The 59,205-nt window shown below is 60.7% G+C and overlaps 5 protein-coding genes and 2 long non-coding RNA genes across 11 annotated transcripts; 4 read left to right on the top strand and 3 right to left on the bottom strand.

Annotated features, from left to right (window-relative positions):
* Positions 1-15,836: 15,836 nt before the first annotated feature.
* On the top strand, positions 15,837-18,751 carry ARHGDIA (Rho GDP dissociation inhibitor alpha). Its single transcript, XM_042916579.1, has 6 exons — positions 15,837-15,922; positions 17,365-17,584; positions 17,700-17,783; positions 18,081-18,157; positions 18,246-18,309; positions 18,477-18,751. The coding sequence occupies exons 2-6, from the start codon at positions 17,395-17,397 to the stop codon at positions 18,674-18,676; spliced, it is 615 nt and encodes a 204-aa protein (XP_042772513.1). The 5' UTR covers positions 15,837-15,922; positions 17,365-17,394; the 3' UTR covers positions 18,677-18,751.
* A 3,715-nt stretch (positions 18,752-22,466) lies between these two features.
* LOC122206310 lies at positions 22,467-23,898 on the bottom strand. Its single transcript, XR_006196408.1, has 2 exons — positions 23,176-23,898; positions 22,467-22,653 (listed from the first exon to the last, which is right to left on the bottom strand). It is a non-coding gene; the product is annotated as an uncharacterized LOC122206310 (long non-coding RNA).
* Positions 23,899-24,525: 627 nt separating this feature from the next.
* Positions 24,526-34,091, top strand: P4HB (prolyl 4-hydroxylase subunit beta). The gene is made up of 11 exons (XM_042915370.1): positions 24,526-24,743; positions 25,665-25,871; positions 27,293-27,426; positions 27,563-27,700; positions 30,834-30,938; positions 31,124-31,249; positions 31,431-31,631; positions 31,959-32,079; positions 32,192-32,373; positions 32,473-32,559; positions 33,199-34,091. The coding sequence occupies exons 1-11, from the start codon at positions 24,593-24,595 to the stop codon at positions 33,277-33,279; spliced, it is 1,533 nt and encodes a 510-aa protein (XP_042771304.1). The 5' UTR covers positions 24,526-24,592; the 3' UTR covers positions 33,280-34,091.
* Positions 34,092-34,885: 794 nt separating this feature from the next.
* LOC122206309 lies at positions 34,886-39,384 on the bottom strand. Its single transcript, XR_006196407.1, has 5 exons — positions 39,366-39,384; positions 36,211-36,319; positions 36,004-36,075; positions 35,626-35,795; positions 34,886-35,478 (listed from the first exon to the last, which is right to left on the bottom strand). It is a non-coding gene; the product is annotated as an uncharacterized LOC122206309 (long non-coding RNA).
* On the top strand, positions 37,983-39,109 carry PPP1R27 (protein phosphatase 1 regulatory subunit 27). The gene is made up of 3 exons (XM_042915371.1): positions 37,983-38,172; positions 38,259-38,409; positions 38,731-39,109. Exons 1-3 carry the CDS (start codon positions 37,983-37,985, stop codon positions 38,852-38,854), a joined length of 465 nt encoding a protein of 154 aa, XP_042771305.1. The 3' UTR covers positions 38,855-39,109.
* Positions 39,385-39,451: 67 nt separating the features above from the next.
* Positions 39,452-46,138, top strand: MCRIP1 (MAPK regulated corepressor interacting protein 1). 3 transcript variants are annotated; one of them, XM_042915706.1, is made up of 5 exons: positions 39,452-39,527; positions 44,145-44,200; positions 44,295-44,413; positions 44,910-45,011; positions 45,221-46,138. In XM_042915706.1, the coding sequence occupies exons 2-5, from the start codon at positions 44,193-44,195 to the stop codon at positions 45,283-45,285; spliced, it is 294 nt and encodes a 97-aa protein (XP_042771640.1). In that variant the 5' UTR covers positions 39,452-39,527; positions 44,145-44,192; the 3' UTR covers positions 45,286-46,138. The 3 variants fall into 3 exon arrangements, with proteins under 3 accessions (XP_042771640.1, XP_042771641.1, XP_042771642.1); XM_042915707.1 differs by lacking the exon at positions 39,452-39,527 and adding an exon at positions 40,876-40,984; XM_042915708.1 differs by lacking the exon at positions 39,452-39,527 and adding an exon at positions 42,112-42,731.
* Positions 46,139-51,016: 4,878 nt separating this feature from the next.
* On the bottom strand, positions 51,017-58,763 carry GCGR (glucagon receptor). Of its 3 annotated transcripts, XM_042915704.1 has the most exons (14): positions 58,653-58,763; positions 54,784-54,955; positions 54,573-54,675; positions 53,802-53,909; positions 53,600-53,721; positions 53,398-53,504; positions 53,154-53,310; positions 52,898-53,057; positions 52,758-52,818; positions 52,476-52,545; positions 52,161-52,249; positions 51,901-52,039; positions 51,784-51,825; positions 51,017-51,419 (listed from the first exon to the last, which is right to left on the bottom strand). In XM_042915704.1, exons 2-14 carry the CDS (start codon positions 54,844-54,846, stop codon positions 51,189-51,191), a joined length of 1,452 nt encoding a protein of 483 aa, XP_042771638.1. In that variant the 5' UTR covers positions 54,847-54,955; positions 58,653-58,763; the 3' UTR covers positions 51,017-51,188. The 3 variants fall into 3 exon arrangements, with proteins under 3 accessions (XP_042771638.1, XP_042771637.1, XP_042771639.1); XM_042915703.1 differs by having other exon boundaries at positions 51,784-52,039; XM_042915705.1 differs by having other exon boundaries at positions 51,784-51,910.
* Between the last annotated feature and the right edge of the window lie 442 nt (positions 58,764-59,205).

Below are 59,205 nucleotides of genomic sequence, written 5' to 3'. Positions count from 1 at the left end.
CAGCCCTGGGGGAGCCCAGCGTAGCAGGGGAGAGGACCGGCCCGCGCCCGGCCCCGGTGGCGTGTCTGGGAGGCCTGGGCGTGATGGAGGTCGGAGCGTCCAGGTGCAGCGGGACAGTGTCCCTGGGAGGTGGTGCCAGGCTAAGGTGGTGGGCCACCTGAAGAGAACACCTGGTGGAGGTGGAGGGAGGCCCAGGCCAGAGGCCACAAGTATGGAACTGACGGCCACTGGGATGGGGAGGGCAGGGCATCCCCTGCTCAGAGGCATCAGAGCAGTGGCCGGGGGTGCCGTGGTGCAGAGAAAGGCCCGGGAGAAAAGCAGGGGAAGGGTCCGCTCCGTGTTGGATCCGGGAGGGGAGCAGAGACCCCGGACACAGTCGGGCCTGGAGCCGGGACCCCATGGGTGCCTGGAGTTGGACGTCGTCAATTTGGCAAGCTGTTGACACATGGACACTAGCAAGGCCGCGGCCGGTGGCGTGGCCCAGGAAGGGCTGGAGGTGACAGGAGATGCAAGAGGGGGTGACGTGACGGGCTGGGGAGGCCACTGAGGGGGAGGAGGACTAAATAAGGAGACCCGAGACGTTGCAGGTGAGTCCGGTGGGGGGGCTGCTGGCCAGAGTCCTGAGCCGGAAGAAGCCTCCGACGCTTTCCCTGGGGACATTTCATTTCAAGGGCTGGGGGACCCTGTCACTGTGTCTGTCGGGAAGCTCTTGAGAGGAAAATCGGGGGGCGGGGGGCTGTTGTGTTTGCAGGACAGCATCCGTGATCCGAGGCAAACCAGGCATCTGGCCACCTAAGGGACAGTGCCAGGCGTCCCTACGCTGGCCAGCACCTTCATCCCCCAAAGTACCAATCGAATGAGAGAAAGCCAAAGTGACACTTAGCGGTCTTACATGTCCCTCCTGCACTGCGCCCAGACGCCGAACTGCGATTGGCCAGCGCCTGTCAACAGCCGACCAGATGGATCAGGCCACCCCCTCGGCCCAGACCCGACGCCGGGTAGCCCTCTTCCTGGCCCTCGGTCTGCACGGAAGCTCAGTGGTGCGTCCAGAAGCGCGTAGGTGATTCGCTTGGCCGGAAGCCGGCACCAGGGAGGAGAGGCAGCGAGCCCGCACGGATTGCAGGCCCTGGGCCTGGGGCCTGACCCTTGCCCTGTGGCTCGTGTGGGGAAGAGGCAGTCGACCCGTATGCTTGGCTTTCGGGCGGTTGAGCAAAGATCCCTGTGGTTCCTGAGGAATCTGGAATAAGAAGCAGCAACCTGTCCCTGCGGACTGTAGGAAACCCCGCAGAGGCCGGGGCGGCGGACTCCTTGAGCGAGCGTCGCGCTTCGCACACCCCTGTGGCACCCTGGGACCCGCTGTGTGTCTGTGCTCCTCAGGAAGAGGACAGGTTTGTTCTTGCCTTCGGGGAGCTGACGGTCCGATGCAGGAAACCGACCCGGGAGACTGGAATGCGGCCCGATAACCGCCATAGGAGCTAGTGCGCGAGCGAGGCCCCGTGTGGGCCGCTGGCTGCGGAATGCGTACCACGCGTCTGTTGAGGGCCCGTGACCCACACGTTACTGGGCGTCCCCTGCGCATGTCACCCATCGTCCCAAGAACCCAGTGGAGTGATCGCTTTATTTCAGAGTTTAAAGAAAACACGGCACACTCACTCCTCCAACAAGTACGTGGGTCCCTGCCGCACACCGGCCACCATTCACGTGCGAGGGGTAACGGGGAGCAAAACACAGAAATCCCTGCCCTCAAACTGGCCCCTCCGATGAGGGAGAGATGGGGGAAGGTGAAATACAGGGTGTCAGGGGCGCCTGGGTGGCTCAGTCCGTTAAGCGTCCGACTCTTGTTTTCGGCTCAGGTCGCAATCGTGAAGTTCGTGAGATCGATCCCCACACGGAGCTCCGTGCTGACGGCACACAGCCCGCTTGGGAGTCTCTCTCTGCCCCACCCCTCTCCCTGCCCCTCCCCGCTCACACACGTGTGCAGCGCTCACACACTCTCAAAATAAGTATCTTTTAAAAAGTTAAAGGGCGGCAGATGGTGGTAAGGCTGCGTGAGGAGTAGGGAAAGGCCTTGCTGAGGAGGCAGGGGGTGCAGGTGTGAGGCATGTGGGTATTTAGGGCAAAGTTTTGCCGGCAGAGAGGACAGCAAGGGCAAAGGCCCCGAGGTGAGAACACGGGAAAGCTCGGGGACCCCAGGGTGGCCAGGGTGGAGGGGGCAGGTGCCGCGAGGCCTCACTACTTGGCCTCTTTGCTGGGGTGAAGGAAGGAGCCCTGGGGGGACATCAGCCAGAGATGCACCCTGAGCGAAAGGCAGCATGTGGGGAAAGGCTGCCTGGGCCCAGAATTCGGGGACTCAGCGTGGATGAAGGGCAGAGACCGTGGAGTGGGTTTTCGTAGTCTTATCTTAACGGTGAATGGAACGTGAGGTGCTCTTTTTTTTTTTTTTTAATTTCATTTTTAAAAATTTACCTCCAAATTAGCATATGGTGCAAAAATGTTTTCAGGAGTAGATCCTTTAATGCCACTTCCCCATTTTGCCCCTCCCCCCTCCCACACCCCCTCCAGCAACCCTCAGTTTGTTCTCCATATTTATGAGTCTCTTCTGGTTTGTCCCCCTCCCTGTTTTTGTATTCTTTTTGTTTCCCTTCCCTTATGTTCAGCTGTTTTGTCTCTTAAAGTCCTCATATGAGTGAAGTCATAGGATTTTTGTCTTTCTCTGACTGACTATGAGGTGCTCTTTTCAACGTTTTTTTTTTTTTTTTTTTTTTTTTTTTTTTTTTTTTATTTTTGGGACAGAGAGAGACAGAGCATGAACGGGGGAGGGGCAGAGAGAGAGGGAGACACAGAATCGGAAACAGGCTCCAGGCTCCGAGCCATCAGCCCAGAGCCTGACGCGGGGCTCGAACTCACGGACCGCGAGATCGTGACCTGGCTGAAGTCGGACGCTTAACCGACTGCGCCACCCAGGCGCCCCTATGAGGTGCTCTTTTAAGACAACTTGTTTTTTGGGACACCTGAGTGGCTCAGTTGGTTAAATGTATGGCTTTGTCTCAGGTCATGATCTCACAGTTCATGAGGTCGAGCCCCGCGTCGGGCTCTGTGGTGACAGCTCAGAGCCCGGAGCCCGCTTCGGATTCTGTGTCTTCCTCTCTCACTCTGCCTCTCTCCCACTTGCGCTCGCTCTCTCACTCTCTCTCTCTCTCTCTCTCTCAAAAATAAACAAAAAAAAAAAAACGTGTTTGTTTTTTTTTTTAATTGAAAAAATAACACATTTGGGGCTCCTGGATGGCTCCATGGATGGAGAGTGGGACTCTTGATCTCAGGGTTGTGAGTTCGAGCCCCATGTTGGGTGTAGAGCTTACTTTAAAAATAGATTAAAAATAATAATACATTCAGTCAGCACAGAAGTGTGATGGCATAAACAGAACTGCCTTCCCACATTCTCCAGACAAAACCCTGGTACCGCAGTGGGTTTATTTATTTTACTTTTTTTTTTTTTTAAGATTTTATTTTTAAAGGGTTCCTGGGCGGCTCAGTTGGTTAAGCATCCAGCTCTTGGTTTGGGCTCGGGTCATGATCTCATGGTTTGTGAGTTCGAGCCCCATGTTGGGCTCTTTGGTGAAAGCAAGGAGCCTGCTTGGGATTCTCTCTCTCTGCCTCCCTCATTCAATCTCTCAAAATAAGTAAGCTCAGGGCGCCTGAGGGGCTCAATCAGTTAAGTGTCCCACTTCGGCTCCGGTCACGATCTCGCGGTTCGTGGGTCCAAGCCCCACATCGGAGCTGGAGCCTGCTTCTGTAAGTAATTTTTTAAATCTTTATTTTTGAAAGAGAGAGAGAGAGAGTGAGCAGGGGAGAGGCAGAGAGACAGGGAGACACAGAATCTGAAGCAGGCTCCAGGTTCCTAGCTGTCAGCACAGAGCCCGACGCGGGGCTCGAACTCACAAACCACGAGATCCTGACCTGAGCCGAAGTCGGACGCTCAACCGACTGAGCCACCCAGGCGCCCCAATCCTCATCATTTCTCTTAATGTCAGCCTATTTCTCTATTTCGTTGTGAATGTCCTTGGGTGTTATTTTGTAATTTTGATATTCAGATTGATAGGAAAGGAGTGAGAACAGGACAGAGAGTTCCTTCGTGTTCCTCACCCAGATGCTGGCATTCCACCTGTCCGTGTTATTCTGAACTGATCGCGAGTGAGTGCGGCACGATGCATCTTTACCCCTGAATCTTTCTCTGCGTATTTCTCTAAAACAAGGATATTCACACAAGCCCCCCAAATAGGTGAGTCCCGCTTCTCTCTCTCTCTCTCTCTCTCTCCCTCTGCCCCTCCTGGGATTCTCTCTCTCTCTCTCTCTCTCTCTGCCCCTAGCTCACTTGTGCACTCTCTCTCTCTCTCTCTCTCAAAAATCAATCAATAAATAATAAAAACAAGATTATTCTCTTACATAGTCAGACACTAACATTGACCCAGTGCCATGATCTGAACTACAGACCTGATTCGATGTAGCCAATTGTCCTAACAGTCCGTGTTGTAGATGCTTCTTTCTTTGATGCCTGGTCCACTGACCTCGAGATGCCTCTACTTGTCTTCACTTGCTACTGCTTTCCTTATCTTTCCTGACCTCGACACTTTTGAAGGTCGGTCCCATCGGGGATGGTCTCACTTCTTTATGATTAGACCAGGGTTATGTATCCTTGGTAAGATACACAGATGGACTGTTCCATTTCAGTGCTCCCTGTGGGGTGCATGATGGCAGTCTGTCTGTCTTATCGTGGGTGAGGCGGCCTTAGTTCAGATGGGAGCTGCCTGCCTCTCTACTGTAGAGTTACTGTTCATTTTGTAACCCACAACTATCTTGAGGGAGACATTTAAAAAATTTTTTGTTTAAGTTTATTTATTTTAAGACCCAGGGAGAGTGGAAGAGGGGCAGAGAGAATCCCAGGCAGGTTCTGTGCTGTCAGTGCGGAGCCCGATGCGGGGCTCAAACTCATGAACTGTGAGATCGTGACCTGAGCAGAAACCAAGAGTCAGATCCCTAACCAACTGAGCCACCCAGGCACCCCGCTGAGGGAGACATTTGGGGATTAAGTGAATACCCGTTTCTCAAAGTTCTGCCCAATTGTGCCCAGTTGTGCAAACATGATCACTGTGCTGGTTTTTTTTTTTTTTAATTTTTTTTTTAACGTTTATTTATTTTTGAGACAGAGAGAGACAGAGCATGAATGGGGGAGGGGCAGAGAGAGGAGGAGACACAGAATCGGAAGCAGGCTCCAGGCTCTGAGCCATCAGCCCAGAGCCCGATGCGGGGCTTGAACCCACGGACCGTGAGATCGTGACCTGAGCTGAAGTCGGACGCCTAACCGACTGAGCCACCCAGGCGCCCCAGATCACTGTGCTGTTTGACGGTGAGTTTTTATATTCTCCTCATTCCTTCAACAACAATTGGGATCCTTTTCTAAGAAAGACAAGTCCCTTTCCACCCATTTATTCAGCTATTTATATCAGGATGGACTCGTGGATATTTATTTGATTCTATGAGTCATAAACCGGTAGCTGCTATTTTGTTGCTCGGACTGTTTTCGCTTCAGCCCTCGGGAGCCTATCACGGTCCCTCCTGTGCCCTCTGACATCCCCTGTCATCGCCTCAGCTTTTTCTGACTTTCTGACACCAGGAGGGGCTCCAGGCTCAGCTTGACCGGCAACTTTCACGGAGACGGGTATTTAGCAACCAAGATCTGGGTGCTGGGTGTGCTCATTGCCTCCGGGCTCTTGGTGCTCCTCGGCCTTCTCAGCACGGGGCTAGGAGATGTACATAGGAGTTCGTGCACACACACCTACCATCTTCTCCCTATCTAGCTAACTGTGTAAACACGTGGTAGAAAACCGTGAGTTTTACCGATGCCTCTGATTCCAACCCAGCACCAACAGCCCTGCCTCCCCTTTCCTTCCTGTAACTTCTTTCTGTGATGAGGGGGAACCTGCTCATTGTTTGCTTATACGATGCCAGTCCTTTACCTTAGTTTCAGAACTGCCGCTCCATACCCCACCCCCACGAGACACATGTACTAACTAGGGTACGGTATTGAGTTCTGTTATTTCCGTGTTGAGCCATAGAGTATCCAGTGATACTCTATGAGTGAGTCCTTTTCTTCTCTGCCCCTTTGGTGTAATTTGTACTATAGTTAGGTTCATGTGTTACCGTTGGTGTCCCACTGTGGCTACCCCACGTATCCTGGTTGACTTTTTTTTTTTGGCATTTTACATATATTAGTTGTTATGGAATTATACACATTTGTGTAATGTTCATAACTGTTTATCTGACTTACAGTAATTCACTGTTATTGATGACTCACTCTGAGATCAACTGAGCATTGGGGGAAAATAGCAATAAGTTATAGGCCATTAAAGATTTTAATGCAGAAATAAAACCTTCAGAGTACCAAGAAATAAACTCATTAATTAATTAATTAATTAATTATTATTTCATCTTTCTTAAGTAGGCTACACAGCATGGAGCCCAACATGGGACTTGATCTCACAACCCTGAGCTCAAGACCTGAGCTGAGATCAAGAGTCAACACTCAGCTGACTGAGCCACCCAGGCACCCCTCAACTCATTAATTTAAAACATATCAATTTAGGGGCGCCTGGGTGGCTCAGTCGGTTGAGCGTCCGACTTCGGCTCAGGTCATGATCTCACGGTCTGTGAGTTCCAGCCCCGCGTCGGGCTCTGGGCTGATGGCTCAGAGCCTGGAGCCTGTTTCGGATTCTGTGTCTCCCTCTCTCTCTGCCCCTCCCCCGTTCATGCTCTGTCTCTCTCTGTCTCAAAAATAAATAAACATTAAAAAAAAATTTTTTTTAAAACATATCAATTTGTGGGGCGCCTGTGTGATTCAGTCAGTCGAGCATCCAACTTCGGCTCAGGTCATGATCTCCCAGTTCGTGGGTTCAAGCCCCACATCGGGCTCTGTGCTGACAGCTCGGAGCCTGGAGCCTGCTTCGGATCCTGTGTCTCCCTCGCTCTCTCTGCCCCTCCCCCACTCAAGCTCTTTTTCCATCTCGCTCTCAAAAAACGATTAAACAATAAAAAAAATGTTTAAACACACCAACTTGTGTGTGATCATTTAGCCTACGCTAGGCAGGGTCGATCTTCCTGTAACCTACGCAAGTTGTGAAAAGAAACTAGAAAATGTTTAGCATGTTAACGTGAGCACACCAGGTTTTTCGAGGCACATATCCATCATTAACAAGCCATTCAAAGTACCATTAATGATTTCATAAACTTAACATTTCTTTTTGATGTTGTTGTTCTTGTCAAATATATAAACATCCAAGTGTTCATACTTAAGAAAAAAACATCTACCCAAATGTCCATCGACTAATGAATGGATAAAGTGTGAGATATATATATATATATATATATATATATATATATATATACACACACACCATGGAATATTACTCGACGATCACAAAGAATGAAATCTTGTCATTTGCAACAAAACGATGGAACTAGAGTGTATTGTGGTAAGCGAAATAAGTCAGAGAAAGATAAATATATGATTTCATTCATGTGGAATTTAAGACACAAAACAGATGAACATAAGGGAAGGGAAGGAAAAATCCGATTAAAACAGAGAGGGAGGCAAACCATAAGCGACTCTTAAATGTGGAGAACAAACTGAGGGTTGCTGGAGGGATGTTGGGTGGAGGGAGGAGCTAAATGGGGGATGGGCATTAAGGAGGGCACTGTTGGGATGAGCACTGGGTGTCGTATGTAACTGACAAATCTCTAAATTCTACTCCTGAAGTCACTATTACACTATATGTTAACTAACTTGGATTTAAATAAAATTTAGAAGTTATTTTATTTATTTTTAATATATTTTTTAACATTTATTCACTTTTTGAGAGACGGAGTGTGAGCAGGGCACAGGCAGAGAGAGAGGGAGACACAGAATCCGAAGCAGGTGCCAGGCTCCGAGCTGTCAGCACAGAGCCCGATGTGGGGCTCGAATTCACGAACCGTGCAATCATGACTTGAGCTGAAGTCAGACACTTAACCGACTGAGCCACCCAGGGTGCCCCTAAAAGTTATTTTAAAAAAACATTTAATGCCCATCTTTGGAGGTTACTTGGGCTCTAATATTTTCTAAGAATGTACAAAATGAAAGGAGAAAATCAAAATTTAATCTTTTTTTTTCTATACAAATTATAGTTTGAAGGGGTTAAAGAGCTGATGACTCGAGGTTTCTTTTGAAGAATCCCAGCTAAGGGGCACCTGGATGGCTCAGTCGGTTGAGCATCCAACTTCGGCTCAGGCCATGATCTCACGGTTCATGAGTTCGAGCCCCGCGCTGGGCTCTGTGCTGACAGCTCGGAGCCCGGAGCCTGCTTCCGATTCTGTGTCTCGCTCTCTCTCTGACCCGTGCCCTGCTCACACTCTGTCTCTCAAAAATGAATAAAGATTTAAAAAAAATTGTTTTAAGAATTCTAGCTAAGAAATGCAGAAGTATTAGAAAGTCACCATTTTATGATGCCTAACAATACACGCCAAAAATAATCCTCAGAGGCTGCTGAGGCCCTTGGATGAAAGGTTGATGTGGCGACTGATGAGGGGCGGGCCAGCCTGACGCCAGGAGCCTACTGGACAGTCACTACAGGTGGGACAAACAGACGGTCCCCCGAGGGGAAGCGGTGGGAAGCCCACAGCCCTCTGAAGATCAGCTGGGGCTCGCAGGACCAGCCCTGGAGGGTTCAGTCTGCCAAATCCAGCCAGAAGTGGCCATGGGAAATTCTCAACCACGAGCGTGCTGGTTTCCTCCGCACCTAAGCGCCACAAGCACAGAAAAGGAGACGAAAGTGACTTGACTGAGGTATAGTAAATACATTTGGTCTTTGTCCCCGGTTCCTGACACAGAGCTCCCAAATCCCCTGGAGTTTCCTCAATGATTGGAGCGGTTTTTGTAACAAGCCCCTTTCCACCGTTCCAGAGTCGACGTCGACGGGATGACTCTCAGGGGCCTCCGGATGGCTCCGGGGTGGAGGGTAAGGTGGGGGGCTGGTCACCAGAAAGTCCGAGCCGTGATCAGGGGACTGGGACTTTCGGCCCCACCCCACCCCAACCTCTGGGGAGGGGGGGGAAGTCTGGAGATCGAGTTAATCATCAATGGCTAACGATTTAATCCATCCTGTCCTTTAATGAAACCTCTATAAAAAGCCCCAAGTGACGGGGTTCAGCTTCTGGTTGGTGGGCACTGGGCGGAGCTGGGAGGGCACCGCACCCACAGGGGGCACGGACGCCCCCGCCCCCACCCCCAGCGAGTCCTCTACATCTCTTGCATTCGGCTGTTCCCGAGTCACAGCCTTTATAAATATTTTTTTTTAAACGTTTATTTATTTTTGAGACAGAGAGAGGCAGAGCATGAACAGGGGAGGGTCAGAGAGAGAGGGAGACACAGAATCGGAAGCAGGCTCCAGGCTCTGGGCCATCATCAGCCCAGAGCCCAACGCGGGGCTCGAACTCACAGACCGTGAGATTGTGACCTGAGCCGAAGTCGGACGCTCAACCGACTGAGCCACCCAGGCGCCCCTCACAGCCTTTATAATAAACCGGTAACTGCAAATAAGGTGTTTTCCTGAGTCCTGCGAGTTGTTTTAGCAAGTAGTCAAACCTGAGGGGGGGTCATGGGGACCCATGTATTTGCAGTCTGCTGGCAAGAGCGTGGGCAGCCTGGGCACCCCTCCTGTGGCGTCCGGACTACGGGCCCTCTTGTGGCACTGAGCCTGCAGGGTCTGGGCTGACTCCAGAGAGCAGCAGAATTTACTTGAACCGTGGGATACCCGGGTGGTTTCGGACGGTCGGTGTAAGAAAACATCTCAGCAGCACGCTGTCCAAGTGCATGGTGTTGATTCCATCTGGACCCTGATGTACATAGACCAGCCTGAACAGGGGTTTTGAGACCGGGAAAAGGTGAACATTCAGTATCTGATAATACTAAGAAGCACTGTTAATTTCGGTAGGTGTGTTACTGGTGGCGTCGTGTTGAAAATGAGTCCTTATCTTCGCAGGTGAAATGGAGAAGGCAGAGGCCCCCCAAAAATTAAAATGAAAAGTTAAAAAATAAAAATAAAAAAAAATAAACGTTAAGGGTGGGGAGGGCTTTTAAAAACTTATATAAATAAAAAAAATACCTAAGAAAACTAAACATTGGGAAATGCACAGGGACGTGAACAGGCAGTTCACAAAAGAAATAGGAGAATGTGCCCTTTTAGGGGCACTCGGTGGGTGAAGCGTGCAACTCTGTATCTCGGGCTATGAGTTGGAGCCCCACATTGGGTACAGAGATTATTTAAAAATAAAATCTTAGGGGCGCCCGGGTGGCTCAGTTGGTTAAGCGGCCGACTTCGGCTCAGGTCACGATCTCGCGGTCCGTGAGTTCGAGCCCCGCGTCGGGCTCTGTGCTCACAGCTCAGAGCCTGGAGCCTGTTTCGGATTCTGTGTCTCCCTCTCTCTGACCCTCCTCCGTTCATGCTCTGTCTCTCTCTGTCTCAAAAATAAATAAACGTTAAAAAATTTTTTTTTTTTAAATAAAAAAATAAAAAATAAAATAAAATCTTAAAGGGGCGCCTCGGTGGCTTGGTGAAGTGTCTGACTCCAGCTCAGGTCGTGATCTCACGGTTCGTGGGTTCGAGCCCCGCATCAGGCTCTGTGGTGACCGCTCGGAGCCTGGAGCCCGCTTTGGATTCTGTGTCTTCCTCTCTCTCTGCCCCTAACCCACTCACATTCTGTCTCTGTCTCTCTCAAGAATAAACATTTAAAAAAAATGTTTTTTAAAAACAGAAAAAAAAAGAACAGAGACTACATGCTACACGTAACAACACGGTTGATCTCACGGTCGTGAGAGTGAGCCCCACGTCAGACTCTATGCTGAATGTGGGGCCTGCTTGGGATTCTCTCTCTCTCTCTCTCTCTCTCTCTCTCTCTCCCTCTGCCCCTCTCCCCAACACATGCTCTTGCTCTCTCTCTAAAATAAAATTTAAAAAACGTTTTTGCACACAAATGTTCACAGCAGCATTTTCCGTAATAGCCAAAATGTGACAAACCCAAATGTCCATCAATTGATGAATGTGGTGTATCCACAATGGAATATTATTCATCCATAAAAAAAGAACAAAGATGGGGCACCTGGGGGGCTCAGTCGGTTGAGCGTCCGACTTCAGCTCAGGTCATGATCTCGCGGCTCGTGAGTTCCAGCCCCGCGTCGGGCTCTGTGCTGACAGCTCGGAGCCTGGAGCTGCTTCGGATTCTGCGTCTCTCTCTCTTTCTGCCGCTCCCCTGCTCGTGCTGTCTCAAAAATAAAATAAAGCATTGAAAAAAATTAAAAAAGAAAAGAAAATGAAAGTCACGCCACGGACAATATTTCCAAGTCATCCGTGAGAAAAGACTCCTATCCAGAATGTGTAAGGACTATGACAACTGAATACCAGAGTGCAATTTAAAGATGGACAAAAGGCTTGAGTAGATGTTTTACCAAGAAGCCCCTTCATCAGGGGCTGCAAAGCAGACCCCCAAGGAGACATCACGTCACACCCAGCTTTAATCAAAAAGACAGACAATGCCACGAATTGTCAAGGGTGTGCCTGAGTGGAACCTTCTCGTATTGCTGGCAGGATTGTGAAATGGTACATCCACCTTGGAAATCAGGGGGGATTCCGCTCTCGGGAATCTAGCCGAGAGAAATGAACATATGTTCCCACAAAGATAAATGCAAATGTTCATAACAGACAAACGGAAGTGAAAAGTCCATCAATTACCAAGGAATGCAGGCAAATGTGGGTGGTGTACTTGCACAATAAACGGGACAGCATGCACATCCTGTGCCTTCGATGGAATGTACAAACATCGCTCTAGGCGGGATCACGAAGCACCGTAGGACCACGCGTTGTATAATGCCACTGACACGAAATGTTCAGGAAAGGCAAATATATAGGTACAGGAAGCAGCACACAGGTGCCAGGGTCTGGGAGTGATGGTGGGGGCACGCATCAGTGACAAAGAGCTCAAGGTAAAGTCTGTAATGATGTTTATTCAACCCGACAAATTTACCAAAAAATAATTGAATGATAAACTGTCCATGAGCGGATTTGGTCAATCATACCTCGATAAAGTTGTAAACAAGGCACCTGGGTGGTTCGGCGCGTTAGGCAACCAGCTCTTGGTTTCGGCTCAGGTCATGGTCTCACGGTTCGGGAGTTCGAGCCCCCGAGTTGGGTCTGCAATGTCCGCTAAGCCTGCTTGGAATTCGCTCTCTCCCTCTCTCTCTGTCCCTCTCCTGCTCTCTCTCTCTCTCTCAAAATAAATAAATAAACATTTGGAACAAAAAAGCTGTAGGGGCACCTGGGTGGCTCAGTCGGTTGAGTGACCAACTCTTGGTTTCAGCTCAGGTCATGATCTCACGGTTCGTGAGTTCCAGCCCCATATCGGGCTCTGCGCTGACAGCGTGGAACCTGCTTGGGATTCTCTCTCTCCCTCTTTCTCTGCCCCTCCCCTGCTCGTGCTCGAATGAACGCACGCTCTCTCTCAAAATAAATAAGTAAACTTTAAGATTACAAAAAATGTTGTTTGCTGAGCCAAACCACCTGAAGGTTACGCTAAGGTGTAAGGTTTATTTTCACAGCAGGCTCCCAGCCCCACCAGCCACCCCCGGGTCAGGTATGGCCAGGCTGTTATACCGGGTGTTCACATCCCTTAGGTTCTTTGCTAATTTGTCTTTTTTTTTTTTTTTTAATGTTCATTTATTTTGAGAGAGCGTGCGAGAGCGAGCTTGAGGGAGGTGGGGAGAGAGACAGAAAGAGAGAGAGAGAGAGAGAGAGAGAGAGAGAGAATCCCAAGGATGCTCCACGCTGTCAGCAAAAGCCCAATGCAGGGCTGGATGAGATCATGACCGGAGCCAAGTCAAGAGTCGGACACTCGACCGACTGAGCCACTCGGGCGCCTCTCTTTGCTAACTTGATAAAAGGTTCAAAATAGTGTCACTGCTCCCTCGTGACGGTGCGAAGTATGCGCCACATCACATTTGAAGGGGTCTGGTTCCCACAGGTTCGAACTGCACCCCACAGGAAGGACGGAGGACGGGGACTGGTCAGGGCGGTGGTGTGGGGCCACCAGCCGGGTCTCAGCCACGGGAGACTGTACGGGACCCCGGGATCCTTCAACACGACACCACACGGAGCAGAGAGAGGATGATTCTATCGACTGAGACATTAACGTATCGCTAACTGCAATGCACGTAACTTTGGTTCAGGTTCAAATAAAACGTGAAAGAACTCACGATGCAATCAAGGAGAATACCGTTTGGATCTTTAATTCTGTTTAGGACCGTCGTTACTTTTCCTGGTTGGTATTCCAGGTGCCAACTGCTCTGTGAGAGATTACCGAGAACTTAGCGTAAAGCAAACACCATTTTATCTCACGCTCGCGGACTGTGAAGGTCAGGGCGAGATGGGTGGTTCGTGGGGCGCGGTGGGGCAGGTCTTCCGGGTCTCGAGCCCCAGGTTTCAGATGAAGAGAAACCACACCTGTGCCCTCTCACCTCTGCCCTGAGCTGAAGCCAGAGTAGGAGGAGACTTTTGGGGGTGCTGGGAGGCAGTGTCTTAGCAGAGGGGGATGGGGGTCACTGTGGCTGGATCAGAGGCCACGCGTGCTTTGCTTTTCTTCCCATTGAGAGAGATGGAGTCTAACGTCCTGCCCTTGAACCTAGGCTGGCTCAAGTCTCGGGCTTGACCGGCGGAAGGGCGCAGAAGTTTGGTTCTGGCACTTCCCGGTGGGTTCACACGAAGACTCGTGGGCGGGCCTTTCAGAACATTGGTTCTTGGGGTCCGGCTGCCCAAATCCCACAGGAGTCGCGTGGCGCGGCCTCGGCCGGCAGCCTTGGCGGGGCACTACACGGTGGCTCTGTCTTAGGCGGCCCAGCCTTGTTTGGCCCCAGCTTGGACCTGACCCGGCTGCCGCTGCAGCCGAGCTCCCGCTGAGCTCACCCAGCCCACCGAACCCAGAGAACTGTAAACCGCTGCTCCAAAGCGCTCCGCTTTGGAGTGGTTCCGTCCACAGCAGCAGAGACGTGGGACAGGTGAAACAGTGGCACCACGGCTACTGTTTGCCCCCAAGGATCTTTTTCCTTCGAAGTAAATACGTGCTGAAATAGGGCGCCGGGCTCAAGGCGGTTAAGCATCCACCTTTGGTTGGGGTCACGGTCTCACAGTTTGTGCGTTCAAGGCCCCCATCGGGTGAGCACAAGCCCTGCTTCGGGATTCTCTCTCTCCCTCTCTCTCTGCCCCTCGCTCACGCTCTCTCTCAAAACAAAACAAGAAGTGCTGACATATTTATGGTGGAAATAACCTCTGAGGTTCGCTTCAAATTGGTTGCATGTGAGGGGAGGAGGGGAGGGCACGGGCGAAACGGGAGAGGCCATCGGCTGAAAATGATTGAAGCCAGGCAGCGGGCCCACTGGGTTCACAACCCCATTCCTTCCACTTCGGTGCATGGGGTGGTCCGCTCCCACACTGCACTAGGGCAGGCCCGTGTGACCAGAATAGGGCAGAAGTGATCCTGCTTCTAAGAGACGCCGCGGCTGCGTCTGGAGTGCTTGCCGGCTCCCTTGCGCTTGCTCGCTGTCCATCTGTCTGTCTCCGAGGCCTCACCCGGGAGCAGCCCTGTGCACAGCCGGGAGCTGCGGGTGACCGGGCACTAACTCCCCAAGCCACGAGGAACCGGGCCTCCCGATCGCAGCACGCGCTGGACTGCAGCCTCCTGAGAGGCCGGGGCCAGAGCACCTGCTCAGCCGCGCCCTGATCCTCGGAAACCCTAGAATAAGCGTGTGCGGCTGCTACATTCCAGGGCACGTTCTCACACGGATTGCTAACAAGATGTGTGTTTGGAATTTTCCACAATAGGGTTTTCTGCTTTTGTTTTCAAGCACTTGGGTGACCTGAGGGCAGCGCTCTCCTCACCCAGCCACCCAGCAGCGCGGGACGGTGGCCTGTGGTACCCTGGGTCTCCAATAACAGGGAGCCGCAGAAGGCTGTGCTTCGGGGCAGCTCAACTCTGCACAAGGAGCCGCCAGCGCGACTCTTAAGTTACACAAAATTCGCAAATGTTCCTCAAATATGAGAGAATCTCCAAAAGACAACGAAGGTTAGGGTTTTGCATTAAGTTCGCGGCCGAAACCGCGCCCCCCCCCCCCCCGCGCGTGGGTTCCCCGCCTGGCCTCGCGGGTCGGGAGGGGGCGACGGCGGGGGGCGCGCCCCCGATGGGGGGGGGGGGGTCCTTCAGGGACTCGGGCCCCGCGAGAAGGCCTCGCGCTTCACGAGGTCCCTCCCGCTGCTACGAACTGTCCCTCGACCCGGCCCGCTTCCGTCCGGGGCGGCGGACAGCGCACGCCGGGAGCCTCCGAATCGAACCCCCTCCCGCGGCGCCGGCCGTGCGGCGCGGGGGCTCGGGGCGCGCGTCCACGGCCGGGGGTGGGGCGACAGCGCCGGCTCGCCCCCGCGCGGCACCTCTAGGACATGTCACGACGGACGGGGGCCGGGGGAAGGCGCACGGGAGGCTGCGACACTGTCCCGTGCCCACGGAGAGCGGCCGAGCCCCGAGGACCGCCCCGGGCCGGAAAACAGCGGCAGCGAAGGGCGCGAAGCCCCCAGGCGGCCCCGCCCTCGCGGGACGCGCCCACGAAGCCGGCTCCACAAGATGGTGGCGGCGCGCTCCCGGCAGCCCGCGCCCGCGCATGCGCCCTCCGCCGCCGCCCGGCGCGAGCGGAAGTCGCGTGACCCCGGAAGTGGCGGGCCGGGCGCGCGCGGGCGGGGCGGCGACGTTCGTCATTCCGTGCGGGAGGGAGCGTGAGAGCGGCGCGGTCGAGCCTCCGGTGAGCGGCGGCGGCGGCGGGCGGGGCGGGGCGGGGCGGGGCTGGGGAGGGGGCGCCGCGGGGGCCGGGGGCGCGGCGCCTTTGTTCGCGCCGCCCGCCGGGGGCGGGCGCGGGCCGGTGCGGGCCTCCTTTGGGGCCGCCGCCCGAGTCCCGCGGCGCCCCCTCCCCGCCGATGCGCGCCGGCTGGACCCGGGCCCGGCGCCCCCTCCCCGGGGGTGGTGGGCCCGGCACCCGGCCAGGGAAGCGTGGGCACCGCGCCCCTGCCCGGTTCCCGAGCACCCCACCCTGCGCGGCGCGCCTGCCCGCCCAGATTGCGGGGCCCCGCGGAAGGAAGTGTGGGCCGCGGCCATCGCACTCGGAGGAGCCTGTCGCCCGCGGCCGCACTTGGGTGGCGTTAGGGCGTGAGCATTTTAGAGGAATTTAAGAGGAAGCGGCCGTGAGGCCTGGGAAAGCGGGCGGGCCCCACCCCACCAGTGGCCGGCCGGCCGGCTCGGGGTTCCCAGCGGCCCTTTGTGAGGTCTGCTGCTCGGGCAGCTCCGGGCTGCTAGGCTGGTCCGTGGGGAGAGGCGTTGATCATTCTGGGGCAACCTGAGGTCTAGTGCTGACCGGGCTGTGGCCCACTTCCCTTACCGCCCAGAAGGACTTGAGTGGTTTCCGCTACTTCTCAGATTCTAGCGGGGTGCGATGGGGATTCCTAGTTGAAGCCAGCCTCATGCACTGCTCCTTGTTCCCACAGCGCTGTCCCAAGCTCTTCTGGGCCAGGATCCAGAACGAGGGTCCTGAAAGCATAGGCAGGTCACAAACCCTCACAGTTGGAAAGAACATTAGCGCATGGTTAGGGTTCCTCATGACTTTTGGGACCCACCTGTGGGACTCAGGCCGGCCAGGTCGTCTGAGCTTCAGGAGAGCCCTGCGTTTGCAGGGTGAGGCCTTGCTTCACTGTTAGAACAAGGCCCAAGGAGTGTGCTTGGTCAGGGAGACCCAGGAGGAGGTGTCCCTTGGGGAGAGGGTCTAGGCAGCTCCAAAAGAACAGCAGGACTTTAGAAGTGACCCCGTAGGGGCCCTGTCAATTGGGCCTGGTGGTCTGTCTCTTCCCCCAGGGTGGGAGAGGTATGCCAGGTCTCCCTGAGGAGCGGGCTCCAGGCCCCACTTAGTTCTGGATGCTCTGTCCAGACCGTCCCAGCAGGTCCCCGAGGTGGGCAGGGCAAGGAGTGTGGTTCCCTCTGGGCCTTAGGAGTCTGTGTCTGGGCCTTTTGCAAAGCTCTGCTCGGAGCTGCTTTCTTCCAGAAGGCAACTATCCCTTGGGGTCCAAATATAGAGCCTGGTTACCTGCAGAGGTTTTTCAACAGCGAACTTGTGCTGGCTGTGGGGCTTGCTGAGGGACAGAAGAGGTAGACACTGTGGGTCCCTTCCGGCTGCCACAGCCCTGTCCCTGCCCACAGGTGTGCCAGACCCAGTTAGAGTAAGTGAGCATGGCCGAGCAGGAGCCCACAGCTGAGCAGCTAGCACAGATTGCAGCCGAGAATGAGGAGGACGAGCACTCGGTCAACTATAAGCCCCCCGCCCAGAAGAGTATCCAGGAGATCCAGGAGCTGGACAAGGACGATGAGAGTCTGCGCAAGTACAAGGAGGCCCTGTTGGGCCGTGTAGCTGTGTCTGCTGGTAAGTGGGCTGAGGCAATGCTGAGAGGGACACCTGTCACTTTGGGGTTTCTGCTGCCTCCCCCATCCTGCAAGTCACTAGTGGGGTAGAGCTTTAACCTGCTCTCACTCCGCAGACCCCAACGTCCCCAATGTTGTTGTGACCCGCCTGACCCTGGTGTGTAGCACAGCCCCCGGCCCCCTGGAGCTGGACCTGACAGGTGAGTGGCATCCGGGGGTCCTCTGCGGCCCAGGCCGCCCAGCACCTTGCGGGCTCTGCCGAAAATAGTCTTTTGGAATGCTGGTGCCCTCTTGTGGGGGGCCGGAGAAGTGCAGCCAGGAAGTGTTTGTGGACTCTGACTTTGGAGAGGCCTGGGTCCTGGGTGGGGCTACCTGGGGCCGCCTGGGTCAGGGTGGGAGCGGAAGGGGTGCCCTGCAGCTGCAGACGGGGGACATGCTGAGGTCAGAGCAGCTTCCTGTAGCCGAGCCTTTCAGTACAAGCTTCTTCCTCGGCACAGGTGATCTGGAGAGCTTCAAGAAGCAGTCCTTTGTGCTGAAGGAGGGCGTGGAGTACCGGATAAAAATTTCTTTCCGAGTAAGGCAGACGCTGGGGGGCGGGGGGTGCTGGGAGGAGTCGGGCCTGGAGAGCCCCACCGAGCCGTGTTTGGGTTGTGTCCCTGCAGGTGAACCGGGAGATCGTGTCCGGCATGAAGTACATCCAGCACACGTACAGGAAAGGCGTCAAGAGTGAGTGAGGCGAGCGCCACCTGGCTGGCCCGTGGGAAGGGGCAGGTGGAGGTGGCCGCCCGGGGCGCGGGGATCAGCAGGGAGAGGAAGGAAGCGGTGTGCGGCCCCGGCCCCGGCCTCAGGTGGAGGCGGGCGGCACTGGTGACCTGTGCGTTTCCTACGCGCAGTTGACAAGACCGACTACATGGTGGGGAGCTACGGGCCCCGGGCAGAGGAGTACGAGTTTCTGACGCCCATGGAGGAGGCGCCCAAGGGCATGCTGGCCCGAGGCAGCTACAACATCAAGTCCCGCTTCACAGACGACGACAAGACCGACCACCTGTCGTGGGAGTGGAGCCTCACCATCAAGAAGGACTGGAAGGACTGAGCCCCGGGGGGCGGGCCTTCGGACAGACGGACGGACGGACCTGTCTGACGCGCCCCACCCCCACCGCCCCCACCCCCTCCCAGCCCCCTACCAAAGTGCTGACAGGCCTGCCCCCCCTCCCCCCACCCGCCCGCGGGCCCCCGGCCTCCTCCTCCTCGGCGGCCTTGCCTTGCTGCTTCTGCCTGCGCTGGGGGGGTAGAGAGGGGAGGGAGCCTGCACCTCAGGCCTCCACCTCCCTTTCCGTACCCCTTCAGGTTCCCTCCCACCCGTCCTAACCCGACTTGAGGCCCCGGCTTTTCCAAGGGAACCTCGTGGCCTTGGCAGTTGCCCTGAATCCTGTTCTTCGGGGGTGGGGTGGGGTGGGGTGGGGTGCATGATTGGAGGCCTCTTGGGGGCCGGCCACCCTCCTGCTTTCACCTGTCCCCGGTCAGTTCATCCATCGCTGTCAGTAACCGTCTAACCATGATGCCTTAACATGTGGAACGTGTGCTGTGGGGGCCGTCACTAACCTCTAACCACCACCACCACCCCCCCCCCCCCCCCCCCCCGTGTCTGCATGAGCATGTGGTCTCCCCGGTCCCCGCCCCATCTGCGATCCCCGTGGCCCCGGGAAGTGTGTGGGATGTGCTGCTGCTCCCCTGCCCGCCAGGGCCTCGCCGGCCCCCTCCCCCGGCCAGGGCTGTGGGGACGGCTCCAGGGGCTCTGGGAAAGCCAAATTGCCAAAACTGAAGTTGCCTCCGTTCCCATCCGGGAGGCCGGGTGTCCTCACGCCTCTGCCTTCTTTGTCCCGGTGGGCGGCGCTGGAGCCCACAGCCCCAGCAGACGGCCCTCGCCGGACAGAGCCAGCGGCCGAGCCTTATGTGTCCCACCCGGGCCCGCCGGCCCGGGGTCGCGTGCCTGGCCCGTCAGTATTTATTGCCTCCATATGTGCCGTCCTCTGGGCCCCCTGGCCTGCCACCTCTGCCCCCAGGCTCGGTGCCACCGTCCCCGGCAGGCCCTCCCCACACCCAGCCAGGACAACCGTGGGACCAAGCGCGCACAGTCGGAGCCCTCCCCTGTGCCTCCCCTCCCCGACCTTCCCCGTGCCCCCCTCTCCCCTGTCAGGACGGGGCCTAGAACGCCCAGGAGCCTGAACCTGCTTCTCCTTTTCTGACCGGGAAATAAACTCCCCCAAAGGAGCCAGGGTGTTTGCTGCTTGTCTCCTGGCGGGCGGGGGCAGGAAGGCAGCAGGAATGCTTTTTCCCTGGGTGGCAGCCGCTGCTTCTGTGACCACTTTCATACTAATGTCAAGTGGCCAGGGTTCACTGTGGGTGAGGAACCGGAGTCCCCAAAGTGCCCAAGTTCCCCCGGATTCGGGGCAGTGGGAGGGGGCGCGGTAGGCCCGTCTTGGGGTCTAGAGCACCGGCTCCTCAGGAAATGCCCCAACCCTGAAGAAGGGGAGCCTCGCTGGAGGTTTGAGGCCTGTGCGGCAGGCAAGACATGCAGGTAGGGGATGGGAGGGGCCCTGCTGCCCTCTGGTAGTGCTGGCGGGGGGGGGGGGGGGGCAGTCGGTGCTGTGGGCTGCAGGAACAGGCAGGATCAGCCATCCAAGGGTGGAAAGGGTGAAGCGGGGGTAGACTGGAGGAGACTAGAGGGCCCTCGCTGCCTAAGGTGCAAAAGTGCCAGGAGAGCCCTGAGTAACAGCCAATCCCGTGGACCAGGGAGGCCTCTGCCGGGGCCTGGGGTGGTGGGGAGTGGAGAGGAGGATGGTCCTGCCTCCTCTCCAAGCACCACCCCCAGGGCACTCAGTAACCTTGACGCCCCTCCCCAACCCCAGGATGAGGAAAGGGCAGGTGGGCAACCTAAGCTCCAGACACCCTCTTACCTGGCCCACGTGGGTTACAAAAGCGGTCGGGTGCCACACAGTGGGGACGCGGGACTGCTCCCCTGGAGCCTCTACTGGCCACACCTAAGGCGGCCTGCCCCTCTTTCCATTGCTTCCAGCACAGTGTGCTCAGCTGGCAGCTTATCGCCAGCTGGGCTGGGCCACATGCCCGTGCCAGGACAGCTCCTACAAGGCTGGTCACTGCCTCAACCCTCCTTATGGGGGCCCCGTGCTCGATGGCATGAGGAAATGGCACTTCCTGCCCAGACACAGACCCAAGAGCCCAGGCAGGAAGCAGCCTGGGCCCCAGTTCTTGATTCCACAGGGTCAAAGACCCTAACCCACCTCTCCCAGAGCCAGAGCCGTGCAGCCCCAAGACAGGCCTGGTGGGACAGGCTCGGGCAGAGGGAGCCGCCGTGAGACCAGTTCCGGGCTCTGAGGCCTTTCTCATGGAACCGGACGCGGCTGCCTCTGGCGCTCATCCCCACCCCCAGAGGCAGAAAGCCCCATCTCAGTCAGCCCATAGCGCTGGGGCCACCACCTCCCTTCTCCCGGTACACTTCCTGAAAGGTCCAGTGCAAACCTCTAAACCCAGGGAAATCCTGTGCCGTCAGCAGCGCCTTGGGCCAGGGTCTTCTGAGGCTGTCAGGCCAGAAGGCCTACTACTTTTGCTCTCGGATTTCCCCAGCTTTACTAGACATGTGAACTCAGGACCCAGAGTGCCCAGTTGTACAGGCACACTGCCAATCCCCAGGACTTTGTCCCCTGCCCCCGCTGAGGGGCAACACAGGGTGGTGCCTGCAGGACGTGGCTCTTGGGTCCCAAGTCTAATCTGACCCTCCTGGTTCCACCCTGAACCTGCCTACAGTCTGGGAGCCGGTGTCTGTGGCCCTCTTCCCTTCCGTCCTCTTCCACGTCCCCCAGAAACCCCCAAGCTGCCACCTCCTCATCCACTCCAAGATGGGCCCTCCCTTCCACTGAGGAGGGTGCCGTGGTCACCAGGTCAGGACCCCTGATGTGACTGATCACCAAATACTGTGGTTTAGGACAATCTTCATGCCCCCGTGCAGTCCCGCTCCATGATCAGGACGCCTGCAGCCCCCACCCCGGGGGCATGCTCACCACCTCGCCCCCAGCATGCACAGGAAGAGGACCGCGGGATAGTGCCTGATCAGGAACCTAGTCAGATTTCAGTGGCCCAGCGAGCACTTCTGGGGTGTCCGTGAACCTGCCATGACTCCCTCGACACACCCTATCCGACCTTATCCCTCCTTCCAACCCTATCACGCATTGGAAGGCAGTTTTATTCTGAGAACTCTACTTTTGAGAATGGTATTTATCAAAACATCTGCTATTTAATGGGCAACTTCTCCGGGAATGCCACGCCTGGAGGATGCCCTGTGGTTGTGTGGGTCCCCCAAGACACAGCCACAGGGGCAGGTGGGGCACCAACCTCCCAGGGCACATTCCGGCCCAGGGCCTGGGGCACAAGGTGAACACACCCCACTGCCTCTCTCTGGAGCCGATTTTGGAAGGTATGTGAGTGGGTCTTAGGAAGAATGAGACCGAGCCGGCCCTCCCCTCAAAGCTGAGGCCTGCAGAGGCGTTCAGTCAACCAGCCTGTGTTCCGGGACCAACCCCACAGAAACAGGGGGTCTCAGGCCTCCCCCAAACCAGGCCTCCTTCCAGCTGAACCCCCGCTTTGCTGCTCCTGCACGGGTTGGTACGTGAGGCCAATTCAAGATGAGCAAAGGCATCCTGAGGAGAAGGCACATTGGTGCGGCTGAGGTATCGGAATACCGTGCCTGGGTCAGGCCAGAGGCCAGTGGCCCGCATCAAGGTGTGTTTCGGCCGCCCTCAGCGGCAGCCATGGAGGCAGACTCGGCCACAGTGAGGCTCATTCGCGGCCGTTGCACCCTTGTCTGCTTTATTCTCCCCTTGATCCCGACGTTCTCATCTTTGTCGGGACTGTATGCTCTGGGGCGAAGCTGCCTCCGTGCTGGCACAAACTCATCGTCGTGGTGTGTATCATCTCTTCACTGTCCCCAGCGGAAGAAACTCAAACCCCACTCTTGAGGCACCTAAACCCTGGTCTCACGAGCGCTTCCGAAATCTAGACAGGATACAAATAACCCTTATATCAGGCCCCGCGGTCTGTAAAATAAGGGTTGTGGCAATCATAAAAACGTTAGGAGATAGTGCAGCAATGAGGCAATCCCCACCCATACGCAGAGAGCAGAGGGGGAGGACTCCGCTCGCAATTGTTAGGAAGAGCTGTCTTTCATCTGTTGAAGCCCCAGGCCAGGGCTTCCCCCACCCCATGCCCCCCTAGCTGGGGCGCAGGCCGGCACCTGCCAGGCACACGTTCACCGCCTTTCTATGCCCAAAGTCCCAGCTCCTGTCAAGTCGTCCCTGTGAAGACACGGATGCCAGCAGGTACAAGCACCTCGGTGAACCTTGCTCCCCTGGCACTGGGGGAAGAGCAGAGAACATGGCCTTGACCTTCAGGAGTGCATACACCAGTTGAGGCAGCCCCACACAGGAGAGACAGGAACACATGCCCTCCCCTCCAAAAGCAACCACTCGACAAATGTGAACTCTCCAAAGCACGAATGCATGTTTTTTTCTGTCTTACCATTTCTGAAATGAGGAGATTATTACAGCCAACGTGTACATTTAACGTGGGCGTTTCTCTTCTTCCTGCCATGTTATTAAATTGATGAGAAGTCTCAAAGCTACTGGTGGTGGCGTTTCGCAACAGAGGAAGCGAATACAAATGAAGAGGAAGGTTTCCTGGAGACAAACGGTCTGTTCCAGGGGTAGGGGTGGGGGTGGGGCGGGCTGCCAGGGAAAGGCAGACGTGGTGGCAGAGGCTTTGAGCAGTGACGGAAAGGGACGGCGGATCAGTCTAGAGCAGCGCCGTCCAACAAAAATAGGGTGGGAGCCACAACCAATATTTTAAAATTTCTAGAAGCTAGTCAAACGTTTTAATTTAGCCCAACGTATACAAAGTACCAAGGCAACATCTGAATATAAAAAAGTTACGGGAGTTCCCGTCGCCTCGGTGGCAGGTGGTCACCGCCGCGGAGGGCAGCGCCCGGGGGCCCGGGATGGCTCGCAGACAGCCAGCAGGAATCGGCAGCCGGCGGGGAGGCAGGTGCGCGGCCCCCCGAGTCGGCCTCCCCCGAGACCCCGAGTCCCCCGCTTTTGGACCCTCAGCTGCAGCGGCCCAACCTCCCTCTTCCTGCGCCCGTTCTGGTGGGCCTCCTCGCCGGCCTTCCGGCCGTATCACGTTCGGCCTCGGCGTCCCCCGCGCCACCTGCGCGCCGCCTCCGCGCCCCGACCCGCCGCCGGCACCGCCCGGGACGGCCGAGCCCCGCCGGCCCCGTCGGCCCCGTCGGCCCCGCCAGCCCCGCGGTGCTGGGCTCGCGGCACGCATCGCCCGACCCTCACGCGCACCGGAAGTTGCGTAGGCTCGCCTTCCGACTCGCAGAGCTGGGGGGGCGGTGTCAGTTAAGGACAGGCCGTCCAATCAGAATGCAACACGAAGGGTTTCAGAGGCGCAGACGCAGCTCCGCCCTTCACTCGGGAGCTCCGCCCCACTGCCACGTTTGACGACGGATCGCGCGGGCGTGCGCGTATCTCTTGGCCAATCAGGAGCCGCAGATCCTGGCCTCCAAAGGTAGCAGCCATTCCAGACCCGCGGAAGGTGTAGGAGAAAGCCACCAGTCACAAGTCGAGGGAGAGAAAGTTCTCCATGGGGAGCCAATGAAAAAACCGGGTAGAGTGCGAGCGCGAGCTCCTCGGCCAATCTCGGGCGAGGGCGAGGGAAGCCCCCATGGCGATTTCGAATCCGGGGTCGGGGGCCAGAACGGACAGCCAATGCGAACGCTTTGGAGGTGGGCCCCGGAGCCCGCCAGCCAATCGAGAGTGGGCGCAGGCGGGCGCGCGCGCGGCGGCGGCCGGGCTTATAGGGGCGGGGCGGCCGGCGCGCGCTCTCGTGGCCTCGCTGTCCCGGCGGCGCCAACCGAAGCGCCGCGCCCGCTGCCGACATGCTGCGCCGCGTTCTGCTCTGCCTGGCCCTGGCCGTGCTGACGCGCGCGGGCGCCGCCGCTCCGGAGGAGGAGGACCACGTCCTGGTGCTGCACAAGGGCAACTTCGAGGAGGCGCTGGCGGCCCACAAGTACCTGCTGGTGGAGTTCTGTGAGTGCCGCCGGCCTGGCCGGGCCTCGCCGTGGCGGGGCGGGGACGCGGGGGGGCCGGCGGGACGGGCGGGGGTCTCCGGGGCTGTCAGCATCCAGCCCCCCCTCCGGAGGCGCAGTCCCGGGCTGGTGCGGCGCGCAGAGCTGCTGTCGGCGTCCCCGCGCTGCCCACGTCCTGGGGGCATCCCTCCTGCTTGAGCCGGGTCCCAAGGCTGGCCGCAGGCCGACAGCCAGGACATGCTTTATGCCTTACGTCCACATGGCAGGGGCCCTCCTTTAGCCTGGTGTCAGCTGCCACCAATACAGAGGAGCACGCCAGGGTCCAGCTCCCTGACCGCCCCCCAGGACTGATCCCAGAGCGCCCCACCTTCAACCCCATACAGCTCGCTTTAGCAGTGCTGTCACCCAGACTCCAGCACCGCCCGTCTGTGTTTATAAGTGTGTAAGCACTACCTGGGGTGGAAAGCTCCAGCCCGCCAGAGCTGCTAACCTGAGCTGGCAGAGAGTTGTGTTCCCACAGTGCATAGAGTCACTTTTAAGTGGGAGTCTTGGGGCAGGCGTGCACAGGTGTGTGTTGCACATTCACGACTAGGTCTTGCTGAGCGTACAGGTGCCGAGGCGCTGGCTTCTTGACTTTTGTGGGAGATCCCAGGGACATGACCGCCCTCACTGCTTGCAGATGATGGGAAGTCACCCGTCGTTTGTCCCGTGCCAAGCAGCTTGGGGTCTGGTGTCAGTTTGTCGTTCGTGGCCTCTGTACCAATATTGCCCAAGAGCGTCAAGCTATCAGCTCAGCCCTGTGGGTTCAGGGGGGTTATCTTGGTGAGTAGATAAGATTTTTATGGAAGGAAGTGCCAGGAGAAGGTGGGGGAAGCGGTGGAACTTGGTCGACGCTGCTTTCCAGCATCCGTTTCTTTTCCAGATGCGCCATGGTGTGGCCACTGCAAGGCTCTGGCCCCCGAGTATGCCAAAGCAGCTGGCAGGCTGAAGGCGGAAGGCTCGGAGATCAGACTGGCAAAGGTAGATGCCACCGAGGAGTCCGATCTGGCTCAGCAGTATGGTGTGCGTGGCTACCCTACAATCAAGTTCTTCAAGAACGGAGACACCGCTGCCCCCAGAGAGTACACAGGTGTGATTGCTGCACCGCCCTTCTCTTCCCTGCAGACGGGGGTGTGCCTGCAGCCTTTGGGAGAGACCTGAGAGGTGGGGAGGCCCGCTTTCAGAGGCAAGGCGGGGAACCTGGTCTCAGACTGGATTCTCAGTCGAGGTCAGCCTCTGACGCTCTCGTGAGGAAAGTGCTCCCATCCCCGAAGAGTGCGTCAGGTAGAGAGGGACATCCTTCCGGGGCGGGTGGCAAGCTGCGGCTTGTCCTAAGGTTGACCAGTGAGAGGAGGAAGGCTGGGGCCCTCGGGCCCGCTTGGAGCAACAGGTGTAGCGATTTGGGACTGTCCGGTGTGCCAAGCCAAGTGCCCGGGGCCTTCCCCAGGGCAGGGGCTGAGGCTGAGAGCCACTGGGTGACAGGCTGGCGTCACTCACCTGTCCTGGCAGAGCTCAAATGCAAGGCCCGGCCCCTCAGGCTGCCTCCTGGGGCCTGGGCCCCTTTGTAGCCTGGTAGGTACCGGGACAAGAGGAGAGACTTTTGTCCATAGAACCGGTTCTGTGGCTCTTCTGTCAGAATGCTCTCGAGCAGCCTCGTTGATTCTGACGTCTGCGCCTCTGGTGTTCTTACCAGGCTGCTGTTTTGTTGTTCACACGTTCGCCTGGGTTCGCTCTCAGGACAGGAAGTGCAGAGTTCCCACGGTCCCATCGCTCGCGCTTAGGTTTGGTGAATGAGACAGCGGCTCCTAACTCCACCTGTAACTGATGAGTCAGCATCTCGTTGCCACTTAGGAGAATCCTAAGCGTGAGCCTCGCACCCTCCTTGTGCCGGGCCAGGTGGCCAGATGCTTTGAGGGGAGGAAGGGTTTGCCCTTAGTCCCAGGAGGAGCAGGCTTCTACCTTTTCGGTTTGTCAGCTCTGGGTGGCGTGCGGGAGCCTGATCGCTCTCATTTTGCTGGTCTGGGAGGCATGTGGGAGGGCCAGGCCGAGGACAGGGACCCCTGAGCGGTCCTTATGTCCCAGGCCAGCTAGAGCTCGGGGAAGGCGGGGGTCGAGCTGATTTACCAAGCAGCCTTTTTTTATTTTATTTTTTTTGAATTCCATTACATCTTTAATTATGACGGAGCGTAGAGTGAGAGCACTGGGGGAAAGTGTGTGCTTGATGAATTTAAGCGTCAAGGGATTTAGAAAGTGCAGAGGGCTTAGAGGAGGGGGCGGCGGCGTGATTCTGCTACCCTGGGGGCAGCCGCTGCGTCTCCCCTGCTTCACACGCAGTCCCGGTTTCTCAAGAGGCAGAATAGTGCTCTTAGCGCTAGGATTTGCACAGGCGCGTAGACAAGGTTCCTCTTCTGGAAGGAGAGTGTTGAGCCCCGGTCTTGGCAGAGAGCTCGGAGAACGGGCAGGGAGGGTGGGCCCCGGTTTTCAGCGGAACCCGCCTGTATTTGGGTGCAGCTGGCAGAGAAGCTGAGGACATCGTGAACTGGCTGAAGAAACGCACCGGCCCCGCCGCCAGCACGCTGCCCGACAGGGCCGCCGCGGAGGCCTTGCTGGAGTCCAGCGAAGTGACCGTCATCGGCTTCTTCAAGGTAGAGGCTTCGGCACCGCGCCCCGTCGTCGGGGAAAGGTTCCCTGTGGTCTGGGTACTGCCTGTCTGTCCTGCTGGCGGCCCGGGCGGGACCCTCGGTGCTTGGGTGAGTGGCCACCTCTGCTGCTTCTCTGTAGGATGTGGAGTCGGACTTTGCCAAGCAGTTCCTGCTGGCAGCGGAGGCCATCGATGACATACCTTTTGGGATCACGTCCAACAGCGACGTGTTCTCCAAATACCAGCTGGACAAGGATGGGGTTGTGCTCTTCAAGAAGGTAAGTGGCCCTCCGGCAGCCCCGCCCAGGGCATGGAGACACCGCGGGGGGGGGGTGGGGTGGGGGCTGCTTTCCTTATCACTTCCAGCCCCTGAGAACCTTGCCCGGGCGGCGCTGGACCGCCAGCTGGACTTATCGGGGGCCTGTTGGCAACGTCAGACCATAGGAGCCACTCAGACAGTGGCCTTCAGACTTTGCGCTGTGGGCCCGTTGTTCCGGCTCGAGTGGCAGCTCCAGGGCCGTGTTTGATGAAGGCAGAGCTGCTCTGGAGTGTTTAGTGTTTCCGAAAAAAAGAAAATAGCGAAATATTCAGGAAGGTCTGCCGCCCTAATCTTTTCTAAGCACGTGATTCTTAGCATGAGGCATCAGTTACGTTGATGGTGCCGTGCGGCGGACACTCCTGTTTGCTCAACTTTTTGATCCCTGGAAATGGAGGCCGTGCAGGTGGCAGGCAGAGGAGGGCAGAAATCAGGAGAGAGGGGCAGGGGGCAGGAGGCGTGTCTTCGGGGATGAGGATCGGGCCTTTCGCTCCTGTTTTGTCCTGGTGGGAAGAGGGCGGGTTTGGAACTCCAGCAAAGCAGGAAACCCTGTGGTCAGAAAGGTCGCCGGCTTCTGGTCTAAGGCCGTTGTGTGTGTGCGCCCCACGTGTAGGGCATCTGGGCCGAGTGACTGAAGACAGGTAACCTTGTGTAGAAACTGCCTCATCTGGCACCTTGCCAGGGGCTGGCAGGGAGGGGTGAGGGTGTCTCCCGGCTGTACTCCTGAGGACTGGGGACGCCAGGGTGGCTCCGGGTGGCTCTGTTCCAGCGTCCTTGCCACTCCAGTGTTTCTGTAGTCTTGCTTTCCTCAAAACAATTCTAGATCCTCGTAGCACCCCCCCCCCCCACCCCGAGGGAACGGAGGGACTACGAGGCCCCCATGGGGGGCCCGGGTGGGACTGGGTGGGATGGGCCTCTGCGGGTGGCCAGAGTCCTGGGTCCTGAGGTTGAGGCTGACGGAGGGGGAGGGTGTCTCAGAGACCGCCGAGACCCATGTGCCATCCCGCGTCCAAACCGTGCTTTCCTACCTCCTGAAAATCCAGAGTGCCAGTTCTCAGGCGTCCTCCGGCCTCGACTCCCCGTTGTCTGTGGGCACTGGGCGCGGCCTGGGTGACGTGACCCCTTGGGTCTGGTGCCAGTTGGGGGGCAGCCTTGAGCAGAGGCCTGGCAGGACCCCGGGGACTTTGTGCTGCGTGGGTCAGTATGGGTCCCAGCTGCAGTCACAGACCGTCGTACGGACGAGGAGGAGGAGGCTCAAGTCTGGCCCCTTCCGGCTCTGTTGGGCCGGCCCCCGTTTTCTCCATCATGCTCGTTTCCTCGGTCTTTCTTGTTCCCTTTTCTCTAGGTTGTTCGATCCCATTTCTTGCAGCGTGTTGGGTCTGTCCAGGGGCCGCTGTGGGCAGCCTCACTGAGTCAGGCACCTCCCTAGTGGGACAGGGCAGGCCACTTGCTGGGAAGGACGGGGGCTCGGATGGCGGCTTGGGTCATGGGTCACTGGCAGTTGGACTTCTGCTTTGAGAGCTATCCTGTGTCTTTATTCGTCCTGGTGGTTACTTTGCTTTTCTTTCCTGAAACCGAGGGGTAGGAGTAGGTGTCGGGCCAGGCCTGTCCTCCACTGCCTGCAGCGTTGCGCCTTTTGGGGATGTTTGTCATTGTGGCCTGACGGGGCTGGGCTTCACTACTGTCCCTGGCTGAATGAAGGCTGGTTGTGTGCTTTTTACTGAAGTAGACGGGGACTGTGGTGTGACGTGACCCCATTACTAAAAAGATTGTGTCTCAAGACAGGTGCGTGCGGCAACTCTGTTCTTTGGGCCTCTGGGCATGAAATTGGGCACACCGCCCACTGCTCGGAGGGGCTGGCAGTACGGTTCTGGAGCAGTGGGGGCCTGTGTGCCCCTGGTAGGGGCTCAGGAGCATGCCTGGTGGAGCCGGGCCCCCTGGCCTTGGCTTTTCATCCCCTTTCCCCTCTTCTCCTTGGGTTTGGGGAAGAGAGAGCAGGCTTCAGCTTTTCCTGGGGGTGCTGTGCTCGTGGCCCCTGGCACCTGGCCCTCGATCTGGTCTAACTTTAGCAGCCGGTGTCGTAGTCAAGCTGAATGAAGGTCAGGCTGTCATGTGATGTTGGCGGGAGCAGGGAGTGGCCGCCTGCTTTTCTGGAAGTTCCTTTGGGGAAGTGTAACTGGAAATGACTGGGAAGAAAAGGTGAGTAGTTTCTCTCTGTGGGACTCATTCGAGAGTTCAGAGGGAAGGATGAGATGCTCGTGCGAACAGGTGTAGACGCAGCATCGTTTTTGTGCTGGGAGTGGTCTCTGCGCTCCACCCAGAGCCAGGGCTGCAGCTTGGCTGCACGGCTGCCCGTGGGCCTCTCTGGTCTGTAGCAACAGCCTTCAGCTTCGGGGCCTCAGGACCTCTGAAACTCTTAGATATTACTGGGGATCCCAAAGAGATTCTGTTGCTGTGGGTTCTATCTATTGATTTTTACCAGGTCGGGAATCAGAACCGAGAAATGTTTCTAAGACCCTAACCGTCTAGGGTGTCTGGCTGGCTCTGTCGGTAGAGTGAGTGACTCTTGATCTCAGGGTTGTGTGTTCAGGCCCCACATTGGGCATGGAGCCTACTTAAATAAGAACTCGTCCGTCTAAGTAACAGTTACGTGTAATCAGAAGGTCTTGTGAAAGTTAGTTTTTCCCAGACAACTGCATTTCAGTGGTGAGCGTGTTCGGGTTCTGCTGGTTTCTAGCCTCCACCTTGTGGAGGGCAGACCTGGCTGATGTCAGTCTGTCGGGACGTCCCTTGTCACTCTGCTCTGATCTGAGGGCATAGCACACTCGGGAGAACGCGTGTTCTGAGCAAGAGCACGAAATTGCAGCCGGAAGAGCCCCACGCTCTCCCCTTGGTGTCGCTGTGGCTCAGTGCCCGGAAGAGGCTGCTGTCTGCAGCCCTCATCTGGCTCTGTTCGGTGGACAGAGGCGTGTGGCTTCTGCTATCACAACTCCGGGTTGCTGTGCCGGGCCGAACCTGGGCTCCGGGGGCCGGGGCGGGCGGCATGGGAGGCTTTGGGAGGACCGAGGTTCTCGCAGCCCTCTCTGTGCCCACAGTTTGACGAAGGCCGGAACAACTTCGAGGGGGACATCACCAAAGACAAGCTGTTGGACTTCATCAAGCACAACCAGCTGCCGCTGGTCATCGAGTTCACTGAGCAGGTGCGGCTCTCCTGTGGGTCCTGCACCCCTGAGGGCGGGGCAGTGTGTGAGGGTCGTGGGGTCCCGACCCCGGGAACCCCCACGTACAGATCGTTGCAGCGGTGGCATTGCAGCCGTTGAGAGAATGTTCTGCGTAAATGGCTTAGTTTGTGGCTCAGACCCAGTAACCTCTGTTTACAACACAGACAGCCCCGAAGATTTTCGGAGGTGAAATCAAGACTCACATCCTGCTATTCCTGCCCAAGAGCGTGTCTGACTATGAGAGCAAACTGAGCAACTTCAAGAAGGCCGCCGAGCACTTCAAGGGGAAGGTGAGCGGCTCGAGTGACTCAGGCTGCAGGGTGGCCCGGGGCTCTCTGCGGCTCCCGGGTCCCTCTGGGAGGGCCGGGCCGTGGCGGTGCGAGTCTGCACAGTGTGCGTGGCGGGAAGCAGCCAGGCAGGGGAGCGGAAGCTGCCTGCGGCCCCCCGCCTCACCTGCCGCTTCTCCCCTAGATTCTGTTCATCTTCATCGACAGCGACCACACGGACAACCAGCGGATCCTGGAGTTCTTCGGCCTCAAGAAGGAGGAGTGCCCCGCCGTGCGCCTCATCACCCTGGAGGAGGAGATGACCAAGTACAAGCCGGAGTCGGACGAGTTGACGGCGGCGAAGATTGAAGAGTTCTGCCACCGCTTCCTGGAGGGCAAGATCAAGGTGGGGGAGCCACATCCCGAGGTGGAGCCAGCCCGCGCCGGCCTCCCGGCCTTTGGGGTCCTGGGCTCCCTGCGGCTGCATCTGGAAGGTGTCCGAGCTGGGCGTGGACTCCTGCGGACGGGGCCCCAGACGGCGTGAAGATGCTTGGGGAGAGACGCGGTGGTCCCGCTGCTTGGGGAGCACCGAGCAGCCCCGACCCCGTGGGCTCGGCCCTCTCCCGAGGCTCCGTGAGCAGCTCTGGTCCCTGTGTGTCTCAGGCCGGGGTGGGGGTCCTAGGGGCCAGTGGGGTCTTGAGCCATCCCTGACCCTGCTCTGCCTGCCCCCCAGCCCCACCTGATGAGCCAGGAGCTGCCCGAAGACTGGGACAAGCAGCCCGTCAAAGTGCTGGTTGGGAAAAACTTCGAAGAAGTTGCTTTTGACGAGAAAAAGAACGTCTTCGTGGAATTCTGTAAGTGGAGCCTCTTCCACTCGTGCGCGTGTCCTCCCGAGGGCCAGCGGGCTGGGGGTGGGCAGAAAGCGGCTCCTCGGCCCAAGGGGGGGACTCCGCCGCTCTCTTCCAGACGCCCCGTGGTGTGGGCACTGCAAACAGTTGGCCCCCATCTGGGACAAGCTGGGAGAGACGTACAAGGACCACGAAAACGTCGTCATCGCCAAGATGGATTCGACGGCTAACGAGGTGGAGGCCGTGAAAGTGCACAGCTTCCCCACGCTGAAGTTCTTCCCGGCAGGCACCGACAGAGCGGTGCGCCTCCGGCCGGGGGCTGGGGGAGGAGGGGGGCAGGGCCGGGGAGCGCGGGACCGGCTCCCTGATTCACATTCTCGCTCCCCCCCCCCCCCCCAGGTCATTGATTACAACGGGGAGCGGACACTAGACGGTTTTAAGAAGTTCTTGGAGAGCGGTGGGCAGGACGGGGCCGGAGACGACGATGTAAGTGGCACGTTGGTTCCGCCCGGCCACGGCCAGCCTCTGGGTCACACCGTGTAGTCCGTGGGACAGGCTTCCGTGGGCGCCACTTGAGGCAGGCACGGGGACCCGGGCTGGGGGGCTGCCGGGAAGCCCTCCCCGTGCCCCGCAAAGCCATCCTCCCCGATGAACACACTGTACGGAGCGCCCAAGAGGGGCCTTTAAATGCTGACATTTGCTTAAGAGACTTACTCGTCCCGTGAGGCTCCCTACTGCGCTGGACCCGGACCCTCCTCCCCGGCCGCTGGCTGAGGCGTCCCACCGGACACCAGCTTGGGCCTGTCCGTGCAGCCGTGGGCGGCTGGGGAGAGTGGAGGCCGGTCTGTGCCCAGGCCAGAGGGCAGGGTGGTGTGGTCAGTTCAGTGGGGTGTGGTCGGCGGGCTGTCGGCGGCCCCACAAACCCTGGAGGCTGGGGTCCCGGGGTCCCGGGCTCCCCTTGCACCGTCTTGTGGGCAGAAGCTCTGAGAGCCGACGGTTGGCTGCTTCTGCCCAAAGGGCCAGCCAGTGTCTGGCTGACCGAGGCCCCGCCCCGTCCCTCCCGGTCCCTCCCGGTCCCTCCCGACCCACGTGCTTGCTTCCCTCCCTCTTCCTGCTGCGCCCCAGGACCTGGAAGATCTGGAAGAGGCGGAAGAGCCTGACCTGGAGGAAGATGACGATCAGAAAGCTGTGAAGGATGAACTGTGACACAGAGGCCAGACCCTGGCGCCCAGACACGGCACCTCAGGGCCGCACACCCAGCGGCGCGGCCTCCGGAAGCTGGGGCCCCTCCCTGGAAGGAGGGAACGTCCATCGGAAACGCAGGGAACTTTCTGAAGCAACACTTCATTCTAACACACGTGTAAATCGAAACCCATCACCCTTTGCTTTTCAGTCTTTGGAAAGGGATTTATCTCCAGGCCAGCCCATCTTCTGGGCCATTTTTTTTTAAATCGTGATGTACTTTTTCGTACATGGTTTTGTCCAAAGTGCTCGTTAAAATGTCTTGGAATCTCGGGCAGGTGAAGCCTCCTTCCTGTTAGGTTTATACTGTCACTTTTGAACATGCCATCGGTGGGATTTTTAGACATTTTTGGACGTCAGGGTGTCTGTTCCACTCTGGCCGTGGCTCCCCGGAGACTCCTGTCCCCTGCTCGGGGAGGGGCCCGGCCGGCCTGGACAGCCACTCTCCACATGCTGGCGTTGCCATGGCTGAGCGTGGTTCTCCCGGTGTTTGGTTAAATGGACGCTTTGGCACGGTGGGGAAGGCGGGGGGCCTTCTGTGCCCGGAGGGGTGGTGGGTGCCGGCCGAGCCCCGGGCAGCCCCCCATCCTTCCCGAGCCAGGCCCCCCGTTCTGTGACTTCCGGGGTAACCTGAGGCCCGTGCCAGGCAGAACCTCCCATTTCCAGGCTGGGAAACGGTCAGGAGTGCTTGAGCCGAACCAAACGTTGACAGTTTTCAGGCATTTCTACCACAATATTGGAATTGAACACATTGGCCAAATAAAATTGAAATTTTACTACCTCTCGTTGTCTCTGCTCTACGGTCCCTCCGGGGCCTGGGCTCGGGTGGGGCCTCTCGCCAGGGCCTTTCTTGGCACGTGGCGCCAACACGGGAGCCACAGGAGTCTCTTGGGTCGTCAGCCCGAGGTGGTGACCGCCTGCAGGTCACCAGGTGGAGGCGCTGCTCCCGCCCCCCGCCCAGGTGAACGGTCCACAGCCAGCGGGCAGGGAGCACCCGGTGTGAGCACTCTGGGCAGCGCCGACCAGACCCCTGTGCTGCCTCCCCAGCTCAGTAGCCCGCGGTGAGCGCCGCCCATAGCCGGGCTTCCTTCCCCCGTTCTCCAGTCTCTGGTGGCCTGTGCCGGCAGCTTTCCAGCTGGTCCGCTCCCGGGTTCAGGTGTGAGGGGCCTCAGTCCTGCTGGCACAACGAGACGCTTAGCCGCCGAAAGGTGAGCTGGCGCCGTTCAGCTTCAGTGGGAGGACGGCGGCCCTGCCCTCCAAAATGTGAGCTGCTCCCCCAGGGGGCGCACGCCCTCCAGCCTCCAGAGGAGGAAACCCGGCACAGAGTGAGGCTGCCACGGGGGAGGGGGAGGCGGGGTCCAATCCTGTGCTCCCTGCCCCCAGCGACCGGTGTGGGTGACCCTGTGGACCCAACTACGCCAGAGCCAGGCCCCTCCGCATGGAGAGCTGGGACCGGGCGGGAGCAAGGTGTCATGTGCTCCTGGGAGCGGCGGGTGAATCACCCGTACCTTTCCCCTTTTGCAGAGGCAGCTGATTAGCACATTCCAGGGCCTGGATTCGCTGGGAGGCTGTGGGGGTGGAGTCCAAAACCTGGCCGGGCTGCCGGATTAGCAGGCAACTTTGCACACTCAGGGTGGTCAGTTAAGGCTTAGCAGCCCGGGCGTCCCAATCTCCCTCTCTTCCTCTCCCCTGCCCTCCTTCACTTCTCTCTCCAGGTGGCAGGAAGTTACTGCCCTGGTGCACCAGACACCCCTCCCCCGCCTGCCCCCCCAGGTCCTCAGGCCTCAGAGCCTGCCGGCAGGGACAGGCTGTACAGTGGGCCCTGCACCCAGTCTCCCAGTGGGCTCTCTGGCTCCTGTTTTCTGCTGGATAAAAAGCACCACTAGTCGCACCCCTCGGACTTTCCAAAGTGGGCTTTTTGCATTAAATGTTTTGGTTTGCTTTATTCCTCTAGAAGGTAGAAACCTAACATCGTACAAGCCAGATCGCAGGTTCACACGGGCATCAGGAAGAAAGCCACATGAATACAGGTGTGGTTCTGATGTGGTTACAGGTAGTTAGGGTTTGCCAACCAACATTCTTAGGTGAGACGCTCACAGCCAGCTTCTGACAAAAGGTTCCAAAGTGAGACGCTTCAGGCCAGGCCCACGGTTTAGAGGACGGCTCCAGTGCCCAGATAAGAATTAAAAGCACATTAAATACCTTTCAGGGGAGTCTGTTGTGAATGGGGTGGGGGGCACTTTGGGCACCAGTCCCTTCTCTGGCCCAAGCTGAAACCCAAAAGCCAAAACCCCCAAGCTCTCAGCTCACCTTGGTAGGACGGGGCCTGTCTCCAGCCCGAGGCCTGGCCACTCTCGGGAAGGCCTGGGTGGCAGCTTCATAAAGCCTTCTTTCATTTGATCCCCTGAGCAGGGAGGGCAGACAGAACTTTCCGCGACACCAGAACAGGCCATCTTCACATCAAAGGAAAGTTCTTTTTCCTGTAAACACGCCAGAAGAAAGTATACTGACTCCTCCCAGGTGACTAGGAGTTAAGGTCACCCAGCACCGTCCTCTGAGCCCTGAAGCTCAGGAACCCCAGGCACCACCCTTGGATCGGGGGCCCTGCAGGGCCTGGCCTGGGAGGAGGGTTCCATGGTGGCCAGGCCCGGCCAGCAGGTAGGGGCTCTGAGACCAGCCGAGAAAAACCTTGTCAGGGCAGGGAGTCTGTCTTCGGCGGTGCCCCATTTCTCCACAGCATTTGGCCCCAAGGCTTTGCACCTAGAGGGTGTTAAATACATTTGTTGATTTGGTTCTGTTGGATGGAGACCAGCCTGGTGATGCAAGGCTGCTGGTGACCAGGTGGCCGGCCCCACCCCCAAGAAGAGTGCCAGTCAGCCTTGGTTCTGTCCTTACTCAGGACTCCAGAGACTCCCCGGGGGCTTCTCGCCAGTGTCATGGCTTGAACTGCATCCTCCAGTATTCCTAAGTTGAAGTGCCAACCCCCGGGACCTCAGAATGTGATCTAATTTGGAAATAGACAGTTGTCATAGATGTGGTCGCTCAAGACGAGGTCATTCCGGAGTAGGGCGGCCCCTAATCCAATGACTGGTGACCTTATAAATTTGGACACGGGCACACACAGGGGCAAGGCCGTGTGAACATGAAGGCAGAGATGGGGTGATGTCTCCACAAGCCAGGGAACAAAGACAGACCCCAGCAGCCAGGAGGGGGCCTGGATTCTCCCTCAGAAGGAACCAGTCCTGCTGACGCCTTCATCTTGGACTTCCCGTCTCTAAAACCATGAGGAAATAAAGTTTTGTTTTGTTTTTCAATGTTCATTTATTTTTGAGAGCCTGAGTGACACAGAGCAGCGCAACAGAGGGAGACACAGAATCCGAAGCAGGCTCCAGACTCGGAGCTGTCAGCACAGAGCCAGATGTGGGGCTCGAACTCAGTGTCCAGGAGATCGTGACCTGAGCCGAAGTCGGCCGCTTAAGTGACCGAGCCACACAGGTGCCCCGGAAATAAAGTTTGTTTCAGCCCCCAGTCTGGCCCTTTGTTATAGCAGCCCAAACGCACCCAGCTAGCCAACAGCACGTGCTGCGGGCGCTGCCCCCCCGACCCCGTGAGCTCCTGGCCCAGCTCTGCTCCTGTGTGCAAGGCTCATTTCCACTGGCTCTTCTCCCCGCCAAAGTCTCGGCCACCCCTGGACACGGGCTGCCGCGGTGGACTGCTAGCGCCGGCCCAGCCTGCCGGGCATCTTCGACGCACCGCACTGGTTACGTTCTCACAGGGAAGCCCGGACCGGGCAGAGTGCGTACGTCACCTGGGCCGTGATGGCCCTTCCGAGGGGAGCAGACTGAATGCTCCGTCAGGTGTGAGCATGTGTGTCCTTGGCAGTTAGCGGCAGGAGCCTGGAGCCAGAGGAAATGGGGGTGGAGGGCACGGGGCTAGAAGGAAATGAGGGCGGTGTGGGGAGGGCTACCTGGGGGGCAGGGTGGGATGGGCTAGTGGAAGCAGAGGCATTTATTTACATTCTAACCTGGGAAGGTTCCCAGCGGGAGGGCAAGGTGGTGCAGGCCCAGCTGGAAGGTGACAAGTGGCAGGGGGGGGACATGGGTGGGGCTGGACCTGTGCTGGCATGGTCAGGACCCTGTGCTTCCTCAGATGTGGGCAGCCCCTTGCTTCTCAGGAGGTGGGAGCAGCCACCCCCACCAGACCTCGGGCCTTTTCCCTGAGCTCCCAGGACTGTGGGAGATGCCTGGGCCCTCTCCATGCCCTTGGTACCCGCTTGCCGTCCTTATGGGTCCTGTCCTTCTAGTGCCTTCTCCTGCCCTCTGTAAGGCACCTTCTAGGCCCAGCTGTGGGGCAGACAGCAGTGGCCAGGGAGGATCTGACCCCTTTGGCCGGGGCAGAGCGACAGGTGGGCTGAAAGACGAGCCACGAAACATGATCCTGTGTGCAGGGCAGAGCTGCTCTGTTTCAGTCCCTCCCGGTGTGAGCATGACTACGCAGCTTTATATAGCACTGCGGGCCCTATATAAGAGGGAGGTGGCCTCATCACAGGAGAGCACGGGGCGGCGGTGGCGCGGGAAGAGCCTGTATGCGTTGTCTGATCCGGGCCGGACACGTCCCTCCCCCGAGCAGTAGGGTCCCCGCAAGGTGGACCCACCACAGCCCCCAGGATGCCCAGCAGGACCAGCCGCTACGCCAGATACAGCCCACGACATCGGCGCCGGCGGATGCTGGCCGATCGCAGCGTGCGTTTCCCTAACGATGTCCTGTTCTTAGACCACATCCGCCAGGGTGACCTGGAGCAGGTAGGGCGCTTTATCCGGGCTCGGAAAGTCACCCTGGACACCATCCACCCCTCAGGTGAGCGCCTGTGGGGCCAGCCGAGGGTCTGTGGGGTGTTGGGGGGGAAGACCTCAGCTTTGACCCCTCCCGCCTGCCCTGCCCAGGCCTGGCCGCCCTGCACGAAGCCGTGCTCTCTGGAAACCTGGAGTGCGTGAAGCTGCTGGTCAAGTACGGAGCTGACATTCACCAGCGAGACGAGACTGGGTGGACGCCCCTGCACATCGCCTGCAGCGACGGGTACCCTGACATAGCCAGGTGAGAAGGCCAGGCCAGGGGCTTCATCCCAAATGCCCTGACCTCAGGTGGCCTCCAGGATGTGGTCTCCTGAAAGGCGGCCCTGGCAGTAGAGCTAAGAGCCCTAAGAGCTTCTAGGATCTCCTTTCTAGCCCGTTGCCTTCCCTAGAACAAACGGGAAAAGTCAGCCACTGTTTCTGGAGGATAAAGTTTCTTCCTCTTCACCCTTCCTGGAAACATTTTTTTTAAAAAGGTGCACCCCAGGACTCTAGCCTGCTACCCCGGGGTTGGGGTGAACATCCTGCAGGCCGCCTTCCCCCCACCACAACCTTTGCACCCCAGGTACCTCATCTCCCTGGGGGCAGACAGAGACGCAGCCAACGACGATGGAGACCTGCCTTCAGACCTCATCGACCCAGACTTCAAGGACCTGGTGGAGCTCTTCCAAGGGACTCGGATGGACTGAGCCCAGCCCTGCCCTCCCGGGGCTCTGGCCCTCCGGAGAGAAGTTGGGTGCCCACCTCCCCCACGTACGAGGACTTGCCCCACCGGTAGGGGCGGCAGCTGGCCAGGAGCCCGTACCTGGGCACAACCCCCACCCCCCACGCTTCTGGCCTGGCTTTTTCTCCAGGTGAATTTTTTTTTATCGTGACACTTTTTACTTTTTCAATAAACGTCATTCCCCAGCCCCTGGTGGTAGCCTGATTACTGGGCACGGGGCCGTCCCGGTTCTCCCGCTTCCGGTGGTCAGTGGGCCCTGCCATCCCAGCGCCAGGCTTGGGGGTGCAGGGGGCAGCGCCAGGGAAGGGAGCCAGCGTCTCGGGGCTCCGGGGTCTGAGGTCTCTGACCCCGCCGACCCCCGACTCCCAGAACCCCAGCGTCCCCAGCCCTCAGCTCCGCTCCCCTCGGCTCTGCAGCCCCCGCTCCCGCCGGTACCCCGCCGACCCCGGACCTAACGAAACCGGAGGCGCCCGTACCGCGGTCCCCCGGTCTCTGGCCCCGCCCCCAGCGGCCCCGCCCCCGCCCCCAGGCGCGCGCGCCGGTCACGTGCCCCCCGCGCCTGCGCCTGCGCGCGCGGTGGTGGCGTCACTTCCGGCCGGGCCCCAGCTGGCGGCGGCGGCGGTGGCCGAGCGGGCGAGGTGAGGCGGGAGCGGGGGCGGGGGCGGGGGCGGAGGCGGGGCGGGGCGGGCGCGGCCGGGACCCGCCCTGGCTCGGCGGCTCGCGAGGGCAGGGCCCGGGCGGGGTCGCGGAGGGCCGGGACCGGGCGCCCCGCTCCGTCCGCTGCGCCTGAGTCCCTGGGCCTGCTGGCGGGAGGGGGTGGCGGGGGGGGCGCGCATCCCGCCGCGGGCGGTGCGGTGAGGAGGGGGCGTGGGGACGTGGCGGGGCCGGTCCGCACCTGTCCCGGGACGCGGCGCCTGGGTCCCCCCGGGGGAGACGGGCGCGGAAGGGGCAGCGATGGGCCCGCCCTTTCCATTCTCTGAAGCTGCGGCCGCGGTGGTTGACAAATGTCCTGCCTTCCCCCCTTTCCGAAGGGAGCGTTCCTGAGGATGCTCCTTGGCTCTTGGAATGCAGCTGGCCAGGCCCCCCGCCGTTTTCCCTGCCTTCCGTTATCCAGCCTCTCCCACAGCCCCGGCCTCCGCAGGCCAGGTGGTGCGGTGCCAGGTGCAGGGTGGGAACGGGGGGAAGACGGGCCTGCGTCTGCCCCGCCCTCGGGGAGCTCCCTGGGTTGCAGGGCCTGACCACCGGAGGGGGCTTCCAGAGATGGGGTGGAAGCCGTGTGGGGGTCGGCTTTCTAATTACGAAGGCCACCGGGCTGTCGTAAACATCAGATGATAGGGAGGTGCAAAAGTTGTATTCTCCGCCCAGCCCCAGGGAGACTTCCAAGAAAAGGCTGTCTTGTAGCTGACTCCCGAGGATGAGTCAGGTCGTGTTGGGCAGAGGGGACACCTTGAGCAAAGGCCCTGAGGTGTCTGTGGTGAGCAGTGAGGGAGTCCTGGGTAGAGAGCTTTAAGAGAGAGTGGGAGTGGGGAGGAGAGGAAGCGGGGCGTGGGCTTGATTTGGGGTGAGCTGAGGTTTCCAGGTCACGTGGTGGGGGGTGCACAGGCTGGCGCTGGTCTGTTGCTGGGGATGGGAGCGGCTGTCGGCAGCCAGAAGAGAGGGGGTGGGGGTGGGGCAGTGCTAGGGGCTTGGCCTGAGGGGTCTTCAAGGGAAAGCCCCTGTTGGACGTGGGGTACAGCAGTATTCTGGCTGTTGTTGGGGTAACATCATTTCTAGAAGTCTTAGTGGCTGAAACTGTTGAGTACCACAAAGACACAGGATGTGATGGGAAAGCGGAATCTAAGAAAAATTTAACATCGGAAATTCTAAAGGAATGCCCACCATTTGCATCACCGATTCTAATTCTGGAATACTCATTGTCACTTTTCTGGAAAACAGAGTAGCATCTTCTTTCCTGTCCTAAAGCATATGGCTGTGGGGGGGGGGGGGAAGAATTTGAGACTGGGTGGCCAGAGGCTGGGCTTCGGGTCCCCCCCCCCCAGTGCCCTGCCTTCCCCTAGGAGGTCTCTGAAGTCCTTGGTTCCCATGGAAGGGCAAGGTACAAAATTCACCCATCTGGAAGACTCCCTCCTTGTCTCTGAGCACAGCCACATTGACGTCAGGGGTGTCCCGGGACCTGGCAGGGGTGCAGGCAAGGGCAGTGGTGGGCTCCAGAGGGCTCAGGTCGGCTGAGCTGTCCGGGCCTGGCCCTGTCTGCTGCCCCGGAGGCTCAGAGGCTAGGGCTCCTTGGGGTTCAGACCCTGCCTTGCTGGGTGCCGGGCTGCTGTGCCCAGCAAGCCTGTAACCAGCCCGTAGCAAGTGCTTGCTGTGGCTGGCGGTACCGCAGCCGCTTCACATATGCTGGACTTTCCTGGGCCTCTGCCTTCCTCTGAGTGGCTGGCTCTGCATTCGGTGTGTCCAGCACTGTCCACAGTCGTGCCTTGTGGTCAACAGTGGCCCTTCCGCTCCCAGAAGTGCCCAGTTAGGGCGCTCTTCCTAGGACGGTCCTGTCTGAGGGCGTGTCTGTGGTCCTGTTGGACGAGGAGCCACAGAGGTGTGGTTCGAGGTGGTAGCTCCACGTGGTTGTGCTGGGGTCCCTGTCAAGCGGGAGAACCTGGCGAGCCATCTTGGGGGCTGCTTTGGCTTCAGTGAGTTCTCTGAGGTCCAGAGAGGGAGGGATTTCCCTGGAGGCAGCAGAGCAGGGGGTGGATGATCTCCAGCCACAGAACGGTTCTGGGCCCTGCCGTGGGCCCTGCCGTTGGCTTGGATAAGAGTCAAGGCGCACAAAGGGGGCATTAGCGTGTGGTTCTCCGTGGCGATGGCAGCTGGCAGAGACGGCTCTGTTTATACTGTGTCTGGGGGTGGGCCCAGCAATGCGTGACACCTGAAGAAACGGACTGGGGCCAGATTGAGGGCTTGATGGCTTTAGAGGGCCCAGGGCGTTCAGGGTGGGGAATTATTTGGGGAGCGGAATTAGGACAAGGGTGGGGGATGATGGTGCAGCTGGCTGTCGTGTTGTGGGGGGTGGTAGATGGAGGAGGGGCGGCTGCAGATGGGAAGAGGTGATGAGGGTGAGTGAGTGGCGGGTCACTGTCCTTTCTGTCTCCAGGAAGGCACCAGGCCCCTGGTCTCTTTGCAGGAGAAGTCTCTCAGTGCCCCCGAGTCTTGCCGGGTGGCAGGGCCCGGGGGGCGGGGGGGGCAGTACAAGGTCTTGGTGGTGAAGACCCAGGGCCCAAAGCTGAGCTCTGGAGGGGGCGGGAGGACCCAGATGTTCCTGGGAAGACGGGTCGGTAGGACCTAGGCTGTGGCAGAGTCAGCTGGGTGGGGTGTGATTTTCTGCTGCAGAAGGAGGCAGAAGGCGGCGCCCGTAAATGTTATATTAGCCTCGTTCTTCAAGTCCCCAGGGGGTGAGAACCTGCTGACTGTGTGGCCAGTCCTGTCTTTCCAGAGTAGCAGAAACCTCCTTAGCTAAAGTAGGATGTCCGTACAGGCGGGCCTTTGCTGACAGATGCACAGCCCTGGGACAGGGAACTGATGTGACCTCATCCTGCTCCTGGTTTGGTCGGGAAGCCCAGCAGGCAGTGGGGCCGGGTCCCTGGTGTGGGGACCGAGTGCTTTGTGGGTCCAGGGCTCTGGTCTTAGGCACACCCCTGCGGGCCAGCTGCTCTGGGCCCCACCCGGGTTTGGCCTTAGGTCTGCAGGGACAGGGGAGCTGGTGAGGTGTCCAGAGAACCCCATTAGGCGCGTGCCTGTAGGCAGGGCGACGGGAGCCAGGAGGGGGTGAGCACCTGAGTTAGCCCGAGAGGGTGAGTAGGCGGCCCTGAGATGACGCCACAGTGCCCACAAAGGCCGGGGGGCCCCCAGAAGCTGTGGCCAGAAGAGGCAGAGGCTGCCGTGCGGGGAGAGGCCCGAATTGGGGCGGGTGAGGCTGGGAAGGCAGGTGCCCTGAGCAGTGGCCTCCGGGGTTGAGGAGAGCAAAGTACAGGAGGAGAGGGGGGCCTGGCTGAGGCGGGGGGCCATCCTGTGGCAGGACCGGAGCTTCCCCGCCATGTCCCACTGCCGATAGCCCCCCGGGTCGACCAGCGCACCCTTAGGCCCGAGAGGGCTCCCCCTTTGCTCTGGTGTTCCAGGGGCCGGCGCCTGGGAGACAGGACCAGGGCAGGGAGACCCCTGAGTCCAAGAAAGAAGACGTCACTTTGTGAGGGAGGGGCACGGGGTTGCACGCACCCTCCAGGAAGCTGGTTCTGTGCTTTTTTTTGTTGTTCTTGCTCTGCCGCCTGGGCTCGCGTTCAGCCGTGCGGGTGTTCAAATGCCTGATCACTGGTGAGACGGCGAGCGAACCAGAGAGCGGGTGTCCACAGCGTCCCGCCGCTCCGGCCCTCTGGGAAGGCCTGTAGCTGCACGCTGGGGCCGCAGGGGCGGGGGCTCTTGCGTTCAGGGCCCCCTCCGTCCGCCCCTGGCACCGAGGCTTGTCCTGTCCCGAGGCCAGGCCTGGGACCGGCCCCGTGTGGGCAGTAGGCAGCGTCCTCACCCTGTGCTGTGTCGTCCACCAGAGAGGGAACCCTGTCCGGCTGGCTGGTTTTAGAGTGAGCCTGAGAGTAACCCCCGCCCGGGGCTATGGCCGCAAGCAGGCAGCACCCCAGGGTCTCGGTCGCTCGGTCAGGCCCAGCTGCTGCTTCCAGGCTCGCACCTTCACCCCGGCCCTCCTTCCCCGTTGGGTTCTGTGTCCAGGGCCCCAGGTCACTCGCGCCCCGGCCTCTGGGACCAGGAAGCTCCGGCTCTGCTCGGCTCCTCACTGAGGAAGCATGGCCCCGTAGACAGGGAACCAGGCTCAGTGGAGACAGCCCCCGGGCCCCGCAGGCAGTGAGGGTGGAGGTGGGGTTCACTGGGATGGTGGCAGCCCTTTCCCGCAGGCCCACGCTTCCCTGACAGGCGTCCCGGGACTCTGGAAAGGGGGCATCTGGGCTCTGCTGCCGGCGCCTTCCCGAGCTGCCTGACTGCGGGGGAAGGGGCTCCCTGGGTAGCGGTGGCCCAGGCGCCGGGATCTGCCCGGAACCGAGGCTGCTCTGAGCGCAGGTGCCGGCTGCTGGCCCCCAGCCTCCACGTGCTTGACTCTGCCCACACTGGGGCTGCGCGCCAGCCTTGAGGGACCCCGGCGGGCAGCTTGAGGGAGGAAGCGCGACTCGGTCCCACCTCTGGCGTCTGGGCTTCTCTTCTAGAGGCCGAGGGGACCCGGCAGCGGAGCGTGAGGACCAGACACCCCCGCGATGACCAGGTGGGTCTCGGGTTGTGGAGCGGCCTCGCCCAGGGGTCAGGGGGTGGGCCCCACTCTGCCCCCAGCCCTTCCTCACGTGCTGGGCCCCCTCCAGTTCCCCCGTCTCCAGAGTCGTCTACAACGGCAAGAGGAACAGTAGCCCCCGCTCTCCCCCCAGCAGCAGCGAGATCTTCACCCCGGCCCATGAGGAGAATGTGCGCTTCATTTACGAAGGTACGCGGGGCACCGCCAGCCGGGAACTCTCCAGAACCCCCCTCTTGCCGTTCCGGGATACGGGCTCTCCCCTGGCCTTCAGGGGCCCGGCAGCTGGGGTCACTGGGGACTTGTCTGGTGAGGAGACCCGGTCCTTGTAGTGGGAGGCGGGCAGCTCCTAGGACAGGCCCCATTTGGAGCAGGCCAGGTTTACTTGAGGACAGGGGACCGTTGTGGAAGACGGGCAGACGGTGCACCCCAGGAGGACCCAGGGGTGTCCAGAAGTGTGGCCGGGGCACATGAGCATGTGCGTGATGAGCGTGCCAGGAGGCGGGAGAGGCCCAGAGCCTCCTGGAGGAGAGCTGCCGGGTCCCGCGTGTCTCTGTGACCGCAGCCCCCTACAGACGAGGGGTGGAGCTCTGAGGGCTGGGAAGGGGCGAGGGCGCTGAGCGCGTGGGCTCCGCCTGCCACCGCCCGGCCGCGCTGGGGGATCTGACGTCCTCCCTGCTCTCCGCAGCCTGGCAGGGAGTGGAGCGAGACCTGCGGAGCCAGATGTCGGGCAGCGAGCGGGGCCTGGTGGAGGAGTACGTGGAGAAGGTCCCCAACCCCAGTCTGAAGAGTGAGTGGGGAAGACGACCCGGGAGGGAGGGGCCCGGCCAGGGGCCCCGCGCCGCGGAGGGTGGAGGGCGGAGGGCAAGAAGGCTGCCCACTCGCGACGCGGTTTGGCAGCACGGGCCCGGGCCCAGGGCTTCCAGAGGCAGGTACGGGATGGGGGGCCCGGGCCCGGTCTCCGTCTGTGCCACCGTTGACCGCCCCGTCCCCTGACAGCCTTCAAGCCCATCGACCTGGGTGACCTGAAGCGCCGGAGCACGCCTGACGCCAAGAAGTCCTGAAGCCGGTGTCCCCTCCCCACCCCCCCACCCCCCCGCCTCTGGGAGACCCGGGAGCCACCCGATGTTGGTCTCCCGTGGGCTCAGTTCCTGGGAGGGGGAGGGGCCGTGTGCCCAGGGGGCTGTCAACCCCAGGACCGGGAGGGGCACGATTGGTGGCCAAGGCCTGCCCTTCCTCCCCGAGCCCCCTCCTTTCCTCCTAGGGGGTCTCCAGCTGCCCCTGCCCCTGGGCGGGTCTGGACCCTGCCAGCCCCCACTCTCCCTGTAGTTGTCTCCTCGGAGCTGCCTGCCCCCACCCCAGGGCCTCGGCTCTGACTCCCCTCCACCTCCCGTCACCTTCCATTGCCGCCACCCCCTGCCCCCCGGCCACTTCCAAGGTCACGAGGGAGACCTGGGGGGCCTGTGCCGTCTCCCAGGCTGGTGGTACTGGGCTGGCCTTGACCCTGAAGTGGCCAGGAGGCAGGACAAAGGTGGCCCTTCCATACCTGTTGTGTATTCCCTACCAACTCCTGCTGCTTCTCTGGCCTGGACACGTTGGGGAGCATCTAATTCTTCACCCCACTGTCCAGCCTGGCCCTGTCCTTCCCTGCATCAGCTTCGGGTTGGCACCAGCCCTCTGGGCCTGGGATGTTGCGAGCACCCGCTCAAAAGGGGTCCTGGGCAACCAGGCCTAGCCCCTTGTTGTCTGTGGCCCTGTGGCCACAGCAGCCCCCTTGGGCAGGGGTATGAGGCTGGCCTTGGCCCTGTGCTGTGTGCTGGGACGGTCACCAGGGCCCCCCTTTCTTCCTGTGCTCTCCAAAAGCCAAGTGTCTGTGACTGAAGCCCAAGGACCAGTGAATAAAGGCGGGTGGCGCTGGATCGGCCCCCCTTGGTCTGTCAGGCCCCTGTCCCAGCAGCCCACGCGGGGCTAGAGGTCCAAGGTCACGGTCCAGGTGCCAGAATCCAGAAATTTCATCTGATCCCTGGGATCCTCTAGGGGGGGTTCAGGCCTCCTGGGGGGCTGTGGGAGGTGGACGTGGGGCTTTCTGGAGGAGAGATCGGTTGGGGTGGCTCTATGCTCTTCAGGGGACCATCCTCTTAAGGGCGGGGCCCTGCAGGCAGCAGCCTCCCTCTGCAGCCCTGAACCTCCGTGCTGGACCCTGGAGGGAAGTGGCTTCGCTAAAGGGGTGGCCGTTGAGCCCTGAGAGAGACCCAAGTGCACTTGACCTTCAAACCTGGAAAGCCCTGGCAGGCCAGGCCCAGATAAGCCAAACTGGAATTTATTTTGGGAACACTGTTTCCTGGAAGAGTATTCTGGGGCCCTACAGGTGGCTCCAGGAGGCATCTTCTCCGGTGGGGGGAGGGGGGCTCCCCAGGGAAGGGGCACAGGAAGGACAGGTCATGCAATAAACAGCCGCCTTGGCTCGCTGCCAGTGGGCGCTGGCTGGTGCCAGGCCCTGAGCCAAGCCTCTAACCACGTGGCCTTGTTTGCTCCCTGGGGACCCGTGGGGTGTTTTGCAGAGGGTTTCAGTGCCCGCAGCTACCCTCCCTGGCCTCGTGCACTAGTGGTGATAGCCGTGGACCCGTACGCCCCACCACTGTGTGTGGGGGCACCACAGGACACCCCCTCGAAGCCTTTTTCACTTTCCATGTCCCTGCAAACTTAGCTTTTCTGTGAAATGGAGGCCCTCAGCCTGCGGTGTCTGCCCAGAGCACCTGGGAGGTGGGTGGAGGCTCGGGGGTCAGGGGACGGGTGGGGGCAGGGCAGATCGGAGGAGGCATGCCGGCTAGGTGTGGAACCACCCCTTCCCTAACTTGGGGTCCAGGTGTCCATTTGGAGATTATGACCGGCGGATGAGGACTCTGTGGTCATAAAGGGGGTCTTGGGACCAGGGGGAAGGGGCAGACACGGGGTGGAGGGATGCCAGCTGGTGGGAGGTGCTGGTTGGGCAGAAGTCCTCCCTGTTGGCCTGGCCCGGCTCTCTGGTGGGCGTGGGTCCTCCGGGCTGAGCCCGGCCCCAGCTGTGCTGCCACCTCCCTGTCCAAGGTGCCTTCACCAGCGCTGTGCGGCTGCCTACGAGTGGCTGGAGACGCCTCACCTCGGAACAGTGAGGGCAGCAGGCAGCGTGGTGGACCGGGGCTGCGTCTGTTTCTCCACGTTGTACGCTGCACGTGTGCACGTCATTTCATTCGATGTCAGTGACTCCGCGGGGCAAGTTTTATTACCCTAGTTTCACGAATGAGATGGCCTCCTATAAGAGACTGCCCTCATTCAAGTTTTAGGACTTTAGTTTTATCAGAATTTTAATTTAGTAAATATTGAGCATGTTCATGTGCCTTGAGCATGAACAATAATCCCCAGTCCACGTTCCCCTTATCTGAATGCATTCTCGGTGGGTCACGGACTCAGGATGGGAAGGCAGAGTGCATCAGCTGCCTCTGCTTGACGCGTCCCTTAAGTCTTAACAGCTGCCCTGCCCCATTTTGGTATTGAGGACCCTGGGGTGCTTCAAAGTGGAGTTTCCCACACTCTGGGTTTGGCCGGTCACCTCCTGTTAACGGGCTCCTCTGTCCCCTGTGTTTCTGTAAACTGAAGCGAGATATAGAGGCCTGATGGGATTCATAGGAAGAGACCTTGGATGTAATATGATCACTTTGGCTGCTAAGGTTGAGAAAGGACTGTAGGCAGTTTCAGGGTAGAAGGAGAGAGACCTATTAGGGCTATCTCAGTGAACTCTAGAAAGAGGAAGCTGGGGGTGGGGCAGTGAGGAGCTCTGTGGATTGTGGGAGTTGAGGTGTTACGTGGGAAGATGGGTCCAAAGTGTGGATATGAGAGAGCCACAGGGGCTGGAGATAAAATTGGGAATCATCTAGAAAGATAGTTTTCACAGATTGATGAGAGGAGGAGAAATGTGGCCTGGTCCCTGGGCAGGGCCGTCAGGGAGGGGAGGAGGAAGCAGGAAAAGGGACTGAGCAGTGGAAAGGTCAGAGAAAGAGCAAGCAGGGGGAGGATCTGGGGCTGAGGCTTGCCAAAGTGTCCAGGAAGAGGTTGAGGCAGCTCAGAGAGTGGACCAGCAGCCCTCAGTCTTCTCCCACCCCTCCCCCACCCACAGGCAACCCTTTTCAGCTCTTCAGCTGATTCTTTGACTTGTATTTCTAAGTAGCAAACATATGCTGTTCCTTCTTGGTTTTCCACTACACACATATGCCGTTCCCATCCACTATTCTTCCTAGACAGTTCTTTTTTTCTCCCCTACCTTTGGTCACATCAGTGTTGAGTATTTACATTATGATGTCTATGTTTGTATTTGAAGCTGAACCATGTGGTAAATTGTGATTGTTTTTCTGTTCTGCCCAACTTTTTGTTTTCCTTGAAGTTATTAATTGCCTTCTTTTTTTCATTTGCTTAGTTTTCTATGTACTAAGTCCTGAATTCTCCACCAGGTCATTTAAATTTCCCCTTGGTTTAGTCACTTTGGTCCTGTTGAGGGTGTCTCGCCTGGAGCTGTCTGCCCCCCACCCAGTGATGCACTCTGGTGCAGAGCTGCCATCCTGGGGAATGACCCCTCAACTCTCCTAGGTTTGATCCCTGTTTATTGTAGTCTAGGTAGTCCTCTTGTTCTTCACACTCATTTTAGTAGCGCGTATGTACACACACATGCATGTGCACACAGGCAAGGCAATACCCATGTATTCTTTGGGGGTAAGGCCTGAAGTGAAGGACTGTGGTAGCGATGGGGAAGGCAGAGGGCCTGGAGTGTTCATTCTCCTGGGCAGAGAGAGGCGGGGGTGCTGGGCTGTGAGAAAGTGGGTTTCTCGAACCATCCCCCTCCTCCCTACTTGCGGGCTGCCCGGTCAGAGCCAGTGTTTATTGGCTGGGCAGGTCCAGCCCCTGCCAGACCTCCGCCTCCACCCTCAGCTCTACCGGTCTGCTCCAGTTCCCGTGGGGACAGGGACAAGGGTGAAGGAGGATAAGGGCAGAGGGAGTCAGGATAGGGAGGGCTGTCAGGAGGCCACTAGGTAAGTGGCACACTCCCCAAGGCAGTCACCACCCCTGAGCTCAGCTGGCGTGAAGGAGAGCTTACGCCCTCCTTGTGCCCACACAGGCTTCCGGGCATCAAGGGCTGGCAGGGGTGCCCTGTGGGCAGGGGCTTGGGAGGCCCTGGCACAAGAGGCAGCCTGAAGCCTCAAGGTCAAGTCCCTCAGTCTTCCAGCTGCATGGCTGGCACTGCCCACCAGTCCTACAGAGGCACAGTCGGCTCTGCAGACCGCCATCAATCATAGTAACGCTGGAGACCCCCCTGGGCCACGCAAGAGCTCAATCTCCCCTAACTTGTCTCCAGCCCCTCCCTGACCTCCCCCCCACCCCCCACTTCCCTCCCTGCCACATCCGGGCCTGCGGTGGGTGTGGGCAGCACAGGGTGAAGGCCCCCTCGGGAGGGCCCCAGTGCCTGGCGGGTGAGTAATTTTATTTACCTTTCCTGAGAGGCCTTCTGTCCTCTCATTTTCTCCAATTAGCCCGGCTCTGCCTGAGCAGCTCCAGCCCACGTGGCCTGTGGGGGCTGTGGGCACCCCACACCCTAGAGCTCAGTGGTCACCTCCCAGGTCCTTGAGGCAGGGACACCTGGCAGGCTGGTTAGCTTGTGCTCTCTGTGCCTCTGGCTCCTTTCTCCTCTGACACACAGCCCAACAGGTGTCACCGCACTGGCTGCACGGGCACTCAGGAGGGGTGACCACAATCCCCACACTCGTTCCTCCTCCTGCACTTGCCTCCATCCCCGCGTCAGATACACTACCCCCAAGATGGCAACCTTGACCTTGGGGTGCTCCCCAAGCAATTGGGTTCCCCACCTAAGTGCACCGTCTGGTTCTTCCTGTGTAGGACACTCCACTCTTCCCTGGTGAGCACCAGCCCTTGCTGCCTGCCAAGCAGGGTGCCCACCCATCATGCCACGGACAGTGTCCTTGCTGCACTCACTCGGGTGGAGCGGGTCAGGCTTCTCTGTTAAGCGATGACGTCAGGACGGCGCAGAGGTCTTGGGGAAATAGTGCCGCTGCCATCACTCAGACCATTTCAATTTTGGGGGGTCCGTTCCTCCCCACTTCATCTGCTAAATGGTCTGTGAATTGTTGGGGTTAGAGCCGGGATCGAGTAGCGGCCAGTGGAGGACATCCGGCTCTGGATTGTCTGCCGACGCCCCTGTTGGGCCTGAGCTCAGCCCTGGCTCCGGGAGAGAGCCCGAGGTATTCGCGTGGGGTTGGTGGAAGGAGTGTGGTACCTGCCGACTTCCCTCCGCCATCGTCCGCCCCTTCACACCCTTCCGCTGGCTGATGGTGACCCTCTGGGGGTTGGCAGCCAAAACGAATGGACCGTCCCCTCGGGCCCAGGGTGTGGGCGAGCCCCACCTAAACCAGCATGGGAGGGTGGCTAGAAACTGCTCCGGTGGGGACGGGGAGGGGCGCTGTCAGCCACCTGTCGGGTCGCGCTTTGGGACCCCCTCAGGGGTTCCAGCTCCAAGTTATCGGGAAAATGGGGGGCTCCCAGAGGCAGCACACCAGCCGCAGTCCTCATCCAAGGCTGCTCCCTTCCGTGGGGAGGCCCTGGGCCCGGCCCCGCCCTCTCTTTCAGCCCAGCTCCCCACGGGGTGCGGCCGCTACTCAGACTCTTTATTGTTGGGGGTACACACGGCCTTAAACACCGGCTACACCGGCAGGCGCTCACAGCACGGCTTCCCGTCACACCCCGCTCCCCCCCCCACCCCCAGCACAGGGCAGAAGGGAGGCCCTCAGACCTCCCACACCGGGCGGGGCACGGGTGGACGGTGGGGCCGCTGTCCGGCTCCCGTCCCTCCCGCCTGGGCTCTGGGTGGTTCAGCAGGGCCCTCTCTCAGCACCCGAGTCCGGCCTCGGCGGGGCCCGCGGGGGCGTTAGAAGGGGCTCTCGGCCAACCCAGGGAGGCTGCTGACCCGGCCGGTCTCCGCGGAGGGGTCCCGGCCGGCCCCGTTGCTGCCGCCCCCGCCCCCGGAGAGCAGCAGCTTCGCGCTGGGGGCGCGGCCCCGGGGCCGGGCCGAGGCCGAGGGCCTGTGCACGTGGCGCTGTTCCCGCAGCGAGTTGCCCACGTGCCAGCGGTGCCAGCGCCGCAGCAGCTCCGACTGCACCTGGGGGGCGGGGGGGGCGGGGCAGGTCGGGCCAGTCCCGCCCCCCGCCGGGACCCCCGACCTCCCAGCCTTGAAGGACCCGCCGGCGGCCCCGGGTGTAGACAAGGCGGGCTGCACCACCACGGGCCCCTGGGGTCTTCCGGTTCCCGGGCACCCCCCCTTCACCGCGCACGCCCCGAGCACCAGGCCGAGGCTGACCATCTGGGGGGGCGTGGAGGGGGGGGGCAGCACCCGGCGTCGTGGGGACCGCGGCGCCAGTACATGCAGATGGACGTGGGGGGCGCCCCCTGCACCGGTGAGGCCAGGGCGCCTAAGCTCCCCTCCGACCCCAACCGCAGGCCCGGTCCCAGACCTCCCCGCCTACCTCCTTATTGAGGAAACAGTACAGAACAGCCACCAGCAGGCCCTGGAGAGAGGAGGCAGTCAGGGCCTCGCCCAGGCCCGGAGGGGGCCAGGCGGTTACAGGGGGCAGGGCGGGCACCTGGAAGGAGCTGAGGAAGAGGTCGAAGAAAAGCTTGGCGGAGCGCAGGGTCCCCTGGGCGTGCTCGTCCGTCACGAAGGCAAACACCACCTCGTGGACCCCCAGCAAGGGGATGAGGGTCAGCGTGGACTTCGCCAGCCTGTGGGAAGGAGCCTGAGCCGCCGGACCCAGCCCTGCCCGCCGGGACCCCGGTGTCCCCCCGCGCCCCCAGCCCTCCCGCCTCCTCCCGGCCTCGGGGTCCGTAAGCCGCCCGCACCCACCGGAACTTGTAGTCGGTGTAGCGCATCTGGCGGGCTCGCAGCTTGGCCACGAGGACGCGGAGGACGCGGGTGAAGATGAGGAGGTTGATCTGTGTGTGGAGGGCAGAGCTCAGGGCGGCCCCTCCCGGAACTGGCGGCCACGCGGGCCGGGGTTGGGCACCGGCTGGTGTCCCGGCTGAGGGCCAGGGCCTCCCTCCCTGCGGCCAGCAAGGTCTTCCGCCTCCTCGGGCCCCCGGGGCCCACACAGGAGGAGGGGGCGGGCGGGGGCCAGACACCGGCAGCCTGCGTACCCCTCCCCGTGCCTCACTTCCTCACCAGGATCGCCAGGAAGACGGGGAAGCGCAGGATCCACCAGAAGCCCATGTTATCGTTGCTCGTCCAGCACCTGCAGGGCGGGGCCGGCTCAGGTCCCGCCAGCACCCCCTCCCCCCAGCCATGGGGGGTCTAGTTAGTGCCTTGGGAGAGGGTGGGAAGTGACCCCCATCCTTGGGCAGGCTCGCTCCCCGCCCCCGCCTCTGACTATTGACTCCGCCCACACACCCGGCCCAGCACCCTGCGGCCGCCCCCAGCCCTGTCCTCTGGCCGGCCCATACTCACTGGATGTTCTCAAACAGACACTTGACCACAGCCCAGGGGATGACGAAGAGCATGGGGGCACCTGCGGGGAGGGGGCAGCTGTGGTCCCGCGGCCCCGGCCAGCCTGCCCCCCCCCCTCCGCCCCGCACCGGCCTACTCACCCCAGCCGAGGCCCAGGTAGAGGGCGAAGAAGCTCCTCTCCGGGAAGGCGGCGAGGCCCAGCAGGCTGTGCAGGTACACGCCCTCCACCAGCAGCCAGCAGTAGTTGGCCACGATGCCGTACTGCATGAACACCGCGGCCACCCGGCAGCCGGCCACTGCCTGGCCGCAGGGGCGGGGTGAGCTCGGGTCCCGCGGCCACCTGCCGCCCTGGGGCCGGGAGGCCCGGAGGCCCGGAGGCCCGGTCTGGGTGCTCACCCCATCACTCAGCCAGACGCTCACGCTGAGGTCGTCGCCGATCTTCTGGCTGTACCGGGTCTTGAGCAGCGTGTCGATGACCAGCACGGAACTGGCCTTGAGCACGAAGGACGCGAACAGGTTTGCGTGGATGTAGTTTCGGGTGCAGTGCAGCTTGCTGTGGGGACAGCGAGTCGGTGCCTGCCCGCCGGCCCGCTTCCCTCGGTGGGGGCGGAGGGGGGCCGAGCAGGGTGGGCGGGCGTACCTGAGGCCCAGCAGGGTGGCGAGGGCCAGGAGCAGGGCCCCCAGGGAGAGAGAGTACCCCACCGTGTACATCACCTGGAAGCTGTTGTACATCTTGGCCACCTCCTTCTGCAAAGCGCGGTGGCCGGTCAGGGCCGGGGCGCCGCCGCGCCCCGCCTCCCGCCCCCCTCCCCGGGGCCCCGCTGCGCCCGCCGCGGGCTGACCTGGACCTCAATCTCGTCGTCGTCCATCTGGCACTGAGAAGCATTCCGCCACGGCTGCCCCCGGGGCCCGCGCACCCACTGCCCGTCAGGCCCGCACTTCTTGAAGACGAGGCGGTGTTGCACTGGAGGGGCAGGCTCCGGTCAGCCCCCGGCCCCCGGCCCCCGGCCCCTCGGCCAAGCCCCGCAGCCCCTCCACAGTTACCTTTGTGGTGCCAGGGCAGGTACCAGGGGCAGGAGATGTTGGCCGTGGTGTTGGGAGGGGTGTCCGGCCAACAGGAATACTTGTCGAAGGTTCTGTTACAGACCAGCTCTGCGAGGCAAAGCAGGGCGGGCTGGGAGGGGCCCCTCAGCAGGGCCCGGCCTACGCGGCCGGCGGTCTCCTCTTAGAAGGCCCTGCCTATCATCCTCTGCTCCCCAGCATGCAGCCCTCCCCCACTCCCCTTGCACACCTGCCGTCTCCAACGTGCCCCAAACCCACCCGGGCTCGTCCCTCTTCCCAGTGCCCCCTTGCAGTGCCTCCCTCTCCGGGGGCCGAACCCCTATCTGTTGGCTTCCTTCCAGGGTCCAGCCCCGAGTCTGTGGCTCACATCCCCTTTCCCTCGGCCCAGCACAGGCTCCCTCCCTCCATCGGACAACGGCCCTGAGTGACCCTCAGAACTTACGTGCCCCTGTCCCTGCCTGCGCCGCATGACGGCCCATCTCCCTCTGCACCCGGGCCTCGTGTGGGCTGCCTCCCTCACCACCCCATCTGCCTGCTGGGCCTGAAGCTCCATGGGGGCAAAGACATGACCCCTGGGACCAGCAGCGGACTGGGGGGGAGGTGGGGGACTGTGTAGCTCCCAGTTCTGGACCATTTCTTTTCTTTCCTGGTGTGTGGCCTTGAATAAGTCGCTGACTGGCCTTTCCGCGGCTCCCCTATAAACGGGGGGAGGGGGGGCAGGGGGGCAGGAATGGTGAAAGGCTAGGGGCTCACCGGTTGGGGGGGGCAGCAGGCTCAGGTTGTAGAGACACTGGTCACCGTACAGCTTCCACTTCTCAAACAGGAAGTCCATCACCTGGGCGGAGGGGGCCTGTGGCTGGGCGGACAGGTGAAGGGACAGGGGACAGGACTGCATCAGCGGGAGAGGCAGGCCGGTGGGTGGGAGCCCGGGGGGGCTGGCGGGGCGTCTGGCCGTGGTGCTCACCTGGCAGGCCAGCAGCAGCAGCAGCGGGAGAAAGTGGGGGCGGTGTGTCCGGGTGGGGGGCATGCCTCTGAGCGGCCGCCCCCCACATTTGGCTGGGACTGTGCGGCTGGGGCAAAGCGGTCCTCCTGGGCACGCACGCTCCTCTGGGGAAGTCCGGTCGAAGCAGCGGGGCCTGTGGAGGGACCCCCACGGGTGAGGAGACCCAGCTGGGCTCCGCTGCGACCAGAGAGGTTTTCTTCTTCCCTGAAACCGCCCCTCTGAGCCTCTGGTCCTGTTGATGAAGTGGGAGCCGGGAGGGAGAAGATGCCAGAAGTCGCTCTTGGCCAACGACAGGGTTGGGGTCCGGCCCGGTGCCAGGAGGTGCTGCCCAGGGTCGTGGAGGCTGTGCTGTCTCCCCCGGGGGGAGCTGGGTTTCCCACGGCTGGTGGCTGTCTGTCTGGCAGCTCTGACAGGCCCGGAGCTCTCCCCGCCCCATGCTGGTGGCGGTCACCATCCTGCCTGACGACAAAGCTGCTCGAAGCAGCCTCCCTGGTTACCCACCTCCTCCCTTCGGCCCTTGCCATCCTCCCTACCTATTCTTAGCCCCTGGGAAAGGCAGCTTGCCAGGCCGGGGCGGGGCGCCAGGGCCATCCATCACAGTGCCGTGGTTATCCAGGTGGCCCCAGGCCAGCTCCCAGCCTCGTCCAGGGGCCAGGAGTGCCGGGCACATGCCTAGGATGGTCCCTGTCACACACATGCCCTCTTCCCAGGACTGGGTGTCGAGGGGTACCCTCTGGGCCCCACCCAAGGCTCAGGCCTGGCTTCCTGGATCCCCTGGGGCGCATAATGCAGGTGGCTGGCTGCCCAAGCTCGGGACCCCCGCCGTGGTGGTGCCTGCAGGGGGGTGCCCTGGGCCTGGCCTGAGTCTGAGTGGAGATCTGGGGTGGCAGATCGGATCGACTTTCTTTGCTTTCAGAGCCTGTCTTGGGCTCTGAGCGAATTCCCCGAGGGCAGGAGGGAGGGGCCCCTTAGGGCCTGGGTGTGGACTCCCTTAGGAATGGCTTGCGTGAGCCCTCCAGGGCCCTGGATAATCCCTTCTTTGGGCACCCTGGCAAGGAGTGAACAAGTGATGGACGGATGGATGGACAGATGAACAACCAGTTGGCTGGAAGACAGTGAGCAGCCAGGGGTGGGAGGGGGCGGGGTGGGGTGCAGGCAGGTGGAAGGTTTCAGCTTCCTCCCATCAGCGTCCAGTTGGGCCCTCGTGGGGCCAGCTCAACCTAGGGCTCCCCTGAATTCACCCCTCAGCCCTAAGGGGACCCTGAGACGTCACCATGTGGGGTGAGAGCTCAGTGATCCAGGACGGGCACTTCTGTGGGGCTCCTGACCCAGCCCCTGACCACGGGTGCAGGCCAGCCCGGTAGAAGCCTCACCCAACGGTCACCGGTCCCCAGTCTACAAGCCAGGCGAGGGGACACGCAGACTGAGGGCTCAGGAGCCGAGGCGCCACAGTGTGGAGGACCCTTTTGGCAGGGAAAGTGGCAGGCAGGTGGAGAACGAGGGCCAGTTCAGGTATCTCCAGCCCTGGGGTCGCCCAAGGGGCCTTATCTCCTGAGGCTGATTGGCCAGCCCCGTCCTCTGCCCTGCCCCTTGCCGGCTCCGGCCACTGAGCCGGGTGGGTAAGGAACAGGCAGGAGCCAGCCTCTTGCAGGAGGGAGAGGCGGTGCAGGGGTGGCCTGAGAGGCAGGGAGGGGGAGGCAAGGGCTGGCTGGGGCACGGCGGACAGCGAAGATGCAGGCAGGGGACACGGGGAGGAAGGACGGCCCAGTAGGTTTTCCCTGCCAGCCCCGCAGCTGGGGATGGGGAGCGAGGAGCTCCACGCCAGAAGGACAGCCCCTCGGACCGCAGCTGGGGGTGGCGGCCGGGACAAGCCTGGCAGCACCTGAGCAGCCGGCTGGAAAAGGGGAGCTCACCTTGCTGACTTTCGGCCGTGCAAGGCTGAGGGTCTCGGGCCCTGGCTTTCGGCACCCAGATGCCAGGCCGGCCCCACAGCAGAGGGCCTGTCGCGTGCCAGCCCCGTTCCGGTTCTGGGGCCACGGGTAAAGAATTTAATTTCCCAGAGGCTCAGTTTCCCCACTTTACAAATGGGGATCCCTGCTTCCCTATCTTGAGGAGTAAATGAGCTTTGCCACACGGATGACCATGGCCAGGCCCCTGCCCTACCGCGGGGGCGCACTGAAATCCAGCCCCGGGATAAATATTTGCCGAATTGGATGAGGGTTGAAGCCGAGACGATGAGGCGGTCAGAGGCGGAGACGCGGCTTCTGGGGCTCCCCCAGCCCCCCATCGGCCGCAGCTCCAGAGCTAGCTATTTTCCACCTTATTACCCTAGCTTGAGCCGGCGGGGGTGGGGCACGGCCCGCCAGGGACCCGAGCCTCCTCGCTTCGTGGACCGGGTGACCTGGTCCTGGACTGCCCCCGCACAAGTGTCAGCTCGGTGCTGGAGATGTGGGCAGGGGTTTAAGCAGAGAGGCAGAGTCAGGGGCCTCGTGGGAGGTCTGGTGGGCTAGGAAAGGACGAGGTGGCCTTCCCCAGCTGCTCAGCTCACCTCCTGTCCCCTTTCCCAGCCCTTTCCCTCCCCCCTTGGATTCCCCCCCCCACACACACACCACCTATTGGGCTGGCTTGCAGGGGGTGCCCAGCCCCAAGCCTGGCCAAGGCACCACTCCCAGGTGCTCACGGCCCAGCCACCATCCCACCAGCTTCCACTGGGGATAGCTGAAGGACTGCCAGACTGGACTGGAGGAGGGGCCCCCAGAATGGGCGGTTGGTCCAGGGAACCGGCTAGGTTGCCCTGGTCACCCCCTGTTTGCCCCTTGATCCAAATGGGGGGGGGGTTTGAGGATTCCCAGCCTCAAAGGGATGTGACGTGGTGGGGGTGGGGGGTGTTTTTGTGAAACCAGAGCAAGTAGCAGGAAGGTCATGGCCCCAGGGCAGGATCAGGGGCCACCGGCTGTTGACAAAGCCTGACTCCCGTGTCCTCCCCACCCCCGTGGGGCGGAGCAGACCTGGATGCCAGCCAGGGTGCAATTCCCCTCCAACCCTCATCCCCCAGCGCTGGGGGACCAAGAGACAGCCAGGGCCAGTCCTGTGACCATGCGGGTGCCCAGACGTCAGGGGTCAGTTGGTTCAGGGTGGGGACAGAAACCCCGAGGCCTGGAAGTAGTGGGGGGGGGGGGGGACACTGGAATGGTGGGGGCAGAGCAGAGCAGGTCAGCCACCGGCCCTCGCTCTGGCTCAAAGTGACAAGTGTGGGCCCCACGAAGAATGGGCCGGGCAGGGTGCAGCGCCACTCGCCCCCTCCTGGGGAAGCCGGGTAGAAGGGATGATGCAGTGGGAGTCCTGGGGACCTGGGGGTGGGGGGACGGGGAGGGGGGGCTGTTCTGGGGAGCTGGGGCCAAAGGGGGCAAGCAGGACTGCCTCTGCCCTCCCCCTGGGAATCTCTGGGGTGTCTCCTTAGAGCTGCTTGTGGGCACCTTGCGGGGGCGGCCAAGGGGGCGGGTGCTGGACAGGAGTGGAGAGCTGACTGGGGCCGCAGGACAGAGTGCCGGGCCGCCCGGACCACCGCCCGCAACCCCGGCCGCCCTCCCCAGGGAGGAGACCCCAGACTGGGGACCCCAACCGGGACCCGGTTGACCGTCTGAGCTGGAAGGGCGAATCGGATGGGGACGGAGGTGTCCGCCGGGGTGAGGACAGCGACACCCCGGGCCCTGAGACCGCCCGGCCCACGACAGGGGTCCCCGCCGGCCATTTCTGCGCTGCCCACCCCGCGGGCCCTGGCCGGGTGGGCTCCGGGGACGTCCCCTCGGGGCCGGGCCCGGGTTGCTCACCGTGTGCCGCTCGGCCTCCCGCTCCGGCCCCGGTTCCTCGCCGCCCTCCGCGCTCTCGGGTCGGCGCCCGCTCCGCTCCCGCGCCCGCCGCGCGAAAACTTTCCGGCGGCGACGCTGGGTGGCGGTGGCGGTGGCGGCAGCGGCGGCGGCGGCGGCGGCGGCGGAGGCGGAGGGGCGGGGGCGGGAGCGGCCCCGCGGGGGGGCGGGGTGGGGGGAGGGGGGGCCTCACGGAGGGTCCCCGCCCGCCCTCCCCCACCCGGCGCCGCGCTCCCTCCCCCGCCCCCGCCCGGGTCCCCGACTCCTGCCCGCAGATCGCTGCCCTGTGGACCCCCACCCCCGGGACGGGTCTGCAGACCGGGTCGCGGCGGGTCAGCGGCTACCCCGGGGAACAGGAGGCGCGGGGGGGGACTGGTGGGGGTGAGCAGAGCGCTCGGCCGTGGCGGGAGGGAGGCTGTGACTCGACGTCCCCTCCTCTCGCGCCACCCCCCGCCCCCCCTCCGCGCTCCCCGACCCGCCCCGCCTCTTTCCCGGATGCCGCGCCGACTGGACCCCA

This window comes from Panthera leo, chromosome E1, assembly GCF_018350215.1.
Source record: "Panthera leo isolate Ple1 chromosome E1, P.leo_Ple1_pat1.1, whole genome shotgun sequence".
In the NCBI taxonomy this organism is placed as follows: Eukaryota; Metazoa; Chordata; class Mammalia; order Carnivora; family Felidae; genus Panthera; species Panthera leo.
Note: the sequence above shows the minus strand (reverse complement) of the source record. Positions and strands in the feature narration are given on the sequence as shown.

Excerpts from the sequence above, each read along its gene's own strand:
- ARHGDIA (XM_042916579.1), top strand. The coding sequence starts at position 17,395 with ATGGCCGAGCAGGAGCCCACAGCTGAGCAGCTAGCACAGATTGCAGCC. Across the intron at positions 17,585-17,699 it reads CCGTGTAGCTGTGTCTGCTG|ACCCCAACGTCCCCAATGTT; the intron begins GTAAGTGGGCTG and ends CTCACTCCGCAG. Across the intron at positions 17,784-18,080 it reads CCTGGAGCTGGACCTGACAG|GTGATCTGGAGAGCTTCAAG; the intron begins GTGAGTGGCATC and ends TCCTCGGCACAG.
- P4HB (XM_042915370.1), top strand. The coding sequence starts at position 24,593 with ATGCTGCGCCGCGTTCTGCTCTGCCTGGCCCTGGCCGTGCTGACGCGC. Across the intron at positions 24,744-25,664 it reads GTACCTGCTGGTGGAGTTCT|ATGCGCCATGGTGTGGCCAC; the intron begins GTGAGTGCCGCC and ends TTTCTTTTCCAG. Across the intron at positions 25,872-27,292 it reads TGCCCCCAGAGAGTACACAG|CTGGCAGAGAAGCTGAGGAC; the intron begins GTGTGATTGCTG and ends ATTTGGGTGCAG.
- PPP1R27 (XM_042915371.1), top strand. The coding sequence starts at position 37,983 with ATGCCCAGCAGGACCAGCCGCTACGCCAGATACAGCCCACGACATCGG. Across the intron at positions 38,173-38,258 it reads GGACACCATCCACCCCTCAG|GCCTGGCCGCCCTGCACGAA; the intron begins GTGAGCGCCTGT and ends TGCCCTGCCCAG. Across the intron at positions 38,410-38,730 it reads GGGTACCCTGACATAGCCAG|GTACCTCATCTCCCTGGGGG; the intron begins GTGAGAAGGCCA and ends TTTGCACCCCAG.
- MCRIP1 (XM_042915706.1), top strand. Across the intron at positions 44,414-44,909 it reads TGTGCGCTTCATTTACGAAG|CCTGGCAGGGAGTGGAGCGA; the intron begins GTACGCGGGGCA and ends TGCTCTCCGCAG. Across the intron at positions 45,012-45,220 it reads CCCCAACCCCAGTCTGAAGA|CCTTCAAGCCCATCGACCTG; the intron begins GTGAGTGGGGAA and ends GTCCCCTGACAG.
- GCGR (XM_042915703.1), bottom strand. The coding sequence starts at position 54,846 with ATGCCCCCCACCCGGACACACCGCCCCCACTTTCTCCCGCTGCTGCTG. Across the intron at positions 52,819-52,897 it reads CTACCTGGGCCTCGGCTGGG|GTGCCCCCATGCTCTTCGTC; the intron begins GTGAGTAGGCCG and ends CCCTCCCCGCAG. Across the intron at positions 51,420-51,783 it reads ACTGTTTCCTCAATAAGGAG|GTGCAGTCGGAGCTGCTGCG; the intron begins GTAGGCGGGGAG and ends CCCGCCCCCCAG.